The following is a 72,089-nucleotide window of genomic DNA, read 5'->3' on the forward strand; positions in this document are numbered from 1 at the left end:
ATGTTTTTAGTTTGTGCCACAGTGCATGTGTAGTTGGCTAGAATCATGTTTTTAGTTGGCCAGAAAGTGTGTATTAGTTGGTTTTTGCTTATCACATCAGTTATAGACATTTTACTTTTTAATTTTTTTCTAACTGAATCAGTACTGAATCTTTTGTGTTGATGCAGAAAAAGGCAAAGATTGCGAAAGTGGTCAATGAGCTGTGCAAGGCTGTAACTGAACAGGTTGGCACCTTCATTGAAGCAGTTGCCAAGATCGATGACGAGGAACCAGATATTGATCCTTATGTACAGCAGCCATCAATGCAAATCGGGGCGTCACGCCGTGCTCCAAAAAGAAAGAGACGAGGGTCAAATATACAAGAAGAAGAAGAGTTTGTTGAGGATGAGTCAGAAGAAGATGAGGAAATGGAAGCAGCGATAGATGCTGACGACGATGAGGACACAGATGCGGATGAATCAGGGGAGGAGGACAAGGATGAGGATGACAATGAAGAAGATTCAGAGGAGGAGGAGGACAAGGAAGAAGATAGTGAGGCAGAGGAGGAGGAATAAGAAGGTGAGGCCAAAGAGGGGGACGGGGACAAAGGGGCAGCAGTTGATGGCAGTGAGAGGGGAGAAGACAAAGCCGCAGCAGCTAATGGCAGTGAGAGGGAAGAAGACGACGATGAAGAAGACGAGGATGGTTATGGTGATGATAAAGAGGGATCCAATGGAGGCAGCGACAGCAGCGATGATGATGATGACAACGCCCCTAGTTCTTGTGGTATAGGCGGCAACACATCCAGGAGGACTAGCACTTCTGCTACCCCTGCCAGCAGCAGCAATTCATTGAGTAGCAGGAGCACACTACAGATGTTGATTGACAAAACTTGCTAGAAAGACAAGGATTTGCCAAAGTCAAAGAAAAATGACAAAGCATAGTCTAAGGGCAGCATTGATATGTTCAAGCTCTGCAACTTGAAGCCAGCTTTGCAACCACCTTTCCTGTGCCAGATTTCAGCGACAAAGATATGTGTGAGAAGATCAACTTTGCCATTGACAAGAGCCTGTTCTTATCAAGTGATGCTGAAAAGAATCAAATTGACATGGAGGAAGCAGGAAAGGGTCTTGACTGGGTTCATTCAGAGGAAAAATACAAGGAATATTTGAAGCAGCTCCCAGACCTAAGCTCCAGCAAGAGCAAGGCAGCATCCATGGCAAACCCTCATGTGGTCCAGAAGCGTAAAGCAGTTTCAATGAAGAAGAATCTGCAGTTGCCTCAAACCAAGGAGAAGATGGTGAGTGCAGATGTTGAAGTAAATATGGTCAAGGAAGCTTTGCTTCAAACTGATATGCCAACTGTAGTGAGCAGAGAGCCAACCACCATCACAGAAGTTCAACAGATCAAGGGGAAGACTCCCCTTTCAACAGTCCCACCAAAACCACCTAAGCAGAAGATTGTCAAGTTTGCCAGGGGCACAAAGGGGGAACGTGCCACAAAAGGTTTGGGGTTCAAAGACGAGAGAGAACTGCGAGCTCAGACTGGAAAGATGCAGGGGTGCCAAGTTCTGATAGGTTGCTGCCAACTCAGACTGGAAAGATGCCAACTACAGTTACCAGGGTGCCAACTGATGTGTCAGTTAGCAGCGTGGTCACAGTCAAAACCACCACAGCTGGCCAGGAAGGCACCACTGCAACTACAATCCCCAAGGTGCCTACTCATAGAGATGCTTCAATGCCAAACAGAAAAGGAGGTGATCCAACTACCAAAGTGTCGTCCCCAAGAGGTAGCACACAGCAGCCAAGCAAGCCTGCATCACCAAGAGCTGACTTTCAGCAACCATTAACACAAGAGGAGGTGTTCAACATTATAAGTAGGTGCAAGCCTCCAAGCCCGTCAACTACAACACTATTGCGAACCAAGTCAGTGAACGATGCACCCGTGTTTGTGCCGCAAGGAGATGCACTGGTCCTTGAACTCTTACGAAGATCAAAGTCTTATCATGGTGACGGGTTCTGTGATGCACCATCTTTTGACCTCGGCATAGATTGTGATGCTCCAGCACCTGCTCTAGCAGCAGAAACAGTGGAAGCCGGTGTGATTTGCATTGATGAGTGTGAGTTGGACCCAGCAGCTGTGAATGAAGGATGTGCTGCTGCTGATGCTGGCAAGGCAATAGCTCAAGAGCTAGATGTTGGATCACCAGAGAATTGCCACACCCCGATATGCGCAGAACCAGAAGCTGGCACGAGCAGTTCTTCGGGACCACCTATTGCACGAAGACAGAGGAGGGTAATAAGGCCCGCGGCATCTCAAAGGTCTCCATTCATTGACTACAACAAGAAGGCTTTCGGCTCCAATGAGGCAGTGAACAAGCTTTATGCTGCCCTCTTGTATTGGGTCAGACATCACAAAGGAGAAAATGATCCCCACAGCCTACATACATATCTTTTTCAGTTGCACAGGACCAGCCACTTAGGTGCACAGAAAGCATAGCATGTTGCATAGAACAGGGATTTTAGTTGCACACTGTTCTGTTTTCAATTTCATGCACATTTTTTTGCTGATGTGACCCTTCGAGCTTACTTGTCTTTTTATTGCTTTCAAAAAAAATCAAGCCCTGAGATAATCAGGTATGGTGGTTTCTACATTTCTTTAAAGGAGTTAGTTGATTCGATGAAGCCGGTTCAATGGTTGTCAAAAATTGTTATTGAGACTGGAATCTTACACATCATGGATAACTTACCAGAAGGGTCAAAGAAGGTTGTTATGCCAGTGAGGTTTTCTGTAAGTTTTTCCAAAACCTTCTTTCACCATCATCTTTGTTCCGTAGCACTTTTTCGTTGACCATTTGAGGGAGGCCTTTCATCTACTAAGGAGTTTGAGCCATGCTTTTTATAATCTCTACAGATGAATTTACAGTAAGGGATCCACAACGTGAATGAGATAAACAAGAAGTTTGATTACAGGAACCGTCTCGACAAGAAAGACTTGGTGAGTGCTGTGCCCACATGATCCATCTCTTTTAGTTGGCACCCACAACATGTTCAGTTGCACATGACACATCTGATAGTTGGCAGATACTTGTTGCAACCTGTTTTTAACTTGACCAAGTCTTTCTGTCTTTTCTTAGCTACAGCCTGTTTTTGTGTCTGAAATCATTCACGCTTTGCAGGTCATGCTGCCAGTGCTCGAGTGCGCTGATGTTATCGCTAAGGAGGGAGGGAGCCATTATTGGGTCTTCAATGTCAATTTGAGGGACGGACGCTTCGATGTTCTTGACTCAAACAGGACGCTGGACAACATTGAGCTGATGACCACCGCCTCTACCATCGCAGGGGCAGTACGCCAGCTATGGAGGAAGCATTACCCAAAGTTCAGCATCGAGCACTTCTAGATTATTAACATTGACGTACCGAAGCAGCTCGGCAAGTAAGACAATAAGCATGGCATTCTTTCTGAATTTCATACCATCATTTTTGTAGTTTTTAAATTTTTCTACATGTGCAATCTTTAGTTTTTTTAAGACACAGTACTAGTCTGCAATCTGTTTATCATTTTTATGAGTTTCTAATGGATTATCTAGCCAGTTGCAGAGTGGCACATAAGTAGTTGCACACTGGCACGTAAGCAGTTGCACAGTGGCACATAAGCAGTTGCACAGTAGAACACAAGCAGTTGCACAGTAGGACACAAGCAGTTGCACAGCAGGACATAAGCATTTGCACAGAGTGCATTATCTTTATTGGTTTTAATTTTATGTGATAATTTTTTTTGCACATCGCAGTAATGAGTGTGAGCTGTTCGCACTGCTTAACGCCATCGAGTGAAACGGTAGCCAACTGCCCAACTACGAACCCAAGGAAGTACTCAACATCAGGAAGAAGCTGGCATATCATTGGGTCACCAGCGTGCACAACACCGCCCCATGGAGGAAATTGCTGAGATACGACAAGGAGTAGGTCAGTACTTTTTTTCTTTTTTCTGCTCCATGGAGGAAGTTGCTGGTTTGCACAATTTTTTAAGCAAATTTTGTAGTTGCACACTACTAGTAATTCCATTTGCAACTCAATATCATCACTTTTGTTGATACATTAGGAGCACTGGACATACAATTGTTCAACAACTAAATATTTAATCAGTTGCCAACAAAGGCACAAATAGCAACTTTTTTTACACAGTGCATGAACTAATTCAAGGAGCATAAATTAGATAAAGAGGAATCATAGATGCTGAATGTATCCACTTGGTCCCAACATTGCTAAAAAAACATCATTCTTTTCCTTTTTTGTCCCAAAGTTACAAACGAGGAAACAGAATCACAGGAGCCTGAGTGGACACACACCAGCAGTGTGCTTTGTAGATTGGCAATGGCTGCATTTGTTTTTCTTCTTTGGGTGTAGCTCCAGCACCGATTTGTACCGTCGACTCTTTGCCTTACCCTTTGTAGTAGACCTTAGAGGATCCCTGGGCACAAAATCATCAAAAGCTGTAGGACCATCATGATCACCTGTGTAATAATCATATAAAAAGTTTAGGCCTCTTTTGGTTCATAGGATAGGATTATCATAGGAATAGGAATCTTGTAGGAAATGAGATGACATGTATCTCAAATCCTATGAGGAATAGGAAACAAGAAGTCATTTGGTTGACATCAAAGGAATTTTTCCATTGAGTCTAGGCTCTTTTTTATTTTCTTATGAAATGTGGAGGATAGGAACCAATCCTATGTAGGAATAGGAATCCATTCCTATGAACCAAAGGGCTCTAAAGGAAAAAATCCTATAAAAATCCTATCCTCTAGAATTCCTATGAAATTCCTCTAAACCAAAGGAGGCCTTAGTATTTTTTTGTTGTGCAACCAACACTAATGTTCTGTGCAACCACACATCTCATGTTGTGCAACTAACTAGTTGCTGTGTGCAAGTTAAGTTGAAAAAAACACATGTAGTAGCACGGCCCGTCATGGTACTTGGATTGTAATCGCCTATGGGCAGAACATGAAAAACAAGTTAGATTTTTAGCTTGATCCTCAAACTAACACAGCGCACGCAACTAGGCAACATGTTCTGTGCAACTGGGCACTATGATATGTGCAACTAAAGTCACACACACCCTAGTTTTGTTTGGAGTCGGGGAAGGTACTTACCTGGGTGATGAGCCCCCTGAGTGCTTCCTGTAGGTCCATTGGGAGTAGCACGCAGGACACTGCTAGTTGGGCCAGGCGGGGGAGGAGGTCTTTGAGGGTTGGCATCACCTATAGGCAGAACAGGACAAACAAGTTAGTTGTGTTTATCTTTGATGCTTGAACTAACACAGCGTGTGCAACTAGGTAGCATGTTCGGTGCAACTGAGCACCATGATGTGTGCAACTGGAGTTACAAACCTAATTTGATGGGGAGTTGGGGCAGGTAATTACCTGGACGATGAGCCCCTGAGTGCTGCCTGTAGGTCCATTGGGAGGAGCACGCGAGGAAGGAGGTGGCGGAGGATGCCGTGTACAACCAGGAGGGGGAGGAGGTCCTTGAGGGTTGACATCACCTATATCCAGAACATGAAAAACAAGTTAGTTGTGTTATCTTGATGCTTGAACTAACACAGCGTGCGCAACTAGGCAGCCTGTTCTGTGCAACTGGCTACCATGGTGTGTGCAACTGGGCACAATGATGTGTGCAACTGAAGTTACACACCTAGTTAGATCAGGAGTTCGGGCAGGTAATTACCTAGATGATGAGCCCCCTGATTGCTGCCTGGAGGTGGAGGAGGTCCTCGAGGGTTTCCATCATCTGATGGCCCCGTGGCAGCAGTCGGTTTTTTCTTTTTCTTGGACTTGTTCAGGTGGCCGATCTCGGTACGTGCTGCGCGCATATGCTTGTATACAATAGCTTGTGCTGGATCAAAACCACTCGCAAACTTTGCTAGTTTCCGAAAATCGTATATCATGTTCCTCTCCCTTATCTTCTTCTCTGATTGAGGAGGCATTTCATCCGGTTGCTCATAACCAGTACCTGGCGCACTAGGTATAGCAGTAGGTGTCCACCGCCTTAGCAGGTACCTTCCCGGTATGACATCAACTCCAATATGGGTGAACACCTTGAGGATGTGGCAACAGAGGATGCCGTCCTTGTCCATTTTATAGCACTCGCACAAATAGGAACCCTCCTCCACCCTTGCCTACACCAAGTAGTTTCGAGAATCATATTTGGCAACAAATTCCTGGTTCGGCCTGAGCTCAAATATATCAGCACCAACTTGGAATGCATTATAATGTCCAATCAGCTCAAACTCTTCTCTGAACTTGCGGTAAAGGTACCTAGTATAGGTTTTGTAAGCTTGCTTCTCTATTGGGAAGTTGGACCACAACTCAATCTCAAGGTGTTCTGTCCTGTAATCATTGCAGCCTTCCTTTGGCAAGGATGTGGTTCTGGATTTTTTTCATATTGCTTGACGAAGTTCAGCATTGAGTTGTGTGGGTTCACATATCTTCTCAGAACGGCGTTGAACCCCTCACTACGCTGTGTAGACTGTAGGAACAGAAAGAACATGTGTTTGAAGTAGCACAGCACCCAAGTTGACCTGTATTCATACAACTTCTCAAAGTGCTGTGTGTCATAGCCTCGTACTCATCATTAACCCAGCCCAATTCTGCTCAAACTCGTCTATAGTGAAGCCGAAGTCAACACACTTGTTGAAATCATCAGAGAGTCCTGGATTCCGGCACAGCAGCCAACCAACTTTTTCCTGAGCCTTTTTCATGATGTGCCATCGACAACAGCGGTGCATAGTGGTTGGAAAGATGCTCTGTATTGACTGCCTCATTGCACCATCCTGATCGGTGATGAAGTTGTCAGGAGGTTTGCCATCCATAGCCTCTAGGAATGCTCCAAAGACCCAATCAAAGCTCGATGCCAACTCCTGCCTCACAAATGCGCAACCCAGCATGAAAGATTGGCCATGTCGGTTTATTCCTATGAAGGGCGTGAACGGCATATTGTACATGTTGGTCATGTAGGTGGTGTCAAACGATATGCAATCGTGGTACGCCTCCGCATAAGCTTTTCGAGCTAAGCCATCCACCCAAAATATGTTGACAACTTTGTCCTCTTCATCATATTTCACCTTATAGAAGAAGTCTGGATCGGTTTTTTGTATATCCTTGAAGTGCGCAATTGTCTCAATCAGATCACCCTCCTTTGTGTCATCTCTACGGAAACTTGTACAAAGATTTGTTATTGCCTTTGGTCCGAACGGCACCATCATCTCAGATCCATAGAACTCTGCCATTACATGCATCATTCGTCCTACATAATACAAAAATAAACAGTATATCCTTTTTTTAGTTGCACGAGTGCGCACATCCAGCTGCACAGTAATAGGACATGTGTTGGCACAGAAGATAATCGCAGGAAATGGACACCTAGCTGCACCTTTTTAAAAACACTTTGCACTTTTTGCATACATGACATTGTGTAGTTGCACAGTAAAGACAATCTAGTTGCACAACAAGCACCAAAAGTAATATACAAACAGCATGGGAAGTTGGACAACAGTTGCACAGTTAAGCCATTTCAGTTGCACAATAGTACCATAACAGTTGCACACTGGACTGCCTAGAGGGAAACTTAATTCTTTAAGGGATATAGAAAAACACCACACATGTAGTCAAGTTGCAGTTATACAAGATGCGCAGAAACTCCTTTTCATCAGGTGAGATGCCTTGGTGGGATCTCAAGTATTTGGACAATGAAGGTTTGTTCACGAGCAGATGATTGTGGTCACGAACAAAGTGTGTCACCTCCCATCGCCCATCTATCAGCTTCACCAACTTTTTTGCCTTGCACTGAGTCTGCTTTATTGTCTCACGTTTGCGCTTCTTCTTCTTCTTACTAGTACCAGCCTCCTCTTCAGCAAATATTGGAGGTTCTTCTTCCATCTACTCATCACTTCAACAGATTTTGGATCTGGAATAGGTTCCAAGATAGGAGGAGCCTCAGCTCCTCCATCATCAGCTTTGGGCTTCTTGAACTTGTTGCAGCAAAAATGTTGTTTTATCAATTCATTGGTGCGGGGTGTCCGTCTAGAGGTGTTCATCTTGATAGAGAAACCCATCCGTAGTGCATACCTGTTGTAGTGATCCTTAGCAATTTGAAGGCTGTCAAACCTCATGCCAACATAGGGTTCCATAGGTTGAGAACCAGCCTCATCCTCTCCTTCTTCTCCTTGCACAGCTCTGTCAACAGCCCCATGTAACGCCCTCGATGCGGCTATATCTCCCACGTGTCGAAGCACGACTTAGAGGCATAACCGCATTGAAAGCAATGCCGCAAGTGAGGTAATCTTCGCAAACAACCCATGTAATACAATAGGGGAAAAGAGACATAGTTGGCTTACAATCGCCACTTCACACAAATACGTGAATACAGCATTACAACATCCAAATACAATCAAGGTCCGACTACGGAACCAAAATAAAAGAAGAACCCCAAATGCGACAAGGTCCCCGATCGACCCCAACTGGGCTCCACTACTGATCAACGAGAACGAAACAACACAAAGGACAAGATCTTCATCGAGCTCCTCCTTGAGCTTGGTTGCGTCATCTGCACGGTTCAACGGCACCTGCAAGCTGGTTTTGGAAGTATCTATGAGCCACGGGGACTCAGCAATCCCGCACCCTCGCGATCAAGACTATTTAAGCTTATGGGTAAGGTAAAGGTATGAGGTGGAGCTGCAGCAAGCGACTAGCATATATGGTGGCTAACATATGCAAAAGAGAGCGAGAAGAGAAGGCAAAGCACGGTCGAGAAACTATGATCAAGAAGTGATCCTATAACAACCTACGTCAAGCATAACTCCAACACCGTGTTCACTTCCCGGACCCCGCCGAGAAGAGACCATCACGGTTACACACGCGGTTAATGCATTTTAATTAAGGTCAACTTCAGGTTTTCTACAACCGGGCGTTAACAAATTCCCATCTGCCCATAACCGCGGGCACGGCTTTCGAAAGTTCAAATCCCTGCAAGGGTGTCCCAACTTAGCCCATCACAAGCTCTCACGGTCAACGAAGGATATTCCTTCTAGCGGGAAGACCCGACCAGACTCGGAATCCCGGTTACAAGACATTTCGACAATGGTAAAACAAGTCCAGCAAGACCGCCCGATGCGCTGACATCCTGATAGGAGCTGCACATATCTCGTTCTCAGGGCAACACCGGATGAACACTACATACAGCTAAAACCAGCCCTCAAGTTTCCCCGAGGTGGCGCCGCAAGTGGCTCTAGTTTGGACCAACACTTAGACAAGCACTGGCCCGGGGGGGTTAAAATAAAGATGACCCTCAGGATGCGTGACTCCCAAGGGAAAAGGCTAGGTGGCGAATGGTAAAACCAAGGTTGGGCCTTGCTGGAGGAGTTTTATTCAAGGCGAACTGTCAAGGGGTTCCCATTATAACCCAACCGCATAAGGAACGCAAAATCCGGGAACATAACACCGATATGACGGAAACTAGGGCGGCAAGAGTGGAACAAAACACCAGGCATAAGGCCGAGCCTTCCACCCTTTACCAAGTATATAGATGCATTAATTAAATAAGAGATATTGTGATATCCAACAAGTAAACATGTTCCAACAAGGAACAACATCTCCATGTTCCAACAAGGAACAAACTTCAATCTTCACCTGCAACTAACAACGCTATAAGAGGGGCTGAGCAAAGCGGTAACATAGCCAAACAATGGTTTGCTAGGACAAGGTGGGTTAGAGCCTTGGTTCAACAATATGGGTGGCATGATAAGTAAGTGGTAGGTATCGCAGCATAGGCATAGCAAAAGAGCGAGCAGCTAGCAAGCAAAGATAGAAGTGATTTCGAGGGTATGATCATCTTGCCTGAAATCCCGCAAGGAAGAAGAACGGGTCCATGAAGAAGACAAACGGACGTAGACGAACGGGTCCTCAAAAACGCGACGTTATCGGAACCAACCCGAAGAAGCAAACACCGGAAAGAAGCACACAACATAGTAAACAACCAACACATGAACATGATATGATATGCGGGATGCGGTATGTGATGCATATGCATGATTTGACAAGAGACGAATGAACCTGGCCTCGACTTGGAAATCCAAGTGTTCCACTGGAAAGGTGATATGAAATCGCTTGAAAACGATATAAAGATCACCGGAATCGGAGTTACGGTTTGGAAATGGCAAGCAATTCAAATATGGCACCGGTCTGCGATATACAGGAAGTAGCCATCTAAATGCAACAAGATGAACATGCTACAGCACCCAAACATGGCAACAAAATACATGGCAAGGATCCATTCATGATGCTTAACAAAAGATGAACACTGATCTACGGCCAATTCATCCATTAACAGGTTCAAACAAGCATGGAAAAAATGCAAACGGTAAACAGATCTCAGACTTAGTGAAATTAACACTTGTCTGGAATTTCAGATCAGGTAGCACAATTTGGAGCATGAAAGCTATATGATACAGGGCCTGAACATGGCAAAGTAAAGCATGGCATGGAGCTACTCAAAGAGCTTAACAAAAGTCCCTTAGTGACCTTGAGCCAAAAGGGATCAGAAAATACAATTGCAAGCATGTGAACATGGCAAAAACATAATCAGACTCTCAGACTTAGTGAAAAAACTGGAACATGCAAATCAGATATCAAGTAGGCATGTTTACGAGCTCGATGCACTCACTACAGAGCATGTCATGACAATCTAAGCATACACCCATCAAGAATACACATTAAAAAAGCTAGACATGGCAAGAACAATAACATAGCATGCACGGATCAATTACAACATCCTCGGCAAAATCGCTAACAAGTAGACAATCTGCCCAGATTCACGAAATGACAAAAGTAGAGCTCGATTGACTCAAGCTAGGGTGCTCTATAATTGCAAAAAAGACATGGATGGATAGAGCACTACAAGATTAACAAAACATCCTTACTGATCATCCTCAAAAGATGCACGGATCACTAGGAAACAACATGAACATATGGCATATTGATATAAACAGATCAAGGACTTAGTGGAATTGCTAAGTCCCTGAAATCAGCATTAACGAATGCACCACTTTGCAAGCTTGTGCTGGTCACCACACACATCACAAAAATACATGGGTTGCACCTATGGAAAGATGGCAAAGCATATAACAAAACTCATGAAGAGCTCAGTGGGCATATCATGCACACATTAATCATGGCAAAAATGACAAATATCTAATTGGAGCAGCAGATCAGACAATCATCTCAAATAGCACTCTTCCAACAGCATTTCGGGCATCAAGATGAATTCAAATGAAAATGATGCAATGAGATGAAATGATGTACTCTCTGAGACGAACATTTTGATATGCTACACGCATGAATCGGAGCTACGGATGCAAAGTTACGGCATGATGAACATGGCCATATGAATCTGGGAATTTCGGGGACTTTGTGGAATTTATACCTCCGCGAAAAGTCAAGCGGGACGGAGAGAAGCGGGACGGCACGGATCCAGATCGCGGGGGGCGTGTTTGGTTCACCGGACCGGTGGATCTCATCCAACCGGCCGGATTCGACGACGGGGCGACGAGAAGGCGCTGGAATGGCGGGGCGGCGTCGCCGGCGATGGCCGAAGGTCGACTCCGGCGAGGAGGTCCTCCGGCGCGGCCGCAGGCTGCGGGTGGCGCGGGGCGCCGTGGAGGCGGCAGCGAGGGAGCTCCCGGCCGGAGCTGGCAGGCCGGAGAAGGGTCGTAGGCCGGGGCGGCATACGGCGGCGCGGAGGTCCGGCGATGGCCGGAGACGAGGTCCGACGAAGGTGGCGGCCACGGGCGAGGAGCCGGGCAGCGGGACTCCCAGGCGCGGGCGGCGAACGGATCTGGCCCGGGGCGGCTCGGGCGGGCCGGCCGCGGGCTCCGCAGGCCCGGCCGCGCGAGAGGAGAGAGAGAGGGCGGCGGGAGGCGAGGTGGCGGCGTCCGGTTGGTTGGCGGCGGGGGCGGGGTGAAGTGGCACGACGCCACTGGCCGGAGCGAGGTGGAGGGCGTACATGTCCGGCGGCGGGGATTTTTGTCCGGTGACGCGAGGTAGGGGAAGGCTAGGGTTAGACCGCAAATTTCGGAGGGGATCACTTATTTATAGGTAGAGGGAGCTAGGAGAGTCCAAATGAGGTGCGGTTTTCGGCCACGCGATCATGATCGAACCACCGAGATGATGGAGAGGGTTTTGGTGGGTTTTGGGCCAAAATGGAGGGGTGTTGGGCTGCAACACACACGAGGCCTTCTCGGTCCTTCGGTTAACCGTTGGAGTATCAAACGAAGTCCAAATGGTACGAAACTTGACAGGCGGTCTACCGGTAGTAAACCAAGGCCGCTTGGCAAGTCTCGGTCCAATCCGGAAATGTTTAACCCCCACACATGAAAAGAAGGTAGAAATGACCACCGGAGGAGATAGGAGCGCCGGAATGCAAAACGGACAACGGGGAAAATGCTCGGATGCATGAGACGAACATGTATGCAAATGAAATGCACATGATGACATGATATGAGATGCATGACACGCAAGCAATGACAACGCAACAACATCGAAAAACTGGACGACACCTGGCACATCGGTCTCGGGGCGTTACACCCCAGCTCCTAGCTCAGTCCTGGTTGGACCAGGAACATTTGCCTCGGTTCCCGTGTCATTTAGAGTATGGCTCTCTGACTGCAAAGACACCACTACAGGGGCACCACGGGCTGATGACTGGCCTGCCACATTGTCATGGCCCATAGGGTTACCATCATGACTTGCCTGCGTGTAGTAAATAGATCGACCATTTTCTATCCATTTTCCTTGTTGTATGCTGGGTTGCTGCTGATCCGTATCATGAGGAAGCTCATTGAGATCAGGAGGCAACTCATTGAGATCAAGCATTTTTTTTCCTTTTTTTGGATGCTGCCACACACTCCCTGCACATATAAAAAAGTAGAGAATTGATGTCATCTGTTGGTAACCACATAAAAGAGTGTTTCAAACAACCTAAAAACTTGGCAAATAGGCAGTTGCACACCATTTTGTGACAATCTTAGTTCCAAAAGCAACATGACTGTAGCATAATCTTTTGTTATAACAGTTATGATTTTTTTTGTTTGCACAGAGTTGCTATGTTAGTTGCATAGTTTGCAGTAAATAGCTGGCAAGAGGATGACTTCTTTTTACTACAGAGTTTTCTGACTTTTTCCCTTTGTTTTGTTGCAATGATCTGTAGGTTTTCTGTGTTGGCAAGGAGCTGTTTTTAGATTTTTCTGCACATAATTTGATGTTACATTTGAGACGGAAAATCCAAGTGAAAGAAGAAAGAAGAATTGGAGGACAGATTATAGTTATATATTTTCATCGTCGTTATGTTTTTATTTCTGCTATATTGAACCTTTTTTTACGCTATAGCTTTGCAATACGTGTGGGACCATAATATATGTGTGGGACAAGATTATATGCGTGAATATATTAATATGGTTTGTGGCTTCATTAGCCATGGACCAAAGTTCTTGTGTTTTTGCTGTCGCACTACAGATTTCTGGTTTTTGCTAGAATAGACGTCTCAATTGCCAGGATGCATTTTTCCACTTGGCCAGCATACATATTTCAGTTGGACATTCAATGTTTCTTAGTTGGCTTGAATAGATATCTCAGTTGGTCAGGTTGCATTTATTTTCAGTTTTTGGCCAACATGCATCTTTAGTTGGACAGTTAATGTATTCAGTTGGCTAGAATAGATGTCTCAGTTGGCCAGGATATATTTTCTCAGTTTTTGGCCAACATGCATGTTTAGTTGGCCAAAAAACATGTTTTTATTTGCACATATACTACAGTTTTTCTAAAGTGTTCACTCACAAACATCCAGTACACGTGGGGTACAATGCATGTTTTAGTTTTGGCTATGATGCATGCCGAGTTGCCAGAATATAGGTTCAGTTGGCTGGGATGCATGTTCAGTTGCACATTTATGATTTTTTTCGTTGCACATATCTATTGGACAGTCAATTTGTTCATTTGCAAATAATAACTACAAGTTGGTAGAATGCATGTTCAGTTTTTGGCTACAATGCTTTGTTTAGTTGGCTTTTAATCATGTTTTAATTGGCGAGAGAACTTGTTTTTAGTTGGCTTGTTTAACACATCCATGTGGTAGAAACTTGTTTAGCATGCATCAAGTAGTTTTTGGCTTGTTTAACACATCCAGCAGTAACATCAAGTAGGCTGGTGTGATGTGCGAGATTCACCTCTTTTTTGAAGCTGCTTCTCCATGGATTTGTCCTAGATCCATGGAGAAGGGGGTTTACATATGCCTACATATATGCAGTAGAAGAAAGGGGGAAGTGAAGAGGGGCAGATGGGGCTTACCTACTTGATGTTACTGCCTGGTATGGCTCTGACCACCCTGTCCTTAGATCTTCTTTTGAAGCAGCTCCTTCTACTTTGGGGCTCCCATGACGGCTGTGTAGGAGGAGGAAGAAGGGTTGGGGGCGATTCTGTTTGGATCTCCTTCTGGCGTGCAGAACAAGAAGGCAGCATGGGGGAGGGGTTGAGGCGTGAGGGCGAACGGGCGTGGGTGCGAGCTGGGGACAGCTGGCCACGTGGGGGCGGTTTTGCGCTTCTGTTGGTGGCCGCTCGATCAGTCTGTTTTGGTGGCCGGTCGATCGGTCGGGGTTGGTGGCCTTCTGTAATGCCCTCGATGCGGCTATATCTCCTACGTGTCGAAGCACGACTTAGAGGCATAACTGCATTGAAAGCAATGTCGCAAGTAAGGTAATCTTCACAACAACCCATGTAAATATATAAAAGGGGAATGGATACATAGTTGGCTTACACTCGCCACGTCACACCAATACATGAATAACATTACAATCATCCAATACACTCATGGTCCGACTATGGTACCAAAATAAAAGATCAACCCCCACATGCGACAAAGTCCCCGATCGCCCCAACTGGGCACCACTACTGATCATCTGGGAAAGACACATAGTAACGGCGAGAGTCTTCATCGAACTCCCACTTGAGCTCAAGCGCATCGTCTGGAACGGTATCATCGGTCCCTGCATCTGGTTTTGGAAGTAAACTGTGAGTCACGGGGACTCAGCAATCTCGCATCCTCGCGATCAAGACTATTTAAGCTTATAGGTAAGGCAAGGTAATATGTGGAGCTGCAGCAAGCGACTAGCATATATGGTGGCTATCCTGTTCGCAAAAGAGAGCGAGAAGAGAAAGGCAAAGCACGGACGAATAACTATGATCAAGAAGAGATCCTAGAACAACCTACGTCAAACATTACTCCAACACCGTGTTCACTTCCCGGACTCCGCCGAGAAGAGACCATCACGGTTACACACGCGGTTGATTCATTTTAATTAAGTTAAGTTTCATGTTATCTACAACCGGACATTAACAAATTCCCATCTGCCCATAACCGTGGGCACGGCTTTCGAAAGTTCAAATCCCTACAGGGGAGTCCCAACTTAGCCCATCACAAGATCTCACGGTCAACGAAGGATATTCCTTCTCGCGAGACATTCTGATCAGACTCGGCATCCCGGTTTTACGAGACATCCTCGACAATGGTAAAACAAGTCCAGCAACACCGCCGGAATATGCCGACAAATTCCGATAGGAGCTGCACATATCTCGTTCTCAGGGCACACTCAGATGAACACTACGTACAACTAAAACCAACCCTCAAGTTTCCTGAGGTGGCGCTGCAAGTGGCTCTGTTTGGACCAACACTCAGAGGAGCACTGGCCCGGGGGGTTTAAATAAGATGACCCTTGGCTCCGGAAACCCAAGGGAAAAAGAGGCTAGGTGGAAAATGGTAAACCAAGGTTGGGCATTGCTGGAGGAGTTTTATTCAAGGCGACCTGTCAAGGGGTTCCCATTATAACCCAACCGCGTAAGGAACGCAAAATCCAGGAACATAACACCGATATGACGGAAACTAGGGCGGCTAGAGTGGAACAAAACACTAGGCAAAAGGCCGAGCCTTCCACCCTTTACCAAGTATATAGATGCATTAAGATAACAAGATAATATAGTGATATCCCAATAATAAACAATGTTCCAATAAGGAACGATCTCCAATCTTCACCTGCAACTAGCAACGCTATAAGAGGGGCTGAGCAAAGCGGTAACATAGCCAATCAACGGTTTGCTAGGACATGGTGGGTTAGAGGTTTGACATGGAAATTTGGGAGGCATGATAAGCAAGTGGTAGGTATCATAGAATAGGCATAGCAAAAGAGCGAGCATCTAGCAAGCAAAGATAGAAGTGATTTCGAGGGTATGATCATCTTGCCTGCAAAGTTGTCAGAGTTGACTTGATCCTCGTAAGCAAACTCAACGGGCTCCTCGTTAGCGCACTCGTCTCCCGGCTCTACCCAAACAAGACAAACAAGCAAAAGGAACACAATCAACCCCGTGCAATGCTCAAACAAACATGATGCAAACATGGTATGCTATGCGGGATGCGGTATGTGATGCATATGCAAGATTTGACAAGGAATGATTGAACCTGGCCTCAACTTGTAAATCCAAGAGTGCCACTGGAAAGGTGAGGTGATTTCGGTTGAAATCGATATAAAGATCACCGGAATCGGATGCACAGTTTGGAAATGGCAAGCAAAACAAATATGGCACCGGTCTGCGATAATCAGCAAGTAGCCATCTAAAAGCATCAAGATAATTATGCTACAGCACTCAAACATGACAAAAAAATACATGGCAGGGATCCACTCATGATGCTTGACAAAAGATGAACACTGATCTACGGCCAATTCATCCATTAACAGGTTCAAACAAGCATGGCAAAAGTGCAAATGATAACAGGTTTCAGACTTTGTGAAATTAACACAAGTCTGGAATTTAACATCAGGTAGCACACTTTAGAGCATGAAAACTATATGCTACAGGAACTTAACATGGCAAAGCAAGGCATGGCATGAAGCTACTCAAAGCACTTAACAAAAGTCCCTTAATGACCTTGAGCCAAAAAGGATCAGAAAATACAATTGCAAGCATGTGAACATGGCAAAAACATAATTAGATTACAGACTTCGTGAAAAACTGGAGCATGCAAATCAGTTAACGAGTAGGCATGTTCACGAGCTCGATGCACTCACTATAGAGCATGGCATGACAAACTAAGCATACACCCATCAAGAATACATGTACTAAAAGCTATACATGGCAAGAACAACAACATAGCATGCACGGATCAATAGTAACATCCTCGGCAAAATCGCTAACAAGTCAACAATCTGCCAGGATTCACGATATAGCAAAAGTAGAGCTCGATTGACTCAAGCTAGGGTGCTCCATAAATGCAAACAAAGACATGGATGGATAGAGCACCACAATGTTAACAAATCATCCTTACTGATCATCCTCAAAAGAGGCACGGATCACTAGGAAACAACATGAACAAATGGCATACCGACAAAATCAGGACAAGGACTTGGTGAAATTCTAAGTCCCTGAAATCAGCATTACCGAGTACGCTACTTTACAAGCTTGTGCTAGTCACCACACATATCACAAAAATACATGGTAAGCACCTCTGTAAAGATGGCATGGCATATAACAAAACACATATAGAGCTCAGGAGCATATCATGCACACATTAATCATGGCAAAAATGACAAATATCTATTTGATGAAACAGATCTGGCAATTTTATCACATAGCCCTCTTCCAATAGCATTTCAGGCATCAAGATGAGCTCAAATGAAAATGATGCAATGAGATGAAATGATGCACTCGTTGGGACGAACATTTTGATATGCTACACGCGCAAATCGGAGCTACGGATGCAGAGATATGACATGCCAAAGTTTGCAAAATAATTAGGGTTCCGGGGATAAAAGTCAAGCGCGGATCTCAGATCCAGATCTGCATGCTTCCCGAGGAGATCGCCGGAACAGTAACTCGTCGCCGGACTTGAGGGAGGGCGCCAGAATTGATGAGGTCGCCGGAGCTGGGGTCGCCGGCGTGGAGGAGGAAGGCGGGGCGCGTAGCGGCCGGAGAGACGAAGGGCGGCGCGCGGCGTTCGAGGAGCGGCGAGGCGGCGGACTAGGGCGGCGCCGGGGCGCACGGCTGGACGGCGGCGATGGCGGCGGGGCGGCGAAGGGCGTCGGCGGCGAGCGGAAGGCCGGCGCGGACGGCGCGGTCCCGCGGGTGGAGGCAGACGGGCGCAGGCGGCGCGATGGGCTCGGGAGGGCCCGAATCGGGCTCCTCCGGGCCGGCGGCGGGAGGAGGCGGTGGTGACACTTGGCGGTGCGTGGTTGGGAGGCGGTGGCGGCGGACGTCGTCCGGCGTGGGCCTGACACGTCCGGTGCGCGGAGGAGGGAAAATTAGGGTTTAGGGTAGGGGAAGATCCGAAATTTTCGGGAGTGATCTATTTATAGAGGTAGAGGGAGCTAGGAAGCTCCAAATGGAGTGCGGTTTTCGGCCACGCGATCGTGATCGAATGCTCTAGGTGATGGAAGGGTCTTTGGTGGGTTTTGGGCCAAATTGGAGGGGTGTTGGGCTGCAACACAAACGAGGCCTTCTCGATCCCTCGGGTAACTGTTGGAGTATCAAACGAAGTCCAAATGGCACGAAACTTGACAGGAGGTCTACCGGTAGTAAACCAAGGCCTCTTGACAAGTCTCGGTTCAATCCGGAAATGTTTAACCCCCACACATGAAAAGAGGTAGAAAGGGGCACCGGAGGAGATAGGAGCGCCGGAATGCAAAACGGACAACGGGGAAAAAGCTCGGATGCATGAGACGAACACGTATGCAAATGCAATGCACATGATGACATGATAAGAGATGCATGACAAAGGCAACAACACACAGAGACAAAAACCCGAACCCGAGGAAATAAAATAACTTAGCGCCGGAAACGGCAAGAGTTGGGATACATATAAGGTAAATTACATCCGGGGTGTTACACCTTCCTTTTCTGTTTCGCGCGGAACAGGGGGTTTACTTTTTCAGCCGGCCGCTCGGTTGCACTAGTGGGCAGCCGGCCGCCCACTAGACGTGTCCAATCTAAAAATAAGAGCTCCCGGTTACTCGTTCTCTTTGTTCGATCACTTGATAGTTATCCCTAAAAATAACTTGATGTTTCACCGGTCAACCATTGACTAGTCAGTCATTGACCGGCAAATCGTTGACTATTTGACTCTTTTTGAAAAATGTACCTGATATTTTTTGGATTTGGAAAAAGTTCTCGAATTTTGAGAAAAAAGTTTAGGGATTGAAAATATTTCATGAATTCAAAAACTAATCATGAATACAAAAAAATTCAAGAACTAAAAAAAAAGTTCATGGATTTGAAGCAGTTTATCAATTTTGATAAAAAAAAGTTTATGATTTTGAAAAGGTTCATTAATTTTTGAAAAGTACACAAAATTGAAAGAAATCCACGGTTTTCTTAAAGTTCAGTAATTCAGAAAATATTCACCGGATTTTGCAAAAAATAAAAGTTGATGAATTACAAAAAGGTTCATCAATTTTGAGAAAAAAATCACGGATTTGAAAAAAAATCACCAATTTTTATTAAATATGAAAAAAGGAAAAAGAAAAGAAAAAATAAATAAAAACCGCCTAGAAAACCAGAACAAAATGAAGAAACAAAAAAGGTAGAAAAAGAAAACTAAAAACCAAAAAGAGAGTAAAAACATAAAACCAAAAAGAGAGTAAAAAAACGAATGCTTTAGAAGTTCCCAAAACCAACTTGGAAGCTTCCCAGCCTATAAATAGGCAGCGCCTTCGGCCATGTTGGAGCCGCGTAGGTCGGCACATAGCGTCGTGTCAGGCACCCCCGACTCTCCCGCTATGTACACTTGGTCTGGCCCACCTACCTCTCCTTTCCCATTTTTGGAAGGTTCTAGAATCTTCCCATGTGATTTTTTGTCTTTCTTATTTTGGCTTTTTATGTTTATTTTCATTTCTGTTCTTTCCTTTCGTTTATTTTGTGATTTCCGTTTTCCTTTTTTACTTCTTATTTCTAAATTGACGAATATGTTTTGAAATCGAGGAACATTTTACAAATTGGTAAACATTTCCAAAATTCGAATGTTTTATTTAAAATTATGAACTGTTTTTGAATAACTAAACAATTTCAGAATTTGTGAACACTTTCTATTAATTTGGGAACATTTTTCAGTTTGTGGACATTCTTTGAATTGGCGAATATGTTTTGAATAAACGAACATATTTTTGTAATTTGCGAACATTATTTTGTATTTCATGAAAATTTTGGAATCAACAAAAATTTCCGAAATTTGGGAACTCTTTGACGAAATATTTCTTTAGTTACACGAACACGTTTTCAAAATTCTGGACATTATTGGAATCCCGGAATATTTGCCAAAATTTTGAAATGCGGGAACATTTTTTTAAATTGATATTTTTTAAAACATTATGAACAGTTTGTGAAATCATATAACAGTTCTGAAATTCATGAAAATTTTAAAATACGGGAACATTTTTAAATTCATGAAATGCTTATTTTCAATTATCCCGATCATTTTCCAAAGTTAATAATTAAAAGGAACATAAAAAGAATTAAAAAAACAAAGGCACCAGGCGCCCGTACATGAGTTGGCCTAAATCATGTGCGGGATGAGGAATGGGGGTGCGTGTTTGTGCGGTGTCCCCCGTCCAGATCATTAAATAGGAAGACTCTTTGGCGCATGCCAACCAACTGGCGCTCACGCCAAGCATCTTACCGGTCCACCGAACAACGCTTGGTTAACCGGTTGGTCGTTGACTTCCGTGGAAAAAATCTGGAAGAAATCACACATTTAAGTAATTGAAAAAAATTAAAAACTCATGATTTAGATATTTTTTGTGACCTTGGAAATGTTCTATATATTTTGCAAATTTGAAAAATGTTCATGGATTTAAATAGTTCATAAATGTGGGGAAAATATGCAAAATAAAAAATAATCACAAAAATGAAAAAACTCACAATTTTGAAAAGACTCGCATATTTGGAAAACGAATAATTTTTAAAAATATAAAATTTAAATTTCCACATTTGAAAAATAAAATTAAAAATGAAACTGAAAAACAGAAAAATAAAATAAAATGGAAAATAAAAAATAAATGAAAATCAGCAGAAAACCAAGCAAAAAAACAATTCAAAAACCCGAACCGGAAGCTTTTCCTAACTTCCCGAAACCGGAGTTAGCTATAACATTATGTTGGCCGGCCTATGACGTGAGCGTGTGGGCGCCGCTTGTGAATAACTTACGAACCTTGCCTAAAAAAAACTTACGAACCAATGCCTTGAGGGTCGAATAGGAAATGCCCTGAAGAGGGCTCACGCCTTTGGCTACTTAAAAGTTATGTCATCCACTCGCTTTTGTCCTTCCTCCTAGCCCGTCTACTATAGTATTCAGTTTACTTATTTTTTCACCAGGTTTCTTTGAAACGCGCAAAAATTGTTTGATGTATTGGCTTACCAAATAAAATTATTTTATTGGTTAAGTCAGTAAAACCGACTCAATTGGCAGCTAAAGTCCATTTTAATGCGTAATTATATATAGTAACAATAAATTGACATGTAAACCACAGTGATTACTTACAAAACATATGTGCACCTCTTGTAACACATGTGCAGCAATTTAGTTACAAAAGGAGCAGAGGACTCAAATATAGTCTAAAACAAAATCAGTGAAGCGTGGCTGCGCTCAAATGGTTAGTGAGTGTTGATGCTTGCCTGCCCGCCCGAGTTCGAATGCAGTGCTCGCATTATCGGATGTGTATGCACCAAACTTCTTTAAAACTTCCACGGGTCTGTCTAACTCCATGAGCTGTATTATTTTTCTCTAAAAAGGGGAATCATAAAACAGCTCAATTGTAGGTGCACCTCAAAGAGAAAGCTCTCAAGTCTCACTATACCAGAACATATTTCGAGGATGGATACTAAGTGTGTGATAATCTACACTTTTTAAATTAAACATCCCAATCATGATCCTTTTGAACCATCATGTTTTTTATTACTACCTCCATCCAGATTTATTAGTCCTCCTTGCATTTGGGTCAAAGTTTGACCATAGATATAACCAACAAAATATATTTAAATGTAACAAAAATTATATCATTGAAAACTTGTTTCAATACGAATCTGCACATCTTTTTTAAAATTTCCACGGGTCTGGCTAACTCAATACGAATCACAAAATAGCTCAAATTTAGGTACAGCTCAAAGAGAAAGCTCTCACTATACCAGAACATATTTCGAGGGTGGATACTGAGTATGTGGAGGCGGAGTCGTTGAGGCGACGGAACATTTGTTGATGAGATGATGTTGATGAGCGATATTGAGCGATAGAGCGGGTGATTTCAGTCAAGTTTTGCTTATTTTAGGCATGTGTTGAGTTTCGATAGTGCAATCATGAAATTGGTCATGTTCTACAATAGTCGGTGGTGTCCTGTTCCTGCGATTAATGTGTAGATGTGTTATATCTCTGGTTCTTCTCGGGTTTTTCTGTAGTGATCTAGGCTCAAATTTCTTCTTAATTAATGGAACATGCAAAGCTTTTATCTCAAGTTTTAAGATGGAAAGAAAGAATGGTACCGTGTCATCTAGGCATACATAGCTGTATGTCTAGATGACTCCAGTTGTTTTGTCGGTGCGTCGACGAAAGGCATTGGATGTGCTGATTTTGTCTTCGTGTTTGTCAAAGCTTAGGGTCTCTTTGATTTGCGGGATTGATAAAGCACAAGAATAGGAAAAACACATGAATAGAGTGTCATGACATACCTGTAAAAAAAGTGTCATAACACATCAAATGCTACATGATTATATGATTTATTTGATTGTGCATAAGATAAAATAAATGATTTTTTAAATGATGCTGGAGTGGATGAAAAATTTTATACGATATGTAGTACAAATGAATTATATGAAAATTTCCTATGCAATGAGATTCTGCGAATCAAAGAAGCCATGTAGGGAAAAACTCATGGGGATTAGAATCCTTCAAAAATTTCTTTGAAATCATAGAGGGCCTTCATTTGCGAAGATGCTAAATAGAGAACGAGCTTCATGCAGCTCATTTAAAAAAAAAATCAAAATTCACGTTTTGAAGCTTCAAACAATTCTAAAAGAAATTACACACGTTCATTCAAATGCATCTACATGTGTGTAAAATTTGAAGATGCTATACATTATGATGAGAGCTACACTAACAAGACAAAATAGTGATTTTGAAAAATGGTGAACAGTACACACACTAATCACTATTAAAAACCCATGAATTTGTCTGTTTTGTGTAGCTTTCATCATAATGTATTTCATCGTCATACTTTATGCACATGTCGAATACAACCATATGAGCGTGTGTAATTCTTTTAGAGTTTCTTGAAACTTCAAAATGTGATCATTTTCCTTTTTTTTAAAGAGCTCCATGGAGCTCGTCCTCAAGAACGCCCTACTCCTCCATTTCATTCTAGGCAAGATCCAAGGATCTCAACCTGTATAATTTGACGATGATTGGTTGGAGGTAGGTAGCCTCGAACCTGGAAGGGGGCATCATGAACCACCTCTCCCACACATTCTTCTCGACCATCAACTTCCCCACTATGCCACTGCCTAATAAAGGCCTCCTTTGCAGTTTGCGCGCACGCGTACGTTTTACTTTTCCACCACGAATTTGGATGAAAATTGCAGCGCCGCACGTAGAATCCTGTCTACTAGAATTTTAGATAACTCGGAAATGGATATATCTGATGCCTGAAACCACTCATTGGGTGCCGGCATGTCCACGACGTACTGCATGCGCGGCGCGTGGCGTACAAGTCACGAATACGTGTCGCCGTCTGGCCGAGCTGGGCATATGCCGGTTACCGCGCCGAGCGTGCACAGCCATGCGGCGAGCAGCCAGTGCCGCGCCGGCCGGGACAAAGCCGCCGAGCCAAGTTGCCGCCGCCCGGTAGCTTGGGCGCGCCGCGCACGTCGTCGAGGCGCTCGTTTGACGTCCACGATGCGTTCGCGAGAGCGGGGAGACGTCGATGCTTCCCGCGCGCCTGTCGTCGTCGTCGACCCGGTGTGTCACGTGGGTCGTGCGCGCGACGTTCAACCGAGAGTATACGACCACATACATACATGTGTCTGTCACCTTCCATGCGTGGCACGCCACTTATATCGTGTTCACACGGACATTGCCATCTGCACGTACATACGATACCATACGTACCGCCAAGTGCCCGGCATCTTGCTACCCACATGAACTACCACCCCAAGCAGCTTATCAAAGCCAAGTACATTACATTTATATTTTGGATTTCTTCATGTGAGTGATGATCCTGATCCAGTACCATGGACAGAGACGGTGAGAGCGCGAAATTTATCTTACCGAAGTGGGCGCATAGCGCGCGTCGTCATCACAAGATATACTCGATCTCGAACGCCGGAGACCTGCCGTCTACGGCAGTACGGCACGGCCGCACGGCCGCTGTGTGGCCGAACCGCGCCAGCGCCACCCACCCGCCCCGCCACGGTGTCGACCAGCCATCAGCCCCCTATATATAAGTCCATGAGTAGATGCTTATGGTCATATACCGCCACCTAATTAACCAGCCCCTGATCCCAGAGAGACCAAGAGATGGCCTCCTTCTCCAAGCAGGCGGCACTCTTCTTGCTGGCAGCGCTGCTGCTGTGCCTCCTCTGCACCAGAGGGCAGGCAGCAAGGCCTACACCAGGATCCAGCCTCCAAAAATCACAGGTACGTGCAATAAGCAATCAATCTAACGTGTATATACTTCATAATGCAGACTGGCTCTGGCAATCGTACGTTCGTTAATTTTTTTGATCACTTTATCTGCAGGGTTCTGGCTCCGCCATCTCTCATGAGAAGATTGCCGCAGGAACCGGGATGGAAATGGAGCAGGAAGATCAGGAGGCGATGAGAGGATGCGAGGGAGGGGAAGGAGTGGAGGAGTGCCTGATGAGGAGGACCCTCGTCGCTCACACCGACTACATCTACACCCAGGGGAAGCACAACTAGACGGTGTGCTGAAAGCCTGAAACCCTGAAGCTGTTGGTGCTTACGAAGGACTCCGTGAACTGAAGGCCATATCTGGATGATCGCATGCTTAAGCAGGCCCTACTTAAGAAAGGCATTTTTCATGAGCTCGTCGGTCTGTTCTGCAGTCCCATGCATCGTCTGTGAATTACAGCTATAGTCGCCGCCTCCTTGTATTTTCCCTGTTTCCTTGTTTTCAGGTCATGTATCTGTTCTCGACTCGAAATTTTATCATCATGTATGTACTTATTGAATATATTATCTCTTTATCTATACACCGAATACTAATGTTATACGTACTGTTCTTCGTGATTGATTAAAGCTATGGAGTTAAGACGACGATTGTTAGTTAGACAACCCGACGTCATATAAGATGCCTACACGGAAAGGAACTATCGAAGAAAATGCAGAGATGACCACACGCAGTCAGGATTAGACCACCGGCCTACCTGCTGGCTATTATAAGCATTGACTTTGCACTTGTCATAGTTCCTTTTGCTCCATCTATCTATTACTTCATCATTGTTTGTCGTACTCCCAGTGGCCAAATGAATGATAAAGTTTTCGTAGCAGTTGAATCTCGGCACTTTCTGGATGCCTTGTTGCCTTGTTGGTCAACTCTCTTATTAGCTGGTCGAGGAGCTGGTTCTGCTCAGAATGCTTTTATGCAGCCCGGCCGGTCGCCACTTAAATTTTTCTTAGAGAACATGCCTCAGTTCTTTATAACTGTAATTAACAACGTACCTTTGATCCACTTCCAATGCATCGATGCTAAGATGAGTAGTTAAGCACATTAAAAGTTAAGCAACTAATGCCCCCAATGTATATGTGCTTAACTTGTCGTAGCTAAGCATTCTTCATTTAATGATTTTGAAACTAAAGTTCTTCATGCACTGATGGGCTTCTTTCATTTAAGTGTTTTGCTTAGGTTCACACGTTTGGCACTGTTTCTTCCTGGGTAACCACACTCATCTCTCTCCTCTTAATTACCTTGCCATATCAGATTTTTCGCTTACATGGCAGACTTAGCACCTGTATAAGATGAAGCATTGGGAGAGGTCTAAGTAAACTCATGTAGGTTGTTTGTACGGTTGTAACTCATAAATCCATGGCCCAATCCCCGCGTCGTCCTTGGGCGACATGGGAAATCCTAGCCGGCCACCGCAGCCAGTAGATGCGGCCATCCGTGTACGGCGGCAGCGGGACTGATTTCCTCACGCGGCTCCTCTTTCCCAAGATATTCTAGGCCTAAGCGGTGAAGCAAGCTCAAGGCAAGACATGCTAGGCAACAATCTAATTAACAAGTCAACACGCATACAAAGCAAGTTAAGGCATGGGAAAGAATAACCACAAGTGAGTCAAGGACACGGATTTTATCCGAAGTTCACACTTTTTTGGGAGTGTCGGAGCTAAATTCGATAGATCTTTAGGTAGGGGGTCATAAGTTAGATGTCTTGCAATGATGGTAACAAGGACACGGGATGTACCCAGGTTCAGGATCTCCGAGGAGATAAAGCCCTACATCATGCTTGTGCATTATTGCTTTGGCATGTGTACAAAGTACAGGTAAACTATCAAGAGATTGAGTATCATTTCTACGAGCCAGACCCCTTAGTTTAAATAAGATATAAGGGAGAGTACTATGTGTACAAGATCCTAGTCGGGTATGTACGGGGAGATAGATTCATCCATGAATCCAGCATCTTGTCGTGTATGGAAAGTCTTCTGGATCATCCTTATACACGTAATGGGCTGTCGATGCAGCCCAGGACGGAACCAACAAGGGGCCTCGGCCCGGCCCACGAGGTCGGAAGTTGACGTGGTGACACGCCCCTTAGCCAGGACATGGTCAAGGAGTGCTAGTCTTCGTTGGAATAGTGTCGAAGCCAAAGCTCTGGAACAACAGCAAGTGGCTCACATACCCCCCCCCCCCCCTTGAGTCACCCCAATGGATGAGCCTCAAATACTCGGTTGGTCTTGAAGGAGACCACCACACCTTTAGAAACTCTTCAGAGCACACCGCGAGCAAAGAAGTTTTCGAAGGAACCTCTACCGTCTAGGAGCCCAAACTCCAAGAGTAACAAGTGTTGATGAAGAAATCAAGTGGGGAACAAGTGTATATTGGGTCTTGCTCTCTCAAATTTCAAAGAATCAACAAGTTTAGATGGAGGGATTAAGAGTATTGAGCAAATCAAGGTGTAGCAATGGGGATGGGCTCACAAGAAATTGGGGTTAAGGGTTCGAGATGAAAGAAGGGCTTTTTACACCCAACCCCTCGAATGTAGCCCTTACCCAGAAGGCCCCGTGCGCACGGGGTCACCCAAGAGAAAATCTCAGGACCCTATGACAATAGGGGTTAGAGACCCCGTGTGGACGGGGTGTCTAGAGACTTAGCCAAGACCCTGTGAAGACGGGTGCCAGAAGCCCATGCGCACAAGGTATCCAGAGACTTAACCACGGACCTTGTGGGCACGAGTATGTAGGCCATTGCACATTTGGTGGTAGGTTAAAAGATTTTTCTTGGATATTGTGTTGGGAAGGCTGGTATATGAGTATGGTGTGTTCTGACACTCTCTTTCAAGTAACTCGACCCCTCTTAATAGTTCGGTTGCCCTAGGACTCATATAAGCTGAAATCAAAGCCCTGAGTTGTCGAAAAAGTATGCCTTTATCCTTTTTCAAGTGAAGGGTGAACCATCTCCTTAATAATCCTTCCAGGAACCAATGACCTGAAATAGTCTTTTAACAACCGGCATTGGTTCCACTAATCATATTGTAATCACACCATAATATGCTAGAGATAAATGCACTTTCAATGAAGAGGGGTGTGGATGATGGTAGGGAGCGAAACACTTGAGGTGAAACATGGACCTTCTGTTTTTTTAATATAACATACTATACTCCCTTCGCCCATCATATAAGACGTTGTATATATGTTAGCCCGTGATTTACCTGCACATGTTAATGTGATTGTGTAAGAAAAAGGAATTTTATTTGGTAAACACTTATTTGATAAATATTTATTAGCTTGCATGAGGAAACATAATTTATTTAATAAGTCAATAAGAGGTGTGGTAAGTGAGATGGTTTTAAGAGAAAACCGATGAGAAAACTAGAGATTACAAGAACAAAATTAAAACAAGGGTAGGGAGGGGAAACATGACATAAACTTGGACGAAGGACCAGCGGATGACATAACCTTGTGTCACTTTTAAGTATGATAGATGAAAAGAGATAGGAAAGTTTAGACGTTGTTTGGATTATATCCAGATTTAGATTAGACTTGGATTTAGATTTATATTATATTTAGATAGATTAGACAGTAGAGATTTTCTCTACTATGAGGTACTAGTAGGGATTTTAAGTAGTAGTAGGGATATCCAATGATTGTGTTTTTTACTTAAAAATTTATATTGGCATTTTTTGAATGTGTGTGTGGTACAATGGCACAAATATAGTTTGTATATCACAAACATGAATAATAAATTAATAATCAATATATACTTATATTAGTATAAAAATTAGTAGAATTCCGTTTTCACAAAAAAATAGAATTCTTACATCTTTCCTTATTCATGATTATGAATTAATCACACTATAATCCATTTCCCAGTGTAGAAGTAAAGGGTCTGTAAGATGCCCTTGATGCCCATCTGCTACTGCCTCTTCTGCGGGAAGCACTGGCAACTCGACTGAAAACATCCAGTTATATAGAGATGGATATCCTCGCATCCTCGATCATCTTCGTCATCGACATTTACCTGTCGAGGAATCAATAATTTAGTATCTAAAAAGAATTACTAGTAGTTTTTTTAGCCTAAGGAGGCAGCATCAGCTACTACTACAAGTGTGTAATTTTTTGTTTCAATCAATACTACCGGAAATCAAATTACACGATGATCTCTGCCTAACCGAAATGTCCAGGAATAATCCAGAGATGCTTGCAAAAGTATATAAACTACTCTCTCCGTTCCAAATTAGAAGATATTCTAACATTTCCTGAATCAAATGTATATAGACGCGCTTTAGTTTGTTTGTTCACTCATTTCACTATGTATATAATCCATATTAAAATATCCAAAATGTTTTATATCTAGAAATAAAGGTGATAATAAATTTTCAATACGTACATGAAACTATGGATGCCAGTATGTCACATCATCAAGTGTTTTTAGATTAACCAGGAAAACTACTATTTCAAGAACTCCAAAATATCTTGGCCTGAAAGTCCGTCCTAACAAGCAGCCAATTCATCGTGTATAAGTGCCTCTGTGACTAATTTTAGTGAACCATGCTTGTAAGGAGTTCTCCTATCCCATGTGACACTCACAATATGCGGGAGCTATATGTCACCAATACCGTGACGTCTCGCCTACAGCAGCATTATTGGACTGGCCAGTACTGTATCTTTACTTTGACTATTTTCCCACTGTTTTACATTGGTTTCTTCGGTTTTCCTCAGGGTTTTTTCGATTCTTCCTTCCCTTTTTTGTTAATTGTTTTTATTTTATTATTATTATTATTTATTGTTTGGTTTTCATTGTTTCTTTCTCATTTTTTTACTTTGTTCCACTATTTCTTACGGTTTTACTTTGGTTTGTTTGTTTTCCTTTTTCTTTTCTTTTGTATTTTTGTTCAGCACATGTATACTTTTGTTCACACACAATGTTTTTCCTCAGGATTACAAGATTTACATGAGTTTGCCTAAAAAAACATGAGCTTATGACAACATCACTAATATAATGTTGTAATCCCTTCGTCTGGAATTAGTAGTCACCTAAATGGATGTGTCTAGCATTGTCCGAAATTAGTTATCATTTAAATGGATGTAATCAATCCTCTCATGCATGACAATATATATGGAGGAGTATGTATGCATCGGAAGAATGATAACAAGGATAAAAATATTTGGCTTGATCTCTCACTTCCTTAATTCCACTAGTAAGCTTGTACGTGCAACGCACGTCTCCGCTAATGCTCTTTTCAAAGATTCATCCACTCCCAATCAAATACACCTTGTGTGCATGTCTCATACTACTGTATACTTATGTTGTTGATGGTAGTATAAGATGACACACACAAAAACAGCCAATGCCGCCGGAGACAACTACCCTACTATCTACATGCTTCAAGCACAGATCCGACCCCCCCCCCCCCACTCCCCCGTCACTGAAGCAGCGGCCAGAGAGGGAGGGAACCGTCAATCCAGTCGTCGGCGGAGCGAGGGATCGAGGGGAACCTCCTTTTCACCTCTCCTGTCACTATAGCACTGGGGAGGGTCAGTCCCGACCAATATGAAAGCTCCAGGTGCTCGCCTCTTTGACGAATACCGTTGAGTTTCTTTCTTTGTATCGCTATGTTATATTAGGTTTATGAAAGTCAAACTTCAGCTCAAAAAAGTAAAACTTTTTTTAACTTTGATCAAACTCATAGAAATAAATTAACATCCAACAATACCCTGGATATTGTGCTATCCTTGTAATTCCCAAAACAGACAAACGCCCGCTTCTCCTCTCGCATGCCATCTGTTAGCCACAAATGCTCATGTGTGAGAGAGATGCTGGAGGCACACCACCACTGCTCACGCCTCTCCCTCTGCACTTTCTATGACATTGAATTTCCCTCCATGAGCTTGTTGATGTTGTTCCCGAGCTAGTGCCGCTTTGGGCCATTGAAATCAGTCGAGGTAAGCTTGCGGTAGGCCTAGTCTGAGAGAACAAGCAAGGGTTCGTAGTACTCATCTTTACAGAAGCTCAAAAATGCCTGAACAGTCTCATAAACAAAATCATGCATGACAGTAAAAGCGTCCAAGTGCCAAAAAATGCCAATGTAAATAAGTGAACGAATGTGTTCATCATTAGTTGTTGGTTTCACATTTTCCTGTAAAAAGAAATAAATATGTAAGAATGTGAGAAGAAAATACACCCACAGGGCGTCTCCTATAGTTGTGATCACATTAACATGAGGATCTTGCAGCATCTTCAACAAGACCCCTTGTGTTCACCCTCCTGGCTTGATCGAAGTAGCCCTCAAAGAGTCTGTGGAGGGATGGCTTCCCGAACATCAGCTCGTATGCAGGAACCAACATCCTAGTATTAAGCACCAACATAATATAAGTTGGACGTTTGGAGTTATTTTTTATGGGACGTTCAGAGTCAGTTAATTAGCAAATCGCCTGCCCACTTTTTAGATCAAAATGCCATTATCAATGTTTATCAGAGTCAGTCACTTTTGACAGGACATTCAGAGTCCGTTTTTAGATCTTTTTACAGTTCACACTAATTTTTTAGATGCCATCAGTTCAATCATTAATCTCTTGCATCGCCAAGGGTTCAAATTGTAAGTTTTAGCTGTATGTGTAGGAAAGAACTGCAATCAAAAGGGCAGTGTTGGATGAACAGGGAAAAGAGAGTTCTTATATTAGGCAGAAATATAAACCAAAATTTGATGAACATTTTGCAAATCTTGGCTACAACATGACAAAAAAAAATCATAAACTGCAAAATAGGAAAACTCTGACCAAGTTAGCACACAAATTACAACAAAGTAAAACAAGATATATGTTATCTTCTCGCAGCTATGTTGCCTTTTGTTTTTCTTGCAACACCGAGCTTTGTGGATTAACATTAAGGTTTCATAGGTCCATAAGAAATAGATTATCTGAATTAGAAATGCTAAAATATATAGCTCTTTTACCTAGTCAGGCAGCCATATAAATCCATCGTACAATGTCTGCATGAAACTTCAACACATCATAATTAGTACACAATTCCAGGAGCATATGGGGAAAGAACAATACAGAATCTTGCAAATGAAAATCAACGCCTACATCAGTAAAGTTCTACAATACACACCCTGCAGATCCTCCCCCACTCCTTTCCTTATCCAACAATGATTCATATACCACAACCCTCTAAAATTTCAGAGACCTCTTTTGAACGATAAACTCATGTTTCCTCAGTGCCGTTGTTGCTTCCATTCAACATGACAACATAGAGTGCAGCACGCGGTTCGTTGAAACATCATATAAAGTCTATCAAATGCAATATTTCTATGCACTTTATTTGTTTTTGTTCTGCAAGATTGGACTGAATTGATGAACTAAAAAGAAATTTTGGTATATGACACCACAATAAGCACTGGTGGCTCCCAATACAATAACCCACTCGATAAAGAGGCAAAATTAGCTAACAGTGCTTCTCTTCATTGGAGGTAAACCCGGTTCCTCCTCTCCACAACGGGATTATGCTTAATTAAGTGCCCGCAGCCACACTTTATAACCCCCACCGATTAGTAGTACACTGCACACAGACACATAGACATTCCCCTTGTTGGTAGGCTTATAGCTAGTGTCTTAACTCTTAAGTGCCTTTCGAATCTAAAATAAATTGTGTACTTGCATACATTTCACTTGTGTTGTTCAACAAAAGGCTAGTAGATGGATTACCGAATTAAGGCGCAAGCAACAAAAAGGTGTTGGAAATATGCCCTAGAGGCAATAATAAATTGGTTATTATTATATTTCCTTGTTCATGATAATCGTTTATTATCCATGCTAGAATTGTATTGATAGGAAACTCAGATACATGTGTGGATACATAGACAACACCATGTCCCTAGTAAGCCTCTAGTTGACTAGCTCGTTGATCAATAGATGGTTACGGTTTCCTGACCATGGACATTGGATGTCATTGATAACGGGATCACATCATTAGGAGAATGATGTGATAGACAAGACCCAATCCTAAGCCTAGCACAAGATCATGTAGTTCGTATGCTAAAGCTTTTCTAATGTCAAGTATCATTTCCTTAGACCATGAGATTGTGCAACTCCCGGATACCGTAGGAGTGCTTTGGGTGTACCAAACGTCACAACGTAACTGGGTGGTTATAAAGGTACACTACGGGTATCTCCGAAAGTGTCTGTTGGGTTGGCACGAATTGAGACTGGGATTTGTCACTCCGTGTAAACGGAGAGGTATCTCTGGGCCCACTCGGTAGGACATCATCATAATGTGCACAATGTGATCAAGGAGTTGATCACGGGATGATGTGTTACAGAACGAGTAAAGAGACTTGCCGGTAACGAGATTGAACAAGGTATCGGGATACCGACGATCGAATCTCGGGCAAGTATCGTACCGATAGACAAAGGGAATTGTATACGGGATTGATTAAGTCCTTGACATCGTGGTTCATCCGATGAGATCATCGTGGAACATGTGGGAGCCAACATGGGTATCCAGATCCCGCTGTTGGTTATTGACCGGAGAGTCATCTCAGTCATGTCTGCATGTCTCCCGAACCCGTAGGGTCTACACACTTAAGGTTCGGTGACGCTAGGGTTATAGAGATATTAGTATGCGGTAACCCGAATGTTGTTCGGAGTCCCGGATGAGATCCCGGACGTCACGAGGAGTTCCGGAATGGTCTGGAGGTAAAGAATTATATATAGGAAGTGCTATTTCAGCCATCGGGACAAGTTTCGGGGTCACCGGTATTGTACCGGGACCACCGGAAGGGTCCCGGGGGTCCACCAGGTGGGGCCACCTGCCCCGGAGGGCCACATGGGCTGTAGGGGGTGCGCCTTGGCCTACATGGTCCAAGGGCACCAGCCCCTAGAGGCCCATGCGCCAAAGGGACAAGAGGAGGGGAGAGTCCTAAAGGGGGAAGGCACCTCCGAGGTGCCTTAGGGAGGATGGACTCCTCCCCCCCTTGGCCGCACCCTTCCTTGGAGGAAGGGGAAAGGGTGCGCCCTCCCCCTCTCCCTTGGCCCTATATATAGTGGGGGAAAGGGAGGGCAATCAAACCTAAGCCCTGGCGCCTCCCTCTCCCTCCCATGACACATCTCCCTCCTCCCGCAGCGCTTGGCGAAGCCCTGTTGGAATCCCGCTACTTCCACCACCACGCCGTCGTGCTGCTGGATCTCCATCAACCTCTCCTCCCCCCTTGCTGGATCAAGAAGGAGGAGACGTAGCTGCTCCGTACATGTGTTGAACGCGGAGGTGCCGTCCGTTCGGCGCTAGGATCATCGGTGATTTGGATCACGACGAGTACGACTCCATCAACCCCGTTCTCTTGAACGCTTCCGCGCGTGATCTACAAGGGTATGTAGATCCACTCCTCCCTCGTTGCTAGATGACTCCATAGATTGATCTTGGTGACATGTAGGAAAATTTTGAATTATTGCTACGTTCCCCAACAGTGGCATCATGAGCTAGGTCTATGCGTAGTTTCTATGCACGAGTAGAACACAAAGTAGTTGTGGGCATTGATTTTGTTCAATATGCTTGCCGTTACTAGTCTTATATTGATTCGGCGGCATCGTGGGATGAAGCGGCCCGGACCGACCTTACACGTACTCTTACGTGAGACTGGTTCCACCGACTGACATGCACTAGTTGCATAAGGTGGCTAGCGGGTGTCTGTCTCTCCCACTTTAGTCGGATCGGATTCGATGAAAAGGGTCCTTATGAAGGGTAAATAGCAATTGGCATATCACGTTGTGGTTTTTGCGTAGGTAAGAAACGTTCTTGCTAGAAACCCATAGCAGCCACGTAAAACATGCAAACAACAATTAGAGGACGTCTAACTTGTTTTTGCAGGGTATGCTATGTGATGTGATATGGCCAAAGGATGTGATGAATGATATATGTGATGTATGAGATTGATCATGTTCTTGTAATAGGAATCACGACTTGCATGTCGATGAGTATGACAACTGGCAGGAGCCATAGGAGTTGTCTTTATTTATTTATGACCTGCGTGTCAACATAAACGTCATGTAATTACTTTACTTTATTGCTAACCGTTAGCTGTAGTAGTAGAAGTAATAGATGACGTGACAACTTCAAGAAGACACGATGATGGAGATCATGATGATGGAGATCATGGTGTCATTCCGGTGACGATGATGATCATGGAGCCCCGAAGATGGAGATCAAAAGGAGCAAAGTGATATTGGCCATATCATGTCACTATTATTTGATTGCATGTGATGTTTATCATGTTTATACATCTTGTTTACTTAGAACGACGGTAGTAAATAAGATGATCCCTCACTAAAATTTCAAGAAGGTGTTCCCCCTAACTGTGCACCGTTGCGAAAGTTCGTCGTTTCGAAGCACCACGTGATGATCGGGTGTGATAGATTCTTACGTTCACATACAACGGGTGTAAGACAGATTTACACACGCGAAACACTTAGGTTGACTTGACGAGCCTAGCATGTGTACAGACATGGCCTCGGAACACAAGAGACCGAAAGGTCGAGCATGAGTCGTATGGTAGATACGATCAACATGAAGATGTTCACCGATGTTGACTAGTCCGTCTCACGTGATGATCGGACACGGCCTAGTTGACTCGGATCATGTAATCACTTAGATGACTGGAGGGATGTCTATCTGAGTGGGAGTTCATAAGATGAACTTAATTATCCTGAACATAGTCAAAAGGTCTTCGCAAATTATGTCGTAGCTCGCGCTTCAGTTCTACTGTTTAGATATGTTCCTAGAGAAAATTTAGTTGAAAGTTGATAGTAGCAATTATGCGGACTAGGTCCGTAAACTGAGGATTGTCCTCATTGCTTCTTAGAAGGCTTATGTCCTTAATGCACCGCTCAGTGTGCTGAACCTCGAACGTTGTCTGTGGATGTTGCGAACATCTGACATACACGTTTTGATAACTACATGATAGTTCAGTTAAACGGTTTAGAGTTGAGGCACCGAAGACATTTTGAAACGTCGCGAAACATATGAGATGTTTCGAGGGCTGAAATTGGGATTTCAGGCTCGTGCTCACGTCAAGAGGTATAAGACCTCCGACGATTTTCTTAGCCTGCAAACTAAGGGAGAAAAGCTCAATTGTTGAACTTGTGCTCAGATTGTCTGAGTACAACAATCGCTTGAATCGAGTGGGAGTTGATCTTCCAGATGAAATAGTGATGGTTCTCCGAAGTCATTACCACCAAGCTGCTTGAGCTTCGTGATGAACTATAATATATTAGGGACATATATGATGATCCTTGAGATATTCGCGATGTTTGACACCACAAAAGTAGAGATCAAGAAGGAGCATCAATTGTTGATGGTTGGTGAAACCACTAGTTTCAAGAAGGGCAAGGGCAAAAAGGGATACTTCATGAAATGGCAAATTAGCTGCTGCTCTAGTGAAGAAACCCAAGGTTGAACCCAAACCCGAGACTAAGTGCTTCTGTAATAAGGGGAACAGCCACTGGAGCAGAATTACCCTAGATACTTGGTAGATGAGAAGGCTGGCAAGGTCGATAGAAGTATATTGGATATACATTGTGTTAATGTGTACTTTACTAGTACTCCTAGTAGCACCAGGGTATTAGATACCGGTTCGGTTGCTAAGTGTTAGTAACTCGAAATAAAAGCTACGGAATAAACGGAGACTAGCTAAAGGTGAGCTGACGATATGTGTTGGAAGTGTTTCCAATGTTGATATGATCAAGCATCGCACGCTCCCTCTACCATCGAGATTGGTGTTTGCGTTGAGCATAGACATGATTGGATTATGTCTATCGCAATACGGTTATTCATTTAAGGAGAATAACGGTTACTCTGTTTATTTGAATAATACCTTCAATGGTCTTGCACCTAAAATGAATGGTTTATTGAATCTCGATCGTAGTGATACACATGTTCATGCCAAAAGATAGTAATGATAGTACCACCTACTTGTGGCACTGCCACGTAAGTCATATCGGTATAAAACGCATGAAGAAGCTCCATGTTGATGGATCTTTGGGCTCACTCGTTTTTGAAAAGTTTGAGACATGCGAACCATGTCTATTGGTGTATATGCATGAAGAAACTCCATGCAAATGGACCGTTTGGACTCACTTGATTTTGAATCACTTGAGACATGCAAATCATACCACATGGGCAAGATGACTAAAAGCCTCGGTTTCAGTAAAATGGAACTAGAAAGCAACTTGTTGGAAGTAATACATTTTGATGTGTGTAGTCCAATGAGTGCTGAGGCATGTAGTGGATATCGTTATGTTCTTACTTCACAGATGATTTGAGTAGATGTTGAGTATATTTACTTGATGAATCACGAGTCTGAATTATTGAAAGGTTCAAGTAATTTCAGGGTGAAGTTGAAAGATCGTCGTGACAAGAGGATAAAATATCTATGATATGATCATAGAGATGAATATCTGAATTACGAGTTTGGCACAGAATTAAGACATTGTGGAAATTGTTTCACAACTAATACAGCCTGGAACACCATAGTATGACGGTGTGTCCGAACATCATGACTGCACCCTATTGGATATGATGCATACCATGATGTCTCTTATCGAATTACCATGATAGTTTATGGGTTAGGAATTAAAGACAACCACATTCACTTTAAATAGGGCACCACATAATTCCGATGAGATGACACCGTATGAACTATGGTTTAGAGAAACCTAAGCTGTCATTTCTTAAAAGTTTGGGGCTGCGACGCTTATGTGGAAAAGTTTCAGGATGATAAGCTCGAACCCAAAGCGGATAAATGCATCTTCATAGGACACCCAAAAACAGTTGGATATACCCCCCGTCTCAGATTCGAAAGCAATAAGGGATTGTTTCTAGAATCGGGTCCTTTCTCGAGGAAAAGCTTCTCTCGAAAGAATTGAGTGGGAGGATGGTGGAGACTTGATGAGGTTATTGAACCGTCTCTTCAACTAGTGTGTGGCAGGGCACAGGAAGTTGTTCCTGTGGCACCTACACCAATTGAAGTGGAAGCTTATGATAGTGATCATGAAACTTCAATCAAGTCACTACCAAACCTCGTAGGATGATAAGGATGCGTACTACTTCAGAGTGGTACGTGATCCTGTCTTGGAAGTCATGTTGCTAGACAACAATGAACCTACGAGCCATGGAGAAGCGATGGTGGGCCCGGATTCCGATAAATGGCTCGGGGCCATAAAATCCGAGAGAGGATCCATGTATGAAAACAAAGTGTAGACTTTGGCAGAATAGCCCGATGGTCGTAAGGCTGTTGAGTACAGATGGATTTTTAAAAGGAAGACGGACAATGATGGTAAATGTCACCATTAAGAAAGCTCGACTTGTCGTTAAGATGTTTTCCGACAAGTTCAAGGAGTTGACTACGATGAGACTTTCTCACTCGTAGCGATGCTAAGAGTCTGTTGGAATTAGATTAGCGGTTACTGCATTATTTATGAAATCTTGCAGATAGGATGCCAAAAACCATTGTTTCCTCGACGATTTTTGAGGAAAGGTTGTATGTGATACAACCGGAAGGTTTTGACAATCCTGAAATATGCTAACAAGTATGCAAAGCTTCAGCAATCCTTCTAAGGACTGGAGTAAGCATCTCGGAGTTGGAATGCATGCTTTGATGAGATGATCAAAGATTTTGGGTGTATACAAAGTTTATGAGAAACTTGTATTTCCAAAGAAGTGAGTGGGAGCACTATAGAATTTCTGATAAATATATGTTGTTGACATATTATGGATCAGAAATGATGTAGAATTTCTGGAAAGCATATAGGGTTATTTGGAAAGTGTTTTTCAATGGAAAGCCTGGATTAAGCTACTTGAACATTGAGCATCAAGATCTATAAGGATAGATCAAAACGCTTAATGGTACTTTCAAATGAGCACATACCTTGACATGATCTTGAAGGTGTTCAAGATGGATCAGTCAAAGAAGGAGTTCTTGCCTGAGTTGTAAGGTATGAAGTTAAGACTTAAAGCTCGACCACGGCAGAAGAAAGAGGAAGGACGAAGGTCGTCCCCTATGCTTTTATCATAGGCCCTCTACAGTATGCTATGTTGTGTACCGCACCTGAAGTGTGCCTTGCCATGAGTCAGTCAAGGGGTACAAGAGTGATCCAAGAATGGATCACAGGACAGCGGTCAAAGTTATCCTTAGTAACTAGTGGACTAAGGAATTTTCTCGATTATGGAGGTGATAAAAGAGTTCGTCGTAAAGGGTTACGCCGATGCAAACTTTGACACTAATCCAGATTATTCTGAGTAGTAAACTGGATTCGTATAGTAGAACAGTTATTTGGAGTAGCTCCAAATAGAACGTGGTAGCTGCATCTAGGAGATGACATAGAGATTTGTAAAGCACACACGGATCTGAAAGATTCAGACCCGTTGACTATAACATCTCTCACAAGCATAACATGATCAAACCCAGAACTCATCGAGTGTTGATCACATGGTAATGTGAACTAGATTATTGACTCTAGTAAACTCTTTGGGTGTTAGTCACATGGGGATGTGACCTTGAGTGTTAATCACATATCGATGTGAACTGGATTATTGACTCTAGTGCAAGTGGGAGACTGTTGGAAATATGCCCTAGAGGCAATAATAAATTGGTTATTATTATATTTCCTTGTTCATGATAATCGTTTATTATCCATGCTAGAATTGTATTGATAGGAAACTCAGATACATGTGTGGATACATAGACAACACCATGTCCCTAGTAAGCCTCTAGTTGACTAGCTCATTGATCAATAGATGGTTACGGTTTCCTGACCATGGACATTGGATGTCATTGATAACGGGATCACATCATTAGGAGAATGATGTGATGGACAAGACCCAATCCTAAGCCTAGCACAAGATCATGTAGTTCGTATGCTAAAGCTTTTCTAATGTCAAGTATCATTTCCTTAGACCATGAGATTGTGCAACTCCTGGATACTGTAGGAGTGCTTTGGGTGTACCAAACGTCACAACGTAACTGGGTGGCTATAAAGGTACACTACGGGTATCTCCGAAAGTGTCTGTTGGGTTGGCACGAATCGAGACTGGGATTTGTCACTCCGTGTAAACGGAGAGGTATCTCTGGGCCCACTCGGTAGGACACCATCATAATGTGCACAATGTGATCAAGGAGTTGATCACGGGATGATGTGTTACAGAACGAGTAAAGAGACTTGCCGGTAACGATATTGAACAAGGTATCGGGATACCGACGATCGAATCTCGGGCAAGTATCGTACCGATAGACAAAGGGAATTGTATACGGGATTGATTAAGTCCTTGACATCGTGGTTCATCCGATGAGATCATCGTGGAACATGTGGGAGCCAACATGGGTATCCAGATCCCGCTGTTGGTTATTGACCAGAGAGTCATCTCAGTCATGTCTGCATGTCTCCCGAACCCATAGGGTCTACACACTTAAGGTTCGGTGACGCTAGGGTTATAGAGATATTAGTATGCGGTAACCCGAATGTTGTTCGGAGTCCCGGATGAGATCCCGGATGTCAAGAGGAGTTCCGGAATGGTCCGGAGGTAAAGAATTATATATAGGAAGTGCTATTTCGACCATCGGGACAAGTTTCGGGGTCACCGGTATTGTACCGGGACCACCGGAAGGGTCCCGGGGGTCCACCGGGTGGGGCCACCTGCCCCGGGGGGGCACATGGGCTTTAGGGGGTGCGCCTTGGCCTACATGGGCCAAGGGCACCAGCCCCAAGAGGCCCATGCGCCAAAGGGACAAGAGGAGGGAGAGTCCTAAAGGGGGAAGGCACCTCCGAGGTGCCTTGGGGAGGATGGACTCCTCCCCCCCTTGGCCGCACCCTTCCTTGGAGGAAGGGGCAAGGCTGCGCCCTCCCCCTCTCCCTTGGCCCTATATATAGTGGGGGAAAGGGAGGGTAATCAAACCTAAGCCCTAGCGCCTCCCTCTCCCTCCCATGACACATCTCCCTCCTCCCGCAGCGCTTGGCGAAGCCCTGTTGGAATCCCGCTACTTCCACCACCACGCCGTCGTGCTGCTGGATCTCCATCAACCTCTCCTCCCCCCTTGCTGGATCAAGAAGGAGGAGACGTAGCTGCTCCGTACGTGTGTTGAACGCGGAGGTGCCGTCCGTTCGGCGCTAGGATCATCGGTGATTTGGATCACGACGAGTACGACTCCATCAACCCCGTTCTCTTGAACGCTTCCGCGCGCGATCTACAAGGGTATGTAGATCCACTCCTCCCCCGTTGCTAGATGACTCCATAGATTGATCTTGGTGACATGTAGGAAAATTTTGAATTATTGCTACGTTCCCCAACAAAAGGGTGATTCAACAACCGACGAACCATAATATGTGGGGAAGTCGGCAATCTACAAATCAAAGCAGCATGAGATCATATCACTACTTTTAGTGAATTCTCATTTAAGTCGATTATAAATCAGAGCTGTCCAGCGTGAAATATGAATTGAAGAGTGTAAAACGGAAAATCTCATTTAAGTCGATTATAAATCCTATCACTACTTTTAGTGAATTCTCTAAGCACTAATTGAATTTGAAGGTCAATTCCATTTTATCTAAAATATGAAAAATTGCTAAGCTGGATACCATATAGAGATATTGTAGGACAAACTTTGATGCTCCTAAAATCGTTTATCACCAACCATAGTGACCCTGAAATATGGGGTTCAGAGTTGTCCAGCCCTACAGCAATGATGTAAACATTTGGAAATATAATTTTCATTTATTTAAAATAAAATAAAATAAAGAGTACCATTTCTTCTTTATGGAGGGGACACACATAGTAGTTCAAAGTTCATACTTCAGAACCTTCAAACTTGACTAATATAATGTAACTGGAAATCAACAAGCTTATATCAAACAACTTACGATTGGCAGGATAACATTCAGAGATACATATACTGAATTAATCTCATAGAAATTCAGAGAAGCATGTACTAAATTAAGCCTCACGAGAAAGGATGCCGCTTGGTGGCTAAGGCCTCAAAGTGGCAGCGACAGTGGCGAGTGAATTATGATTATGAGTAGAATAAATCAACATAAACCATACGGTAGGAACTTACAAAGCAAATGAGTAATGGGATAGAATGAATATGGAAATCATGTAGTAACAAGTTCACCCAATGCACCATTTATCTGTTTCAAGAAGAAAATGGTAAAATAATTACAACTGAATGGAAGAGAATATGCATGGATATAAAGGAAGGCCATTAAAGGTCCAGATAACAAAATTGATATATTTATTTTGCATGATTTCCAGAGAGAAAATACTTAAATAAAATCTGAATGTTTGAACCAAGCATAGTTAACAACATGGTGATGGTTATGTAATAATCAATTGCATATGGTGGAGGTTATGTAATAACCAAGCACAGTTAACATGGAAGGCTCGAATACCTCGACTATCAGGACCATCTCTTCCGGAATCATCCGGCGACATGGTTCTTGATATTAGTTCATCTTCTCGAATCCCTGGCACCAACTGTACAGTGGCAAATCAGTCAAAGAAGAGATTGGGGAACTCTGTAACTGGTTACACTGCATGTCAGTGCCAAATAGCACTAAACTATTGATTTGGTAAAACTTCATTGTTGCACAATAGTTTCTTAGATGTCAGAACCAAATTAAAATGCCCTATTAGTGACGAACAGTATAGTAGAAATGAAAGGGTCACAACATCTGGTATTGTAATTGGAGAGGGTTATTACATGTTATCTCGTGATTCACCTTCCCTTTGGCACGGTGACATGGATGACCATCATCCACGAGATGGCCTCCTCCAGCTCGAGAATCTAACCAAATCCACCCGCATCAGAAAACACATTCCCCATCGCGATTCAGGCGGAGCATGAGGAGGAGGGGACGAACCTGGAGGTAGCGGTCCATGAGGTCCCACTGGTTGCCTGGGTTGCCGGTGTGTGCCCGCATCTTCTGCGTGGGAGAGGAGAGCTGCCCCAGAACCTCATCGTACCCCCCTCCGTCGCGGCACCTAGAGACCAATCCCCAACCCGCCGGACGCATCAACCATCAGTACGGTACCCAACCCAATAGGAACCTCTAGGGTCGCGCTGCTCTCACCTGCGTGCGCGGCGGTGGTTGAGGACTCCAAGCTGAGCGGCTCGGGCGGCTCCCCCGTGGCGAAGGGCGCGGCGGCTCCGGCAGCGACCTGCGGCGGAAGGCGCGACGGGCGGCTCCGGTGAAAGCTCGGGCGTCGGAGGGCGCGACGGGCAGCTCCAGCGGCGTCTCCCGCTGTGACCCGCGACGGAGGGCGTGACGGGCGGCTCCGGCGGCAGCTCCCGCGGCTATCGCCGCGGTGAAGGGTGCGACGACGAACGGGAGGCTGCGGGAGGAACGGCGTGTGAGGAGGATCGATGGATTAGTGATCGATACTGGTTGTGCGGGTGTGGGGGAGGCTACGTGGGCGAGAGGTCGTGCGGGTGTGCGGTTTTTTTCCGAACGGCAGGGCAGGGTTAGCGAGGATTTTTAGTGGCTTAATGCGTGGCTTGCAGTGTTAAACACCGAAGGATTGAGGGCCATTAGATCTTAATGATGGATGGGCCTGATTGTTTGGATCTGCCCCTCTCTTCCTTTTATAGTGGTAGTAGATGCATCGAGGGACCAGGCCCGGGGAGTGGAATTTATTTGTTCCACCTATCTATACAGATATTTCTCAAAAAAAAACTTATCTATATAGATCTCTGGTCTTGCATCGCATCTCAGAAGCATGTTCGGATACCTGCGTTGCCTCTCTGACCAAACTAGCCGTCGACCTCCGCCGCCCTCCGCCCCCAGCCTCGGGCACCCCTATTTATCGCCTTACGCGAGCAAACGGAGACGCCTTGTGCCGGGGAGAGCCCAGATGGGCCGGCCCAGCCACACGGGAGGTAAAGTCATGTTTTTTTTTCTGTTTTCTACTCTCGTTTTTTGCTTTATTTTTATACTTTTATTTATATTTTAAAATATTCTACACATATACACAAAACGCTCTTCAAAAACATTTTTAAAAACAGTTGTTTAACAAGTACTTGAAAAATGTTGAATAAGTATTAAAAAATGGTGAACAAATATTTGAAAAATGTTGAAGTAGTATTTTAAAAAATTGAATAAGTATTAAAAATGTTGAATAAGCATTAAAATGTTGAATAGGTATTTAAAATATTATTGAACGAGTATTTGAAAATTTTGAATAAGTATTAAAAAAAATTAAAAGTACTTGAAAATGTTGAATAAGTATTAAAAAATGTTGAACAAATATCTAAAAACGTTGAAAAGGTATTTGAAAATGTTGAAAAATTGTTGAACGAGTATTTGGAAATTGTTGAACAAGTATTTAAAAATATTGAAGGAGTATTTAAAAAATATTGAACATGTATTTGAAAAATGTTGATTAATTATTAAAATGTTGAGAAAGTATTTTTAAATGTTGAATATTTGTTCGGGCAATGTTGAACGTGTATACAAAAAATGTTGTTCACTTATAAATTTTTTTTTGACATATACGAAAATCTAGAGTGACAAAGAAAATAAACATAAAAAACAAAAGAAAAAAAATGAAGAAGAAAAAAGGAAGCCAAACAAAAAATGAAGAAGAAAAAAGAAAAAAAATACTAAATAAAGACAACAAAGAAGGGGAGAAAAAAACAAGAAAACAAAGAAAAAATGGAGAAAATCATAAAAATTGGAAATAAAATGGAGAATAACCAGTAAAAAGTGTGGCTTGTTTCACCTTAAGAAAAGTCGCCCTACTTATGTACCACGACCACTAGCCTAGCAAAGTGGCTTTTCGCACTTATTTTTTTGAGAATTCTTGCCGGCTTTATTCATTCAAAGTGTAGGTCATAGGTACAAGGTTTGGGTCATAGGGATTGCCCAACCACACATGTCTACCTACGGCTAGGTTACAAGTAAACTTGGCGAGATTATGAGCCTTAAAGTTAAAGTTCCTACGCTCATGAATGAAAGAACATGAAATAAAACTATTACAATGGTTCATTATCTAATGTATGATCACTGCATTTGGACCTCCAGTCCCCCTGTTTATGTCATCCACCACTCCTTGGCAATCGGATGCGACAGAAAAGGCTCTCACAGCTAGGTCATCTGCTAGTGCGAGTGCTTCCTGACACGCATATGTCTCCAGGATTTGAGGGTCATTGGTTCCTTGGAAAAACACTGCCGACAACCCTAGGTATAAGCCCGTTTGGTCTCGGCAAATAGCAGCCACTGCTCCCCCATTACGCCTTCTAGCGATAGCTCCGTCTACATTGATTTTCACGCTTCCAACTGGGGACGGAAGCCGACGTTGTGGTTGTACCGGTGTCGTAGCAGTTGATCCTCCATGGTCTTGTTTCACCAAAGACTGCCCCAAATCCGACAGAAACTTGTCAACAACAGATATTGTCTGTTGTGGGCATTGGAAGATGGATTCATAGACTGCTTTTCGCCTGGCATGCCATATGGACCATAGCATGATGGCCATCCTCGTGAAGCTCGTGTGGTCCATAGTGTCGCTCAACTCGAACAGACACAACCTGCATTGGGATCCAAATTACCTGTCATCTGTGAGACCAAATAATCATCCGATAGAGCCGAAATACACCTGGACATAGTGCATGAAACAAGGGCATGTCGCCATGAGTCCTGACATCCACAGAGAGAGGGCACGCATCTTGGACAACGTTTCTTCAAAACATCATTGGTAGGGAGGGAATGGTGAGCAAGCCGCCACAGAAAGATTCTGAGCTTCGATGGTACCTGTAGTTTCCAAAGAGAACACCATGATTTCTCATCTCACCGGACATTGGATGATCCACTTGTGCCTTGCAGCCATTCCTCGCACCGAAGCTTTGTCTACTGCAAAAACTTATAGGCCAATGACACTGAAAACCTACCCTTCTTATCTAGGTACCATGCCCAGAAATCTTCTGTGTTGCTGTTGTTGGGGAACGTAGTATTTCAAAAAAATTCCTACGATCACGCAAGATCTATCTAGGAGAAGCATAGCAAAAAGCGGGGAGAGTGTGTCCACGTACCCTCATAGACCGAAAGCGGAAGCGTTTAGTAATGTGGTTGATGTAGTCGAATGTCTTCGCGATCCAACCGATCCAAGTACCGAACGTACGACACCTCCGCGTTCAGCACACATTCAACTCAACGACGTCCCTCGAGCTCTTGATCCAATTGAGGCTGAGGGAGAGTTCCGTAAGCACGACGGCGTGGTGACGGTGATGATGAAGTTACCGGCGCAGGGCTTCGCCTAAGCACTACGACGATATGACTGAGCTGTGTAACTGTGGAGGGGGGCACCGCACACGGCTAAGAGAAGACTTGGTGTGTCTTTGGGGTGCCCCCTCCCACGTATATAAAGGGGGGAGGAGAGGTGGCCGGCCCTAGGGGGCGCGCCATGGGTGGGATCCTACTTGGACTCCCGGTCCAAGTAGGATTCGGTCCCCCCCCTTCCTAGTCCAAGTAGGAGAAGAAGGGAAGAAGGAAGAGAAGAGAAGGAAGGAGGGGGGCGCCGCCCCCTCCCCTGGTCCAATTCGGACTGGGCAAGGGGGGCGCGCGCCACCTCTAGTCGGCCCTCTCTCGTCTCCACTAAGGCCCATGGTGGCCCATTAACCTCCCGGGGAGGGGGGTTCCGGTAACCCCCGGTACTCCGAAACTTATCCGAAACGACCCGAACCATTCCGGTGTCCGAATGCAGCCTTCCAATATATGAATCTTTATGTCTCGACCATTTCGAGACTCCTCGTCATGCCCGTGATCTCATCCGGGACTCCGAACAAACTTCGGTTCATCAAAACACGAAACTCATAATACAAATCGTCATCGAACGTTAAGCGTGCGGACCCTACGGGTTTAAGAACTATGTAGACATGACCGAGACATATCTCCGGTCAATAACCAATAGCGGAACCTGGATGCTCATATTGGTTCCTACATATTCTATGAAGATCTTTATCGGTCAAACCGCATAACAACATATGTTGTTCCCTTTGTCATCGGTATGTTACTTGCCCGAGATTCGATCGTCGCTATCATCATACCTAGTTCAATCTCGTCACCGGTAAATCTCTTTACTTGTTCCATAATGCATCATCATGTGACTAAATCATTAGTCACATTGCTTGCAAGGCTCATAGTGATGTGCATTACTGAGAGGGCCCAGAGATACCTCTCCGATACACGGAGTGACAAATCTTAATCTCGACCTATGCCAACTCAACAAACACCATTGGAGACACCTGTAGAGCATCTTTCTAATCACCCAGTTACGTTGTGACGTTTGATAGCATACAAGGTGTTCCTCCAGTATTCGGGAGTTGCATAATCACATAGTCTGAGGAACATGTATAAGTCATGAAGAAAGCAATAGCAGAAAAACTAAACGAGCATTATGCTAAGCTAATGGATGGGTCTTGTCCATCACATCATTCTCTAATGATGTGATCCCATTCATCAAATGACAACACATGTCTATGGCTAGGAAACTTAACCATCTTTGATAAACGAGCTAGTTAAGTAGAGGCATACTAGGGACACTCTATTTGACTATGTATCCACACATGTACTAAGTTTCCAGATAATACAATTCTAGCATGAATAATAAACATTTATCATGATATAAGGAAATATAAATAACAACTTATTAATGCCTCTAGGGCATATTTCCTTCAGTCTCCCACTTGCACTAGAGTCAATAATCTAGATTACATAGTAATGATTATAACACCCATGGAGTCTTGGTGCCGATCATGTTTTGCTCGTGAGAGAGGCTTAGTCAACGGGTCTGCAACATTCAGATCTGTATGTATCTTGCAAATCTCTATGTCTCCCTCCTTGACTTGATCACAGATGGAATTGAAGCGTCTCTTGATGTGCTTGGTTCTCTTGTGAAATATGGATTCCTTTGCCAAGGCAATTGCACCAGTATTGTCACAAAAGATTTTTATTGGACCCGATGCACTAGGTATTACACCTAGATCGGATATGAACTCCTTCATCCAGACTCCTTCATTTGCTGCTTCCGAAGCAGCTATGTACTCCGCTTCACGTGTAGATCCCGCCGCGACGCTCTTCTTGGAACTGCACCAACTGACAGCTCCACCATTTAATATAAATATGTATCCGGTTTGCGACTTAGAGTCATCCGGATCAGTGTCAAAGCTTGCATCGACGTAACCGTTTACGACGAGCTCTTTGTCACCTCCATAAACGAGAAACATATCCTTAGTCCTTTTCAGGTATTTCAGGATGTTGTTGACCGTTGTCTAGTGATCCACTCCTGGATTACTTTGGTACCTCCCTGCTAAACTAATAGCAAGGCACACATCAGGTCTGGTACACAGCATTGCATACATGATAGAACCTATGGCTGAGGCATAGGGAATGACTTTCATTTTCTCTCTATCTTCTGAAGTGGTGGGGCATTGAGTTTGACTCAACTTCACACCTTGTAACATAGGCAAGAACCCTTTCTTTGACTGATCCATTTTGAACTTCTTCAAAACTTTATCAAGGTATGTGCTTTGTGAAAGTCCAATTAAGCGTCTTGATCTATCTCTATAGATCTTGATGCCCAATATATAAGCAGCTTCACCGAGGTATTTCATTGAAAAATTCTTATTCAAGTATCCTTTTATGCCATTCAGAAATTCAGTATCATTTTTGATCAATGATGTCTACTACACAACCTTCTTCTTATAGACGTTGTTGGGCCTCCAAGTGCAGAGGTTTGTAGGACAACATCAAATTTCCCTCAAGTGGATGACCTAAGGTTTATCAACCCATGGGAGGCGTAGGATGAAGATGGTCTCTCTCAAACAACCCTGCAACCAAATAACAAAGAGTCTCTTGTGTCCCCAACACACCCAATACAATGGTAAATTGTATAGGTGCACTAGTTCGGCGAAGAGATGGTGATACAAGTGCAATATGGATAGTAGATAAAGGTTTTTGTAATCTGAAAGTATAAAAACAGCAAGGTAACTAATGATAAAAGTGAGCACAAACGGTATTGCAATGCTAGGAAACAAGGCCTAGGGTTCATACTTTCACTAGTGCAAGTTCTCTCAACAATAATAACATAATTGGATCATATAACTATCCCTCAACATGCAACAAAGAGTCACTCCAAAGTCACTAATAGCGGAGAACAAACGAAGATATTATGGTAGGGTATGAAATCACCTCAAAGTTATTCTTTCTGATCGATCTATTCAAGAGTCCGTAGTAAAATAACACGAAGCTATTCTTTCAGTTCAATCTATCATAGAGTTCGTACTAAAATAACACCTAAAGACACAAATCAACCAAAACCCTAATGTCACCTAGATACTCCAATGTCACCTCAAGTATCCGTGGGTATGATTATACGATATGCATCACACAATCTCAGATTCATCTATTCAACCAACACAAAGAACTTCAAAGAGTGCCCCAAAGTTTCTACTGGAGAGTCAAGATGAAAACGTGTGCCAACCCCTATGCATAAGTTCACGAGGTCACGGGACTCGCAAGTTGATCAGAAAAACATACATCAAGTGGATCACATGATATCCCATTGTCACCACAGATAAGCATGTGCAAGACATACATCGAGTGTTCTCAAATCCTTAAAGACTCAATCTGATAAGATAACTTCAAAGGGAAAACTCAATCCATTACAAGAGAGTAGAGGGGGAGAAACATCATAAGATCCAACTATAATAGCAAAGCTCGTGATACATCAAGATTGTATCACCTCAAGAACAAGAGAGAGAGAGAGAGATCAAACACATAGCTAATGGTACATACCCTCAGCCCCAAGGGAGAACTACTCCCTCCTCGTCATGGAGAGCACCGGGATGATGAATATGGCCACCGGAGAGGGATTCCCCCCTCTGGCAGGGTACCGGAACGGGTCTAGATTGGTTTTCGGTCGCTACGGAGGTTTCTGGCGGCGGAACACCCGATCTATTGTGCTCCCCAAAGTTTTTAGGGTATATGGATATATATAGGCGAAAGAAGTCGGTCAGGGGATCTCCGGGCTGTCCACGAGGCAGGGGGAGCGCCCAGGGGGTGGGCGCGCCCCCCACCCTCCTGGGCAGCCCGGGACTCTTCTGGTCCATCTTCGATGCTCCGTGGGCTTCTTCTGGTCCAAATATAAGTTCTGTGAAGTTTCAGGTCAATTGGACTCCATTTGATTTTCCTTTTCTGCGATACTCTAAAACAAGGAATAACAGAAACTGGCACTGGGCTCTAGGTTAATAGGTTAGTCCCAAAAATCATATAAAATAGCATGTAAATCCATATAAAACATCCAAGGTTGATAATATAATAGCATGGAACAATCAAAAATTATAGATACGTTGGAGACGTATCAGCATCCCCAAGCTTAATTCCTGCTCGTCCTCGAGTAGGTAAATGATAAAAACAGAATTTTTGATGTGGAATGCTACCTAACATATTTATCCATGTAGTTCTCTTTATTGTGGCAAGAATATCAGATCCATAAGATTCAAGACAAAAGTTTAATATTGACATAAAAATAATAATACTTCAAGCATACTAACCAAGCAATTATGTCTTCTCAAAATAACATGGCCAAAGAAAGTTATCCCTACAAAATCATATAGTCTGGCTATGCTCTATCTTCATCACACAAAATATTTAAATCATGCACAACTCCGATGACAAGCCAAGCAATTGTTTCATACTTTTGATGTTCTCAAACTTTTTCAATCTTCACGCAATACATGAGCGTGAGCCATGGACATAGCACTATATGTGGAATAGAATGGTGGTTGTGGAGAAGACAAAAAAAGAAGATAGTCTCACATCAACTAGGAGTATCAACGGGCTATGGAGATGCCCATTAATAGATATCAATGCGAGTGAGTAGGGATTGCCATGCAACGGATGCACTAGAGCTATAAGTGTATGAAAGCTCAAAAAGAAACTAAGTGGGTGTGCATCCAACTCGCTTGCTCACGAAGACCTAGGGCATTTTGAGGAAGCCCATCATTGTAATATACAAGCCAAGTTCTATAATGAAAGATTCCCACTAGTATATGAAAGTGATAACATAGGAGACTCTCTATCATGAAGATCATGGTGCTACTTTGAAGCACAAGTGTGGTAAAAGGATAGTAGCATTGCCCCTTCTCTCTTTTTCTCTCATTTTTTTTCTTGGGCCTTCTCTTTTTTTATGGCCTCTTTTTTCTCTTCTTTTTTATTTTTCGTCCGGAGTCTCATCCTGACTTGTGGGGGAATCATAGTCTCCATCATCCTTTCCTCACATGGGACAATGCTCTAATAATGATGATCATCACACTTTTATTTACTTACAACTCAAGAATTACAACTCAATACTTAGAACAAGATATGACTCTATATGAATGCCTCCGGCGGTGTACCGGGATGTGCAATGACTCATGAGTGACATGTATGAAAGAATTATGAATAGTGGCTTTTCCACAAATACAATGTCAACTACATGATCATGCAAAGCAATATGACAATGAAGGAGCGTGTCATAATAACGGAACGGTGGAAAGTTGCATGGCAATATATCTCGGAATGGCTATGGAAATGCCATAATAGGTAGGTATGGTCGCTGTTTTGAGGAAGATATATGGTGGGTTTATGGTACCGGCGAAAGTTGCGCGGTACTAGAGAGGCTAGCAATGGTGGAAGGGTGAGAGTGCGTATAATCCATGGACTCAACATTAGTCATAAAGAACTCACATACTTATTGCAAAAATCTATTAGTTATCGAAACAAAGTACTACGCGCATGCTCCTAGGGGGATAGATTGGTAGGAAAAGACCATCGCTCGTCCCCGACCGCCACTCATAAGGAAGACAATCAATAAATAAATCATGCTCCGACTTCATCACATAACGGTTCACCATACGTGCATGCTACGGGAATCACAAACTTCAACACAAGTATTTCTCAAATTCACAACTACTCAACTAGCATGACTCTAATATCACCATCTTCGTATCTCAAAACAATCATCAAGTATCAAACTTCTCATAGTATTCAATGCACTTTATATGAAAGTTTTTATTATATCCCTCTTGGATGCCCATCATATTAGGACTAAATTCATAACCAAAGCAAATTACCATGATGTTTAGGACTCTCAAAATAATATAAGTGAAGCATAAGTGTTCATCTATTTCTATAAAAGAAAACCACCACCGTGCTGTAGAAAGATATAAGTGAAGCACTAGAGCAAATGACAAACTATTCCGAAAGATATAAGTGAAGATCAATGAGTAGTTGAATAGTTATGTAATTATGTGATGACTCTCTAACATTTAAGAATTTCAGATCTTGGTATTTTATTCCAACAGCGGGCAAAACTAAATAAAATAAAATGACGCTCCAAGCAAAACACATATCATGTGGTAAATAAAAAACATAGCTCCAAGTAAAGTTACCGATGAACGAAGACGAAAGAGGGGATGCCATCCGGGGCATTCCCAAGCTTAGGTTCTTTGTTGTCCTTGAATATTACCTTGGGGTGCCTTGGGCATCCCCAAGCTTAGGCTCTTGCCACTCCTTATTCCATAGTCCATCAAATATTTACCCAAAACTTGAAAATTTCACAACATAAAACTTAACAGAAAACTCGTAAGCTCCGTTAGCGAAAGAAAACAAAACACCACTTCAAGGTACTATAATGAACTCATTCTTTATTTATATTGGTGTTAAACCTAATGTATTCCAACTTCTCTATGGTTTATAAACTCTTTTACTAGCCATAGATTCATTAAAATAAGCAAACAACACATCGAAAACAGAATCTGTCAAAAACAGAACAGACTGTAGTAATCTGTAACTAACGCAGACTTCTGGAACTCATAAAATTCTCAAATAAATTGGTGGACCTGAGTAATTTGTCTATCAATCATATTCAAAAAGAATTAACTAAATAGCACTCTCCAATAAAAAAATGGCAGCAATTCTCGTGAGCGCTAAAGTTTCTGTTTTTTACAGCATGATCGCAAAGACTTTCCCCAAGTCTTCCCAATGGTTCTACTTGGCACAAACACTAATTAAAAGCATAAAACCACATCTAAACAGAGGCTAGATGAATTATTTATTACTAAACAGGAACAAAAGCAAGGAACAAAAATAAAATTGGGTTGCTTCCCATCAAGCGCTATAGTTTAACGCCCCTAGCTAGGCATGATGATTTCAATGATGCTCACATAAAAGATAAGGATTGAAACATAAAGAGAGCATCATGAAGAATATGACTAGCACATTTAAGTCTAACCCACTTCCTATGAATAGGGATTTTGTGAGCAAACAACTTATTGGAACAATAATCAACTTGCATAGGAAAGCAAAACAAGCATAACTTCAAAACTTTAAGCACATAGAGAGGAAACTTGATATTTATTGCAATTCCTACAAGCATATGTTCCTCCCTCATAATAATTTTCAGTAGCATCATGAATGAATTCAACAATGTAACCAGCACCTAAAGCATTCTTTTCATGATCTACAAGCATAGAAATTTCATTACTCTCCACACAAGCAAAATTCTTCTCATGAATAGTGAGAGCATCATAAGAGACTCGAATACTATAACTTGTTTCCACATTAAAAAAGTAATGTTCAGAAAAGGGTTAATCATAATCATGACAAGTTTTATAAATATAATCACTACTTTTTATAGCATAAGTATCATCACAATAGGAGGCATGCTATCATCATTATAAATTTGCATATCAAAACTTGGGAGACTAAAAATATCATCTTCATTAAACGTAGCATCCCCAAGCTTGGGAAAAACATTAATTGCAGCAAATATATTCTCAAAAACACTATCTTCATCAAACATAGCATCCCCAAGCTTGGGCCTTTTCATATCATAAGCATAATCACTCTCGTCATTAATCGTATGGATAGCACCAATAGTATAGCAATTATCATATTCTTCCAAGCAAGTGCGAAAAAGATTTTCAAGATCATAAGAAGTATCATTATTTTCCACAGTTATATTTCCATGAGGCACAATAGTAATAGGAGCAGCATTATTTGGGGGAGATATCTTTTTACCTCTCTTCCTTTTTCTTTTCTTCTTCTTCACCACATCATGTGTGGGTTCAATCCTCTTTTTGGAGCTCCTTATTAATGAGATTGGTTGAATAGGAGGCTACTCCTCGTTACCTGATTCATCATAAGGAATAATAGGAGGGTATTGGGAAGTCTCTTCCCTTTCATTAGTATTCTCTTCATCTTCTATTTGTTTTGTTTTCTTTATGTAATTGGCAATATAAGGATTTTCAATGCAATTCACTGCACAATACATATAAATTTCCTCTAGATCAAAACCAAGAAGTTTGTAACGGGAAAATTCTGGAAGATAGTTAGTTATTCGTTTCATTTCTTCGTAGCCCATAAGCAAACTAAGTTCATTATAATGTGCAAGGGAAATCAAGTCATCACAATTTTTGGACACGATTAGATCATGAAACAATTTGCATCGGATAGTTAAATGACCACGTTAATTGCAAAACTCACAAGTATGGCCAAGAAAATTTAAATTTTCAGCACAATAATCTAGCCTTTCTTGCAACAATTTAGTTTCTAAGTACTTATGCCTCTTGCAATATCTATCTTCCCTATTTGGTGTGTACTTACAAACCCAATGCACTCCACAAAAATTGACATGTTTATAGGAGACATTTTCATCATAACTAGTGCAATCATCATTAGTATCATGGATATTCAAAGAATTCGTACTAACAACATTGCAATCATGCTCATCATTCAAATATTTAGTGCCAAACATTTTAATGCATTATTCTTCTAACACTTTGGCACAATTTTCCTTTCCATCATACTCACGAAAGATATTAAAAAGATGAAGCGTATGAGGCAAACTCAATTCCATTTTTTATAGTTTTCTTTTACAAACTAAACTGGTGCTAAAACAAGAAACTAAAAGACTCGATTACAAGATCTAAAGATATACCTTCAAGCGCTAACCTCCACGGCAACGGCGCCAGAAAAGAGCTTGATGTCTACTACACAACCTTCTTCTTGTAGACGTTGTTGGGCCTCCAAGTGCAGAGGTTTGTAGGACAGTAGAAAATTTCCCTCAAGTGGGTGACCTAAGGTTTATCAATCCGTAGGAGGCATAGGATGAAGATGGTCTCTCTCAAGCAACCCTGCAACCAAATAACAAAGAGTCTCTTGTGTCCCCAACACACCCAATACAATAGTAAATTGTATAGGTGCACTAGTTCGGCGAAGAGATGGTGATACAAGTGGTATATGGATAGTAGATAAAGGTTTTTGTAATATGAAAATATAAAAACAGCAAGGTAACAAATGGTAAAAGTGAGCGTAAACGGTATTGCAATCCTAGGAAACAAGGCCTAGGGTTCATACTTTCACTAGTGCAAGTTTTCTCAATAATAATAGCATAATTGGATCACATAACTATCCCTCAACATCAATAAAGAGTCACTCCAAAGTCACTAATAGCGGAGAACAAACGAAGAGATTATGGTAGGGTACGAAACCACCTCAAAGTTATTCTTTCCAATCAATCCGTTGGGCTTATTCCTATAAGTGTCACAAACAGCCCTAGAGTTCGTACTAGAATAACACCTTAAGACACAAATCAACCAAAACCCTAATGTCACCTAGATACTCCAATGTGACCTCAAGTATCCGTGGGTATGATTATACGATATGCATCACACAATCTCAGATTCATCTATTCAACCAACACATAGAACCTCAAAGAGTACCCCAAAGTTTCTACCAGAGAATCATGACGAAAACGTGTGCCAACCCCTATGCATAGGTTCATGGGCGGAACCCACAAGTTGATCACCAAAACATACATCAAGTGAATCACGTGATATCCCATTGTCACCACAGATACGCATGGCAAGACATACATCAAGTGTTCTCAAATCTTTGAAGACTCAATCCGATAAGATAACTTCAAAGTGGAAACTCAATCCATTACAAGAGAGTAGAGGGGGGAAGAAACATCATAGGATCCACATATAATAGCAAAGCTTGCGATACATCAAGATCGTATCACCTCAAGAACACGAGAGAGAGAGAGATCAAACACATAGCTACTGATACATACCCTCAGCCCCGAGGGAGAACTACTCCCTCCTCATCATGGAGAGCACCGGGATGATGAAGATGGCCACCGGAGAGGGATTCCCCCTCCGGCAGGGTGCCGGAACGGGTCTAGATTGGCTTTCGGTGGCTACGGAGACTTCTGGCGGCGGAACTCCCAATCTATTGTGCTCCCGGATATTTTTAGGGTATATGGAGATATATAGGCGGAAGAAGTACATCAGGGGAGCCACGAGGGGCCCATGAGGGTGGAGGGCGCGTCCAGGGGGGTGGGCGCGCCCCCCTGCCTCGTGGCCTCCTCGTTGCTTCCCTTACGTGGACTCCAAGTCTCCCGGATTGCTTTCCTTCCAAAAGTAAGTTTCGTGAAGTTTTAGGTCAATTGGACTCCGTTTGATTTTCCTTTTCTGCGATATTCTAAAACAAGGAAAAAACAAAAACTGGCACTGGGCTCTAGGTTAATAGGTTAGTCCCAAAAATAATATAAAAGTGTATAATAAAGCCCATAAACATCCAAAGTTGATAATATAATAGCATGGAACAATCAAAAATTATAGATACGTTGGAGACGTATCACCCCCCACCCTCGTGGGCAGCCCGGGACTCTTCTGGTCCATCTCCGATGCTCCGTGGGCTTCTTCTGGTCCAAAAATAAGTTCCGTGAAGTTTCAGGTCAATTGGACTCCATTTGATTTTCCTTTTCTGCGATACTCTAAAACAAGGAAAAAACAAAAACTGGCACTGAGCTCTAGGTTAATAGGTTAGTCCCAAAAATCATATAAAATAGCATATAAATGCAGATAAAACATCCAAGGTTGATAATATAATAGCATGGAACAATCAAAAATTATAGATACGTTGAAGACGTATCAATCAACAATATGTCATCCACATATAATATCAGAAATGCTACAGAGCTCCCACTAACTTTCTTGTAAATACAGGCTTCTCCAAAATTTTGTATAAAACCATATGCTTTGATCACACTATCAAAGTGTATATTCCAACTCCGAGAGGCTTGCACCAGTCCATAAATGGATCGCTGGAGCTTGCACACTTTGTTAGCACCTTTTGGATCGACAAAACCTTCTGGTTGCATCATATATAACTCTTCTGTAAGATATCGATTAAAGAATGCAGTTTTGACGTCCATTTGCCAAATTTCATAATCACAAAATGCGACAATTGCTAACATGATTCAGACAGACTTAAGCATGGATACTGGTGAGAAAGTCTCATCGTAGTCAACTCCTTGAACTTGTCGAATACCTTTCGCAACAAGTCGAGCTTTGTAGGCAGTAACATTACCGTCAGCGTCAGTCTTCTTCTTGAAGATCCAATTATTCTCTATTGCTTGCCGATCATCGGGCAAGTCAACCAAAGTCCATACTTTGTTCTCATACATGGATCCCATCTCAGATTTCATGGCCTCAAGCCATTTCGCGGAATCTGGTCTCATCATCGCTTTTTCATAGTTCGTAGGTTCGTCATGGTCAAGTAACATGACCTCTAGAACAGGATTATCGTACCACTCTGGTGCGGATCTTACTCTGGTTGACCTACGAGGTTCGGTAGTAACTTGATCAGAAGTTTCACGATCATCATCATTAGCTTCCTCACTAATTGGTGTAGGAATCACTGGAACTGATTCTGTGATGAACTACTTTCCAATAAGGGAGAAGGTACAATTACCTCATCAAGTTCTACTTTCCTCCCACTCACTTCCTTCGAGATAAACTCCTTCTCTAGAAAGGATCCATTCTTAGCAACGAATATCTTGCCTTCGGATCTATGATAGAAGGTGTACCCAACAGTCTCCTTTGGGTATCCTATGAAGACACATTTCGCCGACTTGGGTTCGAGCTTATCAGGTTGAAGCTTCTTCACATAAGCATCGCAGCCCCAAACTTTAAGAAATGATAACTTGGGTTTCTTGCCAAACCACAATTCATATGGTGTCATCTCAATGGATTTCGATGGTGCCCTATTTAACGTGAATGCAGCCATATCTAAAGCATAACCCCAAAACGATAGCGGTAAATCAGTAAGTGACCATAGATCGCACCATATCTAATAAAGTGCGGTTACGACATTCAGACACACCATTACGCTGTGATGTTCCTGGTGGCGTGAGTTGCGACACTATTCCACATTGTTTCAAATGAAGACCAAACTCATAAATCAAATATTTACCTCCACGATCAAATCGTAGAAACTTTATTTTCTTGTTACGATGATTTTCCACTTCACTCTGAAATTCTTTGAACTTTTCAAATGTTTCAGACTTATGTTTCAGTAAGTAGATATACCCATATTTGCTCAAATCATCTGTGAAGGTCAGAAAATAACGATACCCACCACGAGCATCAACACTCATCGGACCACATACATCTGTATGTATTATGTCGAATAAGTTTGTTGCTCGCTCCATTGTTCCAGAGAACGGAGTCTTAGTCATCTTGCCCATGAGGCATGCTTCGCAAGAATCAAGTGATTCATAATCAAGTGATTCCAAAAGCCCATCATCATGGAGTTTCTTCATGCGCTTTACACCAATATGACCTAAACGGCAGTGCCACAAATAAGTTGTACTATCATTATTAAAATTGTATCTTTTGGCTTCAATATTGTGAATATGTGTATCACTACTATAGAGATTCAATAAAAATAGACCACTCATCAATGGTGCATGACCATAAAAGATATTACTCCTATAAATAGAACAACCATTATTCTCTGATTTAAATGAATAACCATCTCGCAACAAACAAGATCCAGATATAATGTTCATGCTTAACACTGGCACCAAATAACAATTATTCAGGTCTAAAATTAATCCCAAAGGTAGATGTAGAGGTAGCGTGCCGACGACGATCACATCGACTTTGGAACCATTTCCCACGCGCATCATCACCTCGTCCTTAGCCAATCTTCGCTTAATTCGTAGCCCCTGTTTCAAGTTGCAAATATTAGCAACAGAACCAATATCAAATACCCAGGCGCTACTGCGAGCATTAGTAAGGTACACATCAATGACATGTATATCAAATAAACCTTTCACTTTGCCATCCTTCTTCTCCGCCAAATACTTGGGGCAATTCCGCTTCCGGTGACCAGTCCCTTTGCAGTAGAAGCACTTAGTCTTAGGCTTAGGTCCAGACTTGGGCTTCTTCACTTGAGAAACAACTTGCTTGCCGTTCTTCTTGAAGTTCCCCTTCTTCCCTTTGCCCTTCTTCTTGAAACTAGTCGCCTGGTTGACCATCCACACTTGATGCTCCTTCTTGATTTCTACCTCCGTAGCCTTCAGCATTGCGAAGAGCTCGGGAATTGCCTTATCCATCCCTTGCATACTATAGTTCATCATGAAGCTTTTGTAGCTTGGTGGCAGTGATTGAAGAACTCTATCAATAACACTATCATCAAGAAGATTAACTCCCAGTTGAGTCAAGTGGTTGTGGCACCCAGACATTCTGAGTATATGCTCACTGACAGAACTATTCTCCTCCATTTCGCAGATGTAGAACTTATTGGAGACTTCATATCTCTCAATTCAGGCATTTGCTTGAAATATTAACTTCAACTGCTGGAACATCTCATATGCTCCATGACGTTCAAAACGCCGTTGAAGTCCCGGTTCTAAGCCGTAAAGCATGGCACACTGAACTATCGAGTAGTCATCAGCTTTGCTCTGCCAGGTGTTCATAACATCTGGCGTTGCTCCTGGAGCGGGTTTGGCACCTAGCGGTGCTTCCAGGACGTAATTCTTCTGTGCAGCAATGAGGATAATCCTCAAGTTACGGACCCAGTCCGTGTAATTGCTACCATCATCTTTCAACTTAGCTTTCTCTTGGAATGCATTAAAATTCAACGGAACAACGGCACGAGCCATTTATATACAACAACATAGACATACAAAATACTATCAAGTACTAAGTTCATGATAAATTAAAGTCCAATTAATCATATTACTTAAGAACTCCCACTTAGATAGACATCCCTCTAATCATCTAAGTGATCACGTGATCCATATCAACTAAACCATGTCCGATCATCATGTGAGATGGAGTAGTTTTTAATGGTGAACATCACTATGTTGATCATATCTACTATATGATTCACGCTTGACCTTTCGGTCCCAGTGTTCCGAGCGCATATCTGCATATGCTAGGCTCGTCAAGTTTAACCCGAGTATTCTTGAGCACTGTTGGTTTTCCCTTGAAGAGGAAAGGGTGATGCAGCAAAGTAGCGTAAGTATTTCCCTCGGTTTTTGAGAACCAAGGTATCAATCCAATAGGAGACTACGCACAAGTCCCTCGTACCTACACAAACAAATAAGAGCCTCGCAACCAACGCGATAAAGGGGTTGTCAATCCGTTCACGGTCACTTAAGAGAGTGAGATCTGATAGAGATAATAATTATAAGATAAATATTTTTGGTATTTTTATGATATAGATTGAAAGTAAAGATTGCAAAGTAAAATAGATTGGAAACTTATATGATAAAAGATAGACCCGGGGGCCATAGGTTTCACTAGTGGCTTCTCTCAAGATAGCATAAGTATTACGGTGGGTGAACGAATTACTGTCGAGCAATTGATAGAATAGTGAATAATTATGAGAATATCTAGGCATGATCATGTATATAGGCATCACGTCCGCGACAAGTAGACCGAAATGATTCTGCATCTACTACTATTACTCCACACATCGACCGCTATCCAGCATGCATCTAGAGTATTAAGTTCATAAGAACAGAGTAAAACATTAGGCAAGATGACATGATGTATAGGGATAAACTCAAGCAATATGATATAAACCCCATCTTTTTATCCTCGATGGTAACAATACAATACGTGCCTTGCTGCCCCTGCTGTCACTGGCAAAGGACACCGCAAGATTGAACCCAAAGCTAAACACTTCTCCCATTGCAAGAAAGATCAATCTAGTAGGCCAAACCAAACTGATAATTCGAAGAAAATTGCAAAGATAACCAATCATACATAAAAGATTTCAGAGAAGAATCAAATATTGTTCATATATAAACTTGATCATAAACCCACAATTCATCGGATCTCGACAAACACACCGCAAAAAGAGTTAAATCAAATAGATCTCCAAGAAGATCGAGGAGAACATTGTATTGAGATCCGAAGAGAGAGAAGAAGCCATCTATCTAATAACTATGGACCCTAAGGTCTGAGGTAAACTACTCACACATCATCGAAGAGGCTATGGTGTTGATGTAGAAGCCCTTCGTGATCGATGCCCCCTCCGGCGGAGCTCCGGAAAAGGCCCCAAGATGGGATCTCTTGGGTACAGAAGGTTGCAGCGGTGGAAATAGGGTTTCGTGGTGCTCCTAGATGTTTTTAGGGTATGTGAACATATATAGGAGGAAGAAGTAGGTCGGTGGAGCCACGAGGAGCCCACGAGGGAGGAGGGCGCGCCCCCTGCCTCGTGGCCTCCTCGTTGGTTGCGTGACATCCACTCCAAGTCCCCCGGATCACGTTTGTTCCAAAAATAACTCTCTCGAAGGTATTATTCCGTTTGATATTCCTTTTCTGCGAAACACTGAAATAGGCAAAAAAACAACAATTTGCACTGGACCTTGGGTTAGTAGGTTAGTCCCAAAAATAATATAAAAGTGTATAAATAAGCCCATTAACATCCAAAACAGATAATATAATAGCATGGAACAATCAAAAATTATAGATACGTTGGAGACGTATCAATCATCCCCAAGCTTAATTCCTGCTCGTCCTCGAGTAGGTAAATGATAAAAACAGAATTTTTGATGTGGAATGCTATCTAGCATAATTCCCAATGTAACTTTCTTTATTGTGGCATGAATGTTTAGATCCGAAAGATTCAAGACAAAAGTTTAATATTGACATAAAAATAATAATACTTCAAGCATACTAACTAAGCAATCATGTCTTCTCAAAATAACATGGCAAAAGAAAGTTATCCCTACAAAATCATATAGTCTGGCTATGCTCTATCTTCACCACACAAAGTATTTAAATCATGCACAACCCCAATGACAAGCCAAGCAATTGTTTCATACTTTTGATGTTCTCAAACTTTTTCAAACTTCACATAATACATGAGCGTGAGCCATGCACATAGCACTATATGTGGAATAGAATGGTGGTTGTGGAGAAGACAAAAAGGAGAAGATAGTCTCACATCAACTAGGTGTATCAATGGGCTATGGAGATCCCCATCAATAGATATCAATGTGAGTGAGTAGGGATTGCCATGCAACGGATGCACTAGAGCTATAAGTGTATGAAAGCTCAAAAAGAAACTAAGTGGGTGTGCATCCAACTCGCTTGCTCACGAAGACCTAGGGCATTTTGAGGAATCCCATCATTGGAATATACAAGCCAAGTTCTAATGTAAAATTCCCACTAGTATATGAAAGTGACAACATAGGAGACTCTCTATCATGAAAATCATGGTGCTACTTTGAAGCACAAGTGTGGTAAAAGGATAGTAACATTGTCCCTTCTCTCTTTTTCTCTCATTTTTTTTATTTGGGCATTTTCTCCTTTTTTGGCCTTTTTCCCTTTTTTTATTTTTCGTCCGGAGTCTCATCCCGACTTGTGGGGGAATCATAGTCTCCATCATCCCAATAGGTAGGTATGGTGGCTATTTTGAGGAAGGTATATGGCGGGTTTAAGGTACCGGCGTAAGTTGCGCGATACTAGAGAGGCTAGCAATGGTGGAAGGGTGAGAGTGCGTATAATCCATGGACTCAACATTAGTCATAAATAACTCACATACTTATTGCAAAAATTTATTAGTTATCGAAACAAAGTGCTACACGCATGCTCCTAGGGGGATAGATTGGTAGGAAAAGACCATCGCTCATCCCCGACCGCCACTCATAAGGAAGACAATCAATAAATAAATCATGCTCCGACTTCATCACATAACGGTTCACCATACGTGCATGCTATGGGAATCACAAACTTTAGAACAAGTATTTCTCAAATTCACAACTACTCAACTAGCATGACTCTAATATCACCATCTTCATATCTCAAAACAATCATGCGTGTCTCTCCCAAAAGGTGTGTATAGCAAGGATGATTGTGGTAAACTAAAAATCAAAGACTCAAATCATACAAGACGCTCCAAGCAAAACACATATCATGTGGCGAATAAAAATACAGCCTCAAGTAAAGTTACTGATAGAAGAAGACAAAAAAGGGGATGCCTTCCGGGGCATACCCAAGCTTAGGCTTTTGGTTGTCGTTGAATTTTACCTTGGGGTGCCTTGGGCATCCCCAAGCTTAGGCTCTTGCCACTCCTTGTTCCATAATCCATCAAATCTTTATCCAAAACTTAAAAACTTCACAACACAAAAATTAAACAGAAAATCTCATGAGCTCCGTTAGTATAAGAAAACAAACCACCACTTAAGGTACTGTAATGAACTCATTCTTTATTTGTATTGGTGTTAAACCTACTGTATTCAAAATTCTCTATGGTTCATAACCTCCGTTACTAGTCATAGATGCATCAAAATAAGTAAACAACACACGAAAAACAGAATCTGTCAAAAACAGAACAGTCTGTAGTAATCTGTAGGTTTCGCATACTTCTGTAACCCCAAAAAATCTAAAATAAATTGATGGATGTGAGGAATGTATCTATTAATCATCTGCAAAAAGAATCAACTTAATCGCAGTCTCCAGTAAAAATGACAGCAAATATCATGAGCGCTAAAGTTTCTGTTTTTTACAGCAAGATTACTAAAACTTCCCCAAGTCTTCCCAAAGGTTCTTGTCGGTGTCAAAACCGGCGAATCTCGGGTAGGGGGTCCCTAACTGTGTGTCTAGGTCGGATGGTAACAGGAGGCAGGGGACATGATGTTTTACCCAGGTTCGGGCCCTCTTGATGGAGGTAAAACCCTACGTCCTGCTTGATTAATATTGATGATATGGGTAGTACAAGAGTAGATCTACCACGAGATCAAGGAGGCTAAAACCTAGAAGCTAGCCTATGGTATGATTGTTGTTCGTCCTACGGACTAAAACTCTCCGGTTTATATAGACACCGGAGAGGGCTAGGGTTACACAGAGTCGGTTACAATGGTAGGAGATCTACATATCTGTATCGCCAAGCTTGCCTTCCACGCCAAGGAAAGTCCCTTCCAGACACGGGACGAAGTCTTCAATCTTGTATCTTCATAGTCCAGGAGTCCGGCCGAAGGTATAGTCTGGCTATCCGTACACCCCCTAATCCAGGACTCCCTCAGTAGCCCCTGAACCAGGATTCAATGACGACGAGTCCGGCGCGCAGATTGTCTTCGGCATTGCAAGGCGGGTTCCTCCTCCAAGTACTTCATAGAAGATTTTGAACACAAAGGTAGTGTCTGGCTCTGCAAAATAAGTTTCCACATATTGCCATAGAGAGAATAATATTTACACAAATCTAATCTGCTGACGTATTCCATAGTGTGACATCACACCACGGCCAAGTTTTTATTCGAATCGTTTTACTGTCCCACCTCAGCATGTTTAGCGAGGCGGTTTCCTTGGCACGTCTTGTTAAAGCAGAGATCGTGTCCCCTTATTCCGGGATTCTCATCAATACGGGTGTGGGTAACCCAACCGCGCCATTGACTACGGCGCTTGGGAGATAAGCGAGTTTTACCAGGCTGGTGGGGGCGCATAGTCATCCGCCCATATAAGGGGATAAGGATCCGCCTTTTCATCCACGCCTTCTTCCTCCTTTGCCTATCCACTTCCGCGCACTCGAGCTCCAGCGCCCAAGTCCGCACACCCCACCTCAACCTTCTCAGCGATGTCCGGAGCGGGAGGTAAGTGGATGGTCTCCTCCGTCACGAAGGGACACATCAAAAGACTGAGGAAGGCCGGATACTTGTCTAATGACATTGCGCACCGGCTTCCTAAAGAGGGGCAGCTCATCCCCACCCCTAGGCCCCATGAGAGGGTGGTGTTCCTCCCCCATTTCCTCTGCGGACTGGGCTTCCCTCTCCACCCATTTGTCTGGGGGCTCATGTTCTACTATGGCTTGGACTTCCACGATCTGGCCTCGAACTTTGTCCTCAACATCTCGGCGTTTATCGTCGTGTGCGAGGCTTTCTTCTGCATCCGCCCCCATTTTGGCCTATGGCTCAAGACTTTCAATGTCAAGCCAAAGGTGGTGCGCGGCACCCAGGCGGAGTGCGGAGGCGCCATGGTGGGCAAGATGCCCAACGTCCTATGGCCCGAGGGCTCCTTCGTGGAGTCCCTAAAGGGGTGGCAATCGGGGTGGTTTTACATCACCGAGCCGTGCGACCCTGAATGGGTCGCAGCCCCCGAGTTCCGATCCGGACCCCCTACGCAGCTCACCTCCTGGAAAGAGACGGGCCTGTCGTGGGGTAAAGAAGGAGAGCTGACCGGACTCCAAACATGCATCCAAACCCTGGTGGACAAGAAGCTCAAACTTGTCAACGTAGTCCAGGTTATGCTCATCCGCCGGATCCTCCGTGTCAACAACGGGCTTTCAACCTGTGGGAGTTCGACCCGGCGCAGCACCGAACTCTGAGCAGGCTCTTCGACACGACGTATGAAGATGCCTGGAAGGTGCTTTTCAAGGGCGCCGAGGCCCCCGCATCCGCTACCGAGGATCGCGAATTCAGCATGCAGCGTCGCGCTCGTGCGGTAAGCTGTTTTTACCTTTTACAGGGTATTAGTTTTTCATAGTTTGACTCTATGCGGGATCTTAAGCTCCCTTACCTTTGACAGGATTGGCAGGAGGCGTCCGGACAGATCAACTGTCCGACTCCTTAGCCCGAAGGCCCAGCGGACGCTCGCTTGGCGAAGCTGCTGGTTCCAGCACCCTATGTGGCGTCGGAGAAGAAAGCCAAGAAGAAGGCCACGGGGACTCGGAAGAGTGCCCGGCGCCTGGGGGTGTCGGATTCATCATCCGACGACTCCAAGACGCACTCCTCCCGTGAAGACGAGGAGGAGGAAGAAGAGACCTCTCCCCCTCCAGTGGGGGAGGGAAGAAAAGGAAGGCCACCCCAACCGGGGAGGCCGAAGGGTCCAAGAGGGGGAAGACCCCTCCTCCGGACTACTCTACCAACGCCGACGACGGCGAAGAGGAGTGGCCGCACAGGGCCAAGCCCCTGGAGAGATCGTAAGTATCCGAATACCAGAGTGATTCATAGTATTCCCCCATTGCACAGTTTTTCCTTACGTCAAACATGATTGTGCGGTCCGCCCAAGGCCGGGCTCGACGAGTCGTCGAGCGGCTCCCTGGATTCGTCAGATGTGAATTCACTTCCGACGGCTTCCTCCCCCCACCCTACGGACGGCGCCGAGGTGGCGTCCCAACAGGTTCCAAGCCAGGAGGAGGTGGTCCTGGAGGCGCCGCAAGGCAACCTCCCGGACTCCAGGCGTAAAGGGGATAGAACCCCCAAGGGCTCCAAGTCCGGCCTTGAGCCATACACTGCGCCGGAACCTTCAACGGTTTCGGACTCCGGTAGGCAGCATCCTTCCAAGAGGAGCAAGCCTACCGAGCCGGTGACCTCCGTCCAACCGGAGGCACCAGACAGTTTGCTGGAGACACTTAACGGCGCCTCCATCGACGAGGTGCACCACACTATTATGAGTGCGGTGATCCAGAAGGTTCAGTCCGCCAAGAGCGAACTGGCTGAAGCCTGTGCCAGCCTTCTAACAGGCTTTGAGGTAAGTAAAGAATATGTAAAAATATTACCGCATAGACAGTAGCCCCTGATGCTCTGTTCGGCGTTCGGAAAGAAAAGCCGAATGGAGGATCTAATAACATTCGCAGGAGTCTAACATTCGCTGCTGGCCTCCGCCGCACTGACTGTGGAGGTGGATACGCTGAAGCAGAACCTCGAGCGGTCCGAGCAAGAGCTCGACCTAGCCAAGCAGCAGCTCGAGGAGAAGGAAGGTAAGGAATACCTTATTGAAATATGTGAAAGGTGCAATTGCAAAAAGTGACAGGATTAACGCGGCTATTGTAGGGGCCACAACTGAGGTGGCGACCCTTAAGCAAGCGCTGTCCGAGGCCGAAAAGAGGGCGGCCACGGAGCGCACCGAGCAGGAGAAGCATGAGACGCAGGTTGGCGAGGTGCGGCAAGAGCTCCAGGCTCTCATGAAAAAACATGAGAGTTTGGAGCTTGACTCGAAGACGCGAGAGTCTGAGCTCGCGGCGGCCATTGAAGATGCCAAGTCTGCCAAGGCCGAAGCCCAGAAGGCCCTCCAGGAGGTTGAGGCAATAAAAAAGATAGCGGCGGGTAAGGCATTCTTTATGCAAAGCAAACACGTAAAAGTGAATTACTTGTCACTTACCCGAATCCGGAGCTCTCTAGGAGCATTCGTAGACTTGCCCCGTAGCGTGTCAGATGTCGCCGCCTTTTATCGAGCCGAGGAGGGAAGCTCGACGGAGAAGGTGTTCTGGTCTCAGTATGCTGAGGCCGAACACCCGGTGCCCTTAAGCGACCAGCTGAAACAGCTGGTCGAGCTCCATAAGGTGGCCGAACAGGCCATGAAGGGCCTCATAGTCCGGCTGTGGCCTGGAGAGGCCATGCCTGGGAGCTACTTCGGGCTGGTGAGGCGGCTGGTGGAGGCCTGTCCAAGGCTCGAAGTCATCAAGCGCTCCGTATGCATCGAGGGTGCCCGTAGGGCGCTTGCTCGTGCGAAGGTGCACCGGGGCAAGCTGGATGCTGAGAAGCTTGTGAAGGACGGGCCACCGCCGGGCAAGGAGCATTGCAAGCCCGAGATGTATTATGAGGGCGTTCTGAAGGGTGCCCGCCTTGTGGCAGATGAATGTTCCATGAATGTAATTTTTCAGTAAACTCGCTCGTTTTGTCCTATGTGCTGAAAACTTGTTCATGTGCGCTAAGCAATGCTTTTTGAATTTAAAATATTACCTTTTGTGTGGCCGTTTATCAAATTTGAGAGATGGCGAGTCGTCGGCTTCTACCCCCATGGCACGAGTGCTGGGGTGTTCGGAATAAACATGAGCGCTCTTTTTCCCATTCTTGGGTCCTTTGAGGGAGGCGCTCAACACAACGAACAAGGCAATCGGACTATAATGCTTGAATACTCTCACTTAGCCATAGAATTCTATAATTTTAAATTTCGGCAAAGCCCCTAGTGTTCGGAAGACCGAGTTCAGGGCGCTATCCACGCCTAGGCCAGACAAAGCCGACTCCTCGCTCTAAGCGGCATAAGTCTTTAGGGACTCGAAAACCTCTCGAACAGCGACCAGCTCTCGCCTCATCATGACGGTCAGTTTTAGCTTTCTCTACTGAGGTGCTTAGCCCAGCTCAACTGGGGCACAATCGCAGTAGTTCTCCTAGTGCTACCTTAGCCGATATAACGGAACGCAAGGTACCAAAACATAGGAGCCGGGCAAACCCAACTATTGACCCAAGACATGATTCGGAGCCGATGCATATAATGCTATAAGTTCGGGCTGCCGCACTTGTGAAAGTGTTCGGACTTCTCACACCATGTTGTGGGGTACTTAAGCCCCTGGCGTATTGGCCGTACCAAAGTGTATGGGTGCAACATGTCATTAATGAACATATATTCGTAAAAAAGAGGTAATGCAATAATAGACGGAAGCTATTCATTGTTTATTTAAAAAAGCTGTGATCAAAGCAGAACGATACAAATAGTGCGATAAGCAAAAGATGGGACTATCAAATATGTCCTTTCTAGGGGCGAGCTGCGGAATGTTATGCGAAACAGGTATACTGCTTGTTATAGAGACCACCTTAGAGTTCCGTAGTGCGGCGTAGCTTTCTGCTTCCCTGGTTGTATCGTTTGTGCGGCAATTGTACTGCCGGACAAGCCTTCCGAAGAATGGAGTCCTGAAAATAAGAGAAAATTAAGAAATCGGCAGCCCCTAGTGCGGTTTAAGCCGCGTTTCGGGCGTGTCGTGATGGTGCCCCTCCCCCTGTGCCCATGGTATTTCTAGAGCGTAGTTATGTACGCGCAACACTGGTTTCGCAAGTTTGCGAGGGCTGTGGTTGGGGCCGCATTGCTACGCTTGCTCGGAACGTGCCAGGCGGTCTTGTTGTATGTTACTCTGGGCACGCTTGACGGTGTCCGGACGCTTAATGGCCGGCTGGAGAATTGCCTTGAGAGGCTGCTTTGTACTTCCGCTACGATAGCCGCCGTATGCTCCTCCGTTCGGAGAGAGCGTTCGGTGTTTCCATTGACCGTGATGACTCCTCGAGGGCCTGGCATCTTGATCTTGAGGTATGCGTAGTGCGGCACCGCATTGAATTTGGCAAATGCGGTTCGCCCGAGCAGTGCGTGATAGCCACTGCGGAACGGGACTATGTCGAATATTAACTCCTCGCTTTGGAAATTATCCGGAGATCCGAAGACCACTTCAAGTGTAATTGAGCCTGTACGGTTGGCTTCTACACCTGGTATGACACCTTTAAAGGTCGTTCTGGTGGGTTTAATCCTCGAGGGATCGATGCCCATTTTCCGCACTGTATCCTGATAAAGCAGGTTCAGGCTGCTGCCGCCGTCCATAAGGACTCTAGTGAGGTGAAATCCGTCAATAATTGGGTCTAGAACCAATGCGGCGAATCCGCCATGACGGATGCTAGTGGGGTGGTCCCTTCGATCAAAAGTGATCGGGCAGGAAGACCATGGGTTGAACTTTGGGGCGACTGGCTCCATCGCATATACGTCCCTTAGCGCATGCTTCCGCTCCCTCTTGGGGACGTGGGTTGCGTATATCATGTTCACCGTCCGCACTTGTGGGGGAAAACCTTTCTGTCCACTGTTGTTCGGCGGCCGGGGCTCCTCCTCGTCATCTCCATGCAGCCCCTTGTCTCTGCTTTTGGCATTTAACTTGCATGCCTCCTTGAACACCCAACAATCCCTGTTGGTGTGATTGGCTGGTTTTTCGGGGGTGCCATGTATCTAGCATGAGCGGTCGAGTATTCGATCCAAACTAGACGGGCCCGGAGTATTTCTTTTGAATGGCTTTTTCCGCTGACCGGGTTTAGAGCCTCTGAATCCAGCATTAACTATCGTATCCTCAGCATTGTCGTCGTTAATGCGGCGCTTTTGCTTGTTGCGACGCGACCTGCCACTGATGTCCTTGGTATCCGAATTACCAGGTCTCTTGGTCATGTTATTGCTGCGAGCTAGCCAGCTGTCTTCTCCCGCGCAAAAGCGGGTCATAAGTGTCGTGAGGGCTGCCATAGATTTCGGCTTTTCCTGTCCTAGGTGCCGTGCAAGCCACTCGTCGCAGATGTTATGCTTGAAGGCTGCTAGGGCCTCTGCGTCCGGACAGTCGATGATTTGATTTTTCTTGGTTAGGAACCGTGTCCAGAATTGTCTGGCCAATTCCTCTGGCTGCTGAATTATGTGGCTTAGGTCATCGGCGTCTGGTGGTCGCACATAAGTGCCCTGGAAATTGTCATGGAATGCGGCTTCCAGGTCCTCCCAACAACCAATTGATTCTGCTGGCAAGCTGTTAAGCCAATGCCGGGTTGGTCCTTTAAGCTTGAGTGGGAGGTATTCGATGGCGTGTAGGTCATCACCGCGGGCCATGTGGATATGAAGGAGATAGTCCTCGATCCATACCGCAGGATCTGTTGTGCCATCGTATGATTTGATGTTCACGGGTTTGAAACCCTCGGGGATTTGATGATCCATTACTTCATCTGTGAAGCATAGTGGGTGTGTGGCGCCTTTGTATTGGGCTACATCACGACGCAGCTCAAACGAGCTTTGTCTCCTGTGTTCGGCCCGGCCGAATTTACTGTATCTGGCGTGACGAGTACCGTCTCGTGCCATGGGGCGCCCACGTGATCCGTAGATAAATCTTGTTTGCCTTGCCTTGTCCTCCAATATATCTCGTAGATCTGGCGCATTTTCCCATGCCTTGGTAGTTTTTGAGCGGCGCCGGGGTGCGGCTTGAGTGGAGGGCCGAGAGGCCTCTCTGTCGCGGCCACGGGGTGGCCGGTCGGCCGCATCATGCGTTGGTGATGTAGGTTTAAGTGCTTCCTCCTCTAATTGGGGTAGCAACCTACACTTTGGGTAGCTCTTGGAGGGGCGTTCGAGTTCATACTCTTCGGCCGCAAGGACTTCAGTCCATCTGTCGGCTAGCAAATCTTGATCAGCTCTAAGCTGTTGCTGTTTTTTCTTGAGGCTGCTCGCCTGGCCATAAGCCTGTGTTTGAAACGCTCTTGTTCAACGGGATCCTCCGGCACGGCAAATTCGTCGTCGTCGAGGCTTGCCTCGTCTTCGGAGGGAGGCATATAATTATCGTCCTCGACCTCTCTCTCTGCCGCTCTCTCATGAGGGCTGGCTTCTCTATCCTCCTGTGCTGAATCTTGCTGCAGGTGGTTGTCTTCGGCACTGTCCGGGGTGTTATTATCCCCCGTGTCGGAATCACCGTTTTTGTTTTGGCGGGATTTAGAGCGGCGCTGCTGACGCCGACGCTTAGGCTGCTTCTTGGAGGGGTCATCCTCCGCTGTTCCATCGCAATTGCCTTCTTTTGGGGTGTCCACCATGTATATATCATACGATGGTGTGGCTTTCCAGTGCCCTATAGGCGCTGGTTCTTGATCGTCTCCTGCATCGGCGTCCATACCATCGATGTCTTCGGAGTCGAAGTCGAGCATGTCGGTTAAATCATCGACAGTGGCTACGAAGTGGGTGGTGGGTGGGCGATGAATTTCTTCATCATCCGCATCCCAACCTTGCCGACCATAGTCCGGCCAGGACTCTCCTGACAAAGAGAGAGACTTTAGTGAATTCAGAATATCGTCGAAAGGCGAGTGCTAAAAGATGTGCGCGGTGATGAACTCCATGATCGGCGCCCAATCGGGTTCGACCGGTCGGGGTGTGGAGGGCTCGGAGTCTGGAGAGGAGTCCGGCTCCTTGGAGTCATGGGCTTCGCAGAGAATAGGGCAGGTGTTCAGCTCGATCGTCGTAGAGATTGCAGCCCCCGAGGCGGTGTCTAACCACCCATCCTCGGTTGGTGTGATCGGCTCCGAGCTAGGGGTCGGAGCGGACATAGGTGCGGCCTCCCGGGCACTGTTCGGCGGCAGAGCTAAATCATGCCCATCGTGACAGTGCGGCGCGCTCGGCTGTGGCTCGAATCCATCGAAGATCGAGTCTCCGTGGATGT

The 72,089-nt window shown here is 44.0% G+C and overlaps 1 protein-coding gene, 1 long non-coding RNA gene and 1 pseudogene across 7 annotated transcripts; 1 reads left to right on the top strand and 2 right to left on the bottom strand.

Annotated features, from left to right (window-relative positions):
- Positions 1-4,301: 4,301 nt before the first annotated feature.
- On the bottom strand, positions 4,302-13,074 carry LOC125519412 (uncharacterized; annotated as a pseudogene).
- An 11,407-nt stretch (positions 13,075-24,481) lies between these two features.
- LOC147976353 (phytosulfokines 4-like) lies at positions 24,482-25,321 on the top strand. Its single transcript, XM_087519760.1, has 2 exons — positions 24,482-24,746; positions 24,849-25,321. Exons 1-2 carry the CDS (start codon positions 24,627-24,629, stop codon positions 25,026-25,028), a joined length of 300 nt encoding a protein of 99 aa, XP_087375886.1. The 5' UTR covers positions 24,482-24,626; the 3' UTR covers positions 25,029-25,321.
- A 2,455-nt stretch (positions 25,322-27,776) lies between these two features.
- On the bottom strand, positions 27,777-43,240 carry LOC147976354 (uncharacterized). 6 transcript variants are annotated; one of them, XR_015601457.1, is made up of 9 exons: positions 42,900-43,240; positions 42,690-42,810; positions 42,530-42,613; positions 42,219-42,303; positions 41,885-41,957; positions 31,742-31,777; positions 30,975-31,134; positions 28,607-28,806; positions 27,777-27,997 (listed from the first exon to the last, which is right to left on the bottom strand). It is a non-coding gene; the product is annotated as an uncharacterized LOC147976354 (long non-coding RNA). The 6 variants fall into 6 exon arrangements; XR_015601458.1 differs by lacking the exon at positions 27,777-27,997 and having other exon boundaries at positions 28,528-28,806; positions 42,900-43,236; XR_015601456.1 differs by lacking the exons at positions 27,777-27,997; positions 28,607-28,806 and adding an exon at positions 30,289-30,753 and having other exon boundaries at positions 42,900-43,236.
- Between the last annotated feature and the right edge of the window lie 28,849 nt (positions 43,241-72,089).

Source organism: Triticum urartu, chromosome 4A, assembly GCF_056163025.1.
Source record: "Triticum urartu cultivar PI428250 chromosome 4A, HENAU_Tu73, whole genome shotgun sequence".
In the NCBI taxonomy this organism is placed as follows: domain Eukaryota; kingdom Viridiplantae; phylum Streptophyta; class Magnoliopsida; order Poales; family Poaceae; genus Triticum; species Triticum urartu.

Bases quoted from the DNA above. Each gene is read 5' to 3' on its own strand.
- LOC147976353 (XM_087519760.1), top strand. From the start codon at position 24,627: ATGGCCTCCTTCTCCAAGCAGGCGGCACTCTTCTTGCTGGCAGCGCTG. The intron at 24,747-24,848 runs GTACGTGCAATA...CTTTATCTGCAG, and splicing joins CCAGCCTCCAAAAATCACAG to GGTTCTGGCTCCGCCATCTC.